The sequence below is a fragment of the Ixodes scapularis genome, unplaced genomic scaffold (assembly GCF_016920785.2).
Source record: "Ixodes scapularis isolate PalLabHiFi unplaced genomic scaffold, ASM1692078v2 PGA_scaffold6__148_contigs__length_123643588, whole genome shotgun sequence".
In the NCBI taxonomy this organism is placed as follows: Eukaryota; Metazoa; Arthropoda; class Arachnida; order Ixodida; family Ixodidae; genus Ixodes; species Ixodes scapularis.
The window spans coordinates 12,752,435-12,824,523 of NW_024609881.1; the positions used below are offsets into that span (position 1 = coordinate 12,752,435).

The window sequence follows — 72,089 nt, forward strand, 5'->3', positions numbered from 1 at the left end:
TTGGTCTCGTTGTTAGCTAGTGTCGGATTTTCGTCACTGTTTTGTGTGTCTTCTTCCTGTTTTATGAGCGTCGTCTTTTCAGTATTATTTTCTGGCTTGCAGGGCTCCATAGAGTTTGAGCTGGAATGTGGTTTGTGTTGAGTGCTCTATTGCCCCCTGCAGCTTAGTTTTTCACTTTATTAAATCTAATCTTTTATTTGCTTATCCTCCCTGTGTCATCGTCTTTCTCATTATACACCAGGTGTGGACCTAGCGATAGTCACTGGTCGAACTTAGCTCTTTTGTTCTTTTCCCGTAATTTCTCGCTTATCCTCAGAGTGGATTATTGATTTATTTTTATTAATTTGACCCCCACTCTGTCACACCGAAACAGATGGGAAAGCACCACAAGGTATTAAACTCGTCCAACATTAAATTTTCTAGATTTACTCCTCACCATGCTTGCTACGTAATGAAGCCCAAAGCTTAGTTCAATGCAAATCAATATTAAATGTCTTTAGATGGGCACCAGCTGTCCGATCATGGCCTTTGTTGCAAACCACTGTTCACACATTTGCGAGTCCTACAGTGCCTTGCGGAACGGTGGGCTATACTTGCTGTTCAGCAAGGCACTGCAAGACAGATCAGGCTGAACTTGTGAATGTTGACGTGCTTACGGAATGCTGCAGCAAACCAATCATACGCCGAGGGAAAAAGAAAGGAAGTTGCATGCCTCCATGTGCTTATTGCCAGTGTTTTCTGCTCTCCTATGCACCATGCTTGCGTGCTGTGATTTGCAAGCCAGCGCAGGATATGTGTTTCCATGATTTGTTTGTCTGTTCAGCTGTGCGAGGTCGTGATCGAAAGAACCAAGCAGTATAGACCGCCGTTGATACTGCTTGGTTCTTGGTTCTATATCGCTGCCAGGCTCTGGCTACGATCACCTTAATATTCATTCAGCATTGTTTGCAATGTCTAATTACTTTGTGATCGCTTCATTTGCCAAACACGTTAGGGGCCCGTCACCTTACCAATGAGACTAATGTGCTGGTGTTTCCGGCGAAGAATTCCCTCAGGGCTACATGCAATGCACAACACAGTTTGTAGCCGTTTTGACTGAAAGCTTTCACACTGGGGAAACGTTGTTCTTGTCACAAACGCAGTGAAGGAAGGCGATAGGATTCAGGGACAACAGGGGGATTGTCCAAGTTGACTGACTGACTACATGAGCATATGTTTCTATCGCCACCGTGTTTCCTCCACGCAGGCGACGGAGAAAACGATATAGAGACTCCTCGCGCTTGCCTAGTTTCTCTACAACGTCAAAATACTGGATACCCAGCAGCTAAGTCTTGATAGTGCCGGTGAAAGCAGCGGGACAACGACCAGCGCTGGATTGCGGCTTCGTCAGTTTTATGCGACGTTGTCTTTAGTTTCCGTTCTCTGCATCTTCCACCGGGACGATAGCCGTGCCTAATTGTGCTAGCTTTGCGCACCACAGTTCGTAGGGTTCACACCGCCTGAGCTCGCGCAAACACCGACAAGTAACCGACAAGGTGGCTAAACGCCGTTGTGTGAATCGGGTCTAAGGCTATTTCGTGATACACGATAGAGACCTGAGCCGGCTTGCTCAAAGCAAATCTAACGTTCTTAAATGACACGTAATAAAATTTTGAAATGCGCTACATTGTATACAAATATCATAAAAAAATCAAACACTCACTTTCGACTCCTACGACCGCCGTACCGCTTCGAGGCAAAAGCAACATGGCGCTCGACGTTTTGGGGTGTTGGGCTGGAGTGTTTTCAGTGTTGCTTACACGCCTAGTCGTGTAATACGAAACCGAAACGCTAATTTTTACTACCCCAAGTACTTTTTGACGATTTATCACTCGCAGAGCGTGTGAGAGTTATGCTAATGAGGGAAAATAGGGTGTCAACAGGGTGTAATATTACATTTTCGCTAACAGTGCATAAATTCCTTTATAAACCCAGTGGGTTTAGCCGGATGTCCCGAGTTTGACACCACCAGAAAGGAAGGTAGGGCGTCTCTGAGCCTTTTCTGAAACATCACACGAAAAAAGGGTGTCGTTGGTCACGTAGAAACAAAAAAATCGAAGCGTAGTTTAACGGATAAAAAGGTGCGACAGTCTAGCTCCGCGCTTGGCCATATGTCGTAAAAAGTTGTCACGACGCATCGGCTCACTTCCCGACGACCAGATAAACAATGCAAACACGCGGTGCATCTTCTCAATACAAATTCGTGGGCAGCAGATCACTTGAAGAACATACCAAATTTTCGCGGTCAAAAAGATATTACGGACGGTTGCCCGTGTAAAAATGATCAACTCACGATTATGCCATGAGGCAGTACGTTTCTTAATGTCTTCGGTGACAGCTTCCCAGTAGGACTTTGTTTTTGCCAGATATTGAAATGGGGCTCCGAGGTACTTGCATGTTGTGCATTCCCATCGTAAGCCCTCGTACACTAAAGGCGCGATGGCCCAAGTACCGTGCCAGACGCTAGCACACTCATCAAGGTAGACAACTGCGCCAGTGGCTTTGCAAATTGCCTCGGGGAGTTGCAAAACCTCCTGTACGGTTTTTTTATCACTACAAAATGCAGTTATGTCGTCTGCATAAGACAGAAGACTCGTACGTAATCCGTTGCAAGTAACAAAATTACTTGTAATCGCTTAGGTTTATCACTAATTTAGTAACGGAATAATTACATATTTCCTAGAGTAATTTTAATGTAATTCCGTTGTATTTTTACGTAACGGATTTCTGGTAACTCGTTACATTTTTTTTCAGGACCAACCCCCCTCCCCTTTTTTTTCCAGAGAAAGGGTTGTTTTTATTTTAGTAAAATCAAGCGCAGTGACACTGTCACGCGAATTGACCACCGCAAAGAAAGGCTTGGCACTCTTCAGATCCGCAAAGCTTTTTTTTTATTTTTATTGGGTGATTTCAGATAAGATCGACCAAAGGGTGGGTCGTCGACATTTTTAAATCAACTGATGTTTTTATATGACATTGTCTAGTGTCTGGTATGAACGAATCCACACTTAGTTTTGACCAGAAAAAAAAATTTGGAGACAAGAAAAATCGTAAGGCAGGGAGAGGTGGACAGTTGCAATAACGCGCACTGATGGAGGGGGCAAGTTTGAAAGTGAATAATTAAAACAATAAAATTAGGAGAATTTTAAAACTTTTTACAAACAAACTATGGGTACAGCTTGCTTGTAATATAAAGTAATAATATTTATTAAAAATTTATTTAGTTTTCTAAAAATTGCCAAACATGCCTGCTCGAACGACAAATGGCAAACTTTGGAAATCTGTATCTCATAAAATAATTTAATCATTATTACATAACTTGCAGACATTATTTTACTAATATATGGCTATTATTGAAAAAATAAATAAGGTATCTGAGTGACACAATAGTTACAATATATTTAGGCAAACATGGGAAAAAAATCAAAAAAAAATTCCAATGCGAATAAAAAAAAAAAAAAACCACCTTCGATTTTTTTTAAATTTGGGTACCCTGTTATACTCTATTTCGGCATTCATTTCTATTAAAAACATGTTGCATCATTGCGCTGTGAAAGAAGAAACAACACCCCAAAGTAGGGTCCTTTTTCAAAGCCTACACTTAGCAGTGTCCTATACAAGAATTGACTCTGAGTTCCAGTTTCATGAAACTTGCACAAATCTTTTATATACATTTATTCAGATGAGGTCATTGATAAAAAGAGCGATCGGTTACACAGTAAAAGGGAGGGGAAACTATACACAGCATTTTACATAAGAGTACAAAGTGGTATCATATTAGAGACTCATGATTTGAGAAAAGATGATGCAGTGTGAAGTTGTACCTTCCGGTATATTTTACATCTAGAGTAAAATAAATAACTTTACTTCCACACACAAAAACAAAGATATAATAGTAAGATATTTAGGTTGGTTGTGTATTTACGATTACAAACAATTTCAGGTGACGGATGCCATAGTGCCTAACTGGAGCAGCTTCGATGCTCTCGGTGTATGAATGAATCGTGGCAAGCCGATATATTTTATCCTGCTCGAGAATAACATTTTGGGATTTTTTTTATAGTGATCAGATAAAAATTATTAGTAACCACCAACAAAAACAGTAGGTTAAATACCCCGTGAAGAAAAATGTGATAAATAAGATGTCCCTGCATTCAAAATGAGCAGTCCTTGGGAAATCAAATTCGGCACTTTGCGCTAAGGTTTTCCTCGCTGTACCCATTTAATAAAGTTGCTTCCAAGCAGATCCGACTGTCCGTGCTACATATACGTCACAGGTCCCTTCTGTTGATGACTTGCTGAGCCGCCACGCGTGCCAAGACTGAATGCCGGGGAAGGCGCGCACCGTCAGCCACTCTTCTTTTTTTTTTTTTGTTCACGATACCGAACAACCTCAGTTTCGTCCAGATATACAAGATGCACGCCTTTCAGTTTCTTTGATAGAACGCTCACCATTGTCCTGGCCGTCTGAATTGCGCTTACTGAACGTTCTCTCAGGTTGTTCAGCGTGGCCTGGTGCTTCACGAGTCCGCCAACTCCGTCACATGCATTTTTCCCTTGTCCAGATGCAGAAAATAACCACTGGGCTTGTGGGCAATCGTCCTTTGCAAATTGGTGAAGCTGGTAGCGATTCTTGAAATGACTGGCGGCGCCGTCACTTACGTACGTCACGTACGAGTATACCGCAACGTTGTCGTCAACCCACTGCTTCACTTTTTCTAGAGCCAAGCAAGCGTGAGCGGCGTCGTTACACAGGTCCTCACTGATGATGGCAAAGCTCTTTGTAGATTTTCTTGTCGTTACTACACATGTAAATATCGAAACTTGTTTTTTTTTTCCAGTGATATGCTTGCACTTCGTCAGGAAGCACGATGGTCCAGTTTTCAGCAAAGTCAAAATGAAAGACAATGCTCCCGCGTTGCATGCACTGTTTTTCATCGTAAATCGCTTTACCTTGCGTTTGCCGGATATGGTTGTGAAGTACCCAACTTCCAACCGTCACTTGGATGACTTTTAGGAAAGTCTCAGGTTCCAAAGTTTTTTTCACAAGGTCGCCGGACTCCCATGTTGCAAGCACAATCTCTTCATCCTCCGAGATATCAAGTTCCTGGAGTGTAAGAAACTGGCCTTTTGGGCAGTGATCACAGTCTCCTTGAAGGCACAGTTCTGTTGCTGGGTCGCACAGAAATGCCGAGTTCATTTCACCAGTGTTGAATGTTGAGCCTGTAACGTTCTCTAGAGCGGCAATACAAAGATAATAATTGGCGCAGCGCACACAAACGCACACTTCCTGGCGTGGAATACATTGGACCCATCTAGGGCGCAACGAATAAAATTTCGTTAGCCCAACGCCGGAATCGGGATGCTTGTCTTTGTATATACGAAAGGCCTCTCGTATTGAGCGTGTCATGAAGCGCTTTGGCACGAACGTTTTCTCTCCGTTGAGCATGACAGAGATGACGTCCTTCTGGTTGGGACTTTGGCGCGAACATTGTAGCTCGTCTTTCGTGAAGTACTCTAGGGCAGCAGACAGGTTCTCAGGGCTCACCTTGCACCTCGTGTAAGGATCCGGCTCATACCACACGCCATGCTTTTCCTTGAGTTTTCGGGATTTACTGATGAGGTACATTGAGGCCTGTGGAATCATCTTTTGAACCTCATTCTTCGTCAGTGTTGACGGCAGGAGTGTAAGCAGTTGACAACGTTCCCGGAGAGGGGTGGCGGTTTCAAAGGCCTGCCGAAATTTGTCCACCCACTCAGTGCATGTGGAGCATGTTGGTTCGGACGACCCCGATGGTGCGTCCCTGTCGTACGCAATACGTAGCCTTGAGCGTATATTCTTGACAGCAACCTGCTCCAGTTCTGTCTGCTTTCTCTTGACATAGGCAGGCCTGTCCCGACTTCTTACGACGCTTGCTTGTCTCAGCGGCGACACATCTGTAGGTAGTATGCTGCGATTTAGATCTTCAATTGCTTCTTCAGCTGGCACAAATATGTCAGGGCACTGCTCTGAGCTTCGCATCGAGATCTCCTTCGTGATGTGCATGAAGCAATGGTAGCACAGGTAGTCCGTCGCACTCACTTTGGTGGAACAGTGAGGCGGAAGAATTTGCTTCAACGAGTTTAGGTCCAACTCGCCAACACTTCGAAAATTCCGCTGCTTTTGTATAGTCTTTTTATGTTTGCAAAAGTAATCTGCACAAAACACTCGTTCGGAGCTCCAGGACGTCTTCATAATGTATACATAAATAATAGAAATTAAACCCAAACTATGGCATATAATTGCCAAGTGAAAGAACTACTGGGTGCACAAGTGACAAGTCCGAGGCTGAGGAGCTCACTCATTGCAAACGTACATTTGAAAAGAGAGGTCACAACTGAGGCTGTCGGCAAAGCTTGATCCACGTCAAAAGAAGAAAGAGGGAAAGTTTCCAGACAAAAAATTGTGGTCAGCGGCCTTCGAAAAAGACTTTCCGGAATCGCACTGTCGTCCCTCCACGCGCTGATATGAAAGCACCCGAGCTTCTACCACGTGGTTCATGACACAGCCTGAGCCATGTCGGCGACCGGTTCGCGAGGGGTTGGCGGTGGGGTTACGTTGATGGTCACTCGGATTAGCCCTTGCTGTACTGAGCTACCGCCTGCAGTGCCTTATCGCCGGCTGGTGTCAACAACGAGAACACACACACCCTGTCTACACCAAAACTGCAAGCGTTCACCGCACACGCGTCGCCGCCGCTTTTAGGCTTTTGTGAAATTGCTTTCTTTTGCCGCGGAGAACCGCCTTATCTTAACTACGCGCCTGAAATCCTTCCAGGCGGGCGTACACAATATCAAGCGTTTCGAGAAATGCCCGTGGAGTAGAACTATGGGAAAATTCGGAGCCCGCGATGTCGATATCGTCGCCGTTGTGTTAGTACGCCGTCGCGTACTGCAGTCCCCCGTTGGGGGAGGGGGGGGGCGGTCTTACTACGATAACATGGCGACAGCGTTTACACTCTATGTATTTACGCGAGGCTCGAGTATTTGGGGATAATGCTGCCGGTTGGTGTGCCCCTTTGTGCCTGATATTATCGCCCCTGACCCCAGCGAGTGAGATGGCGACAGGCATGACTGCTCAGTAAACAGGCGTCGGCGGCCATGTTTTGCTGGTTGAAGCGAACCCCCTTGTCCTTGACAGCGAGCGGGGAAATGCGAAAAAAAGATTGTATTGGCCGTTTTGCCAGAACTAGCGACGAGTGTCGTCTGCGGTTTCCGGCAACTATTTTGCCATAATCGTGAGCTTAGCGAGGAAATAATTTTTGCTAGCCACAGAACACTACCACGCAGAAAGGGAATGCTTAAACATGTTTTTGTTCTGGATATATATCAGGGATATATATGAGAGAGAGAGAGAGAGAGATGAAGGTAGAGCGGAAGAGGGAATAGCATATAGTGTCGCAGGAGATTAAAGTAAACAAAGTTCCTAGTGGCCGATGGCTGCATGATCTTTTCTCGGATCACTAGTCCGTAATATGATACCTCTTTGTACACAGTAGTTTCTCCTCCCTTTTACTGTGTGACCGATCGCTCTTTTTATCAATGACCTCATCTAAATAAATGTACATAAAAGATTTGTGCAAGTCTCATGAAACTGGAACTCGGAGTCAAGTGTAGTGTAGTCAAGTGCTAAGTGTAGGCTTCGAAAAAGGACCCTACTTTGGGGAGTTGTTTCTTCTTTCACAGTGGAATGATGCAACATGTTTTTAATAGAAATGAATGCCGAAATAGAGTATAACAGGGTACCCAAATTTAAAAAAAAGCGAAGGTGGTGTTTTTTTTTTATTCGCATTGGATTTTTTTTGTTTGATTTTTTCCCATGTTTGCCTAAATATATTGTAACTATTGTGTCACTCAGATACCTTATTTATTTTTTAAATATTAGCTATATATTAGTCGAATAATATCTGCAAATTATATCTATATCATAATGATTAAATTATTTCATGAGATACAGACCTCCAAAGTTTGCCATTTGTCGTTCGAGCAGGCATGTTTGTCAATTTTTAGAAAAATAAATAAATTTTAAATAAATATGATTACTTTATATTACAAGCAAGCTATACCCATAGTTTGCGCCTAAAATGTATTAGAGTTCTCCTAATGTTATCGCTTTAGTTATTCACTCTCAAACGGGCCCCTCCATCAGTGCGCGTTAATGCAACTGTCCACCACCTCATGCCTTACGATTTTTCCTGTCCCCAAGTATTTTTTCTAGTCAAAACTAAGTTTGGATTCGTTCATACCAGACACTAGACAATAACATATAAAAACATCAGTTGATTTGAAAATGTCGACTAGCCATCCTTTGGTCGATCTTATCTGAAATCACCCTATTATTTTGCAACACAAAGCCCCTGAATCTATTTTTTTAGACCCTAACAACTATGTCAAGAAATCCAAATAAACATTTCTACACAAAAAAGAGGGAGGGGGGCAAGTTATATATGCTTTTTTTTAGTCCCTTTCTTTTTTCTTTGCGATCGAAGACGGGGAGAGGAGGACACCAAGTGATTGGGTGCCTCTTCGAGAAGCTCGAGGTGGTAAAGTGCACAGAAAATAATTAGCAATGTCCTACTCGGTTATAGTGACTAAGACCATTCTCATAATGTAATAACACGAGACAACTCTCCGACTGCCCTAAAATCCATTAAAAGAGATATGATAATATGTAAAGGTGTTATTGCCACAAGCATCCGTTCGTTGCTGCACACTTCTCTTGGAAAACAGGATGTATTTTTTTTCTGCATCTTTCACATTGTTTGGTCCTGTTTTAAAAGCTACTTACTTTTTCGCAGTTCAACTTCTAGGGTTGGCCTTTTTTATTTGTGAATTCCAGCCAGGCTATCTGCAACCCAGTCACCCTTTTTATGAGTCAGCTTTTTGCGAGCACTTGAAAAATGGTAATAGTCTTCCTTTCTTCGTTTTCCTGTTTTGTCCCAGGAGGACGCATCTCATCTCAAGCAGATATTTTTACAAATAAAATATAATGATGACTGGACGTAGACTTGATATTCTGTGCTTGAGGGGAGAGTGAAACTCGCGAGTGGGGCCATAGCGCGGCTTCCTTAGTACTCTGCCCTTCGCTGCCCGTGGCATCAGCGGACGTCTACCTGGAGAACACCGGAGTAAACTGCAGTCGTTCCGTGCTCTATGCGTTTTTGAATGGCACCACGAAAGGTACACACGGCAAACGTGCGTTTACATTTCCTTGTTTTAACCGACGTTCTAATTGTTATGAGTGTCCTTTTTTTAGTACTTATATTTATGTACTGGAAACTTTGTTTTTATTCACCAAAGCCTCAACCGAGGCTCGACCTGTTGAAAACCAAAGGAAGGAGAATATCGAGCCAAACGTTATTTATTATTTAATTATCAGCTTACTGTTACAACTATGTTTTGGTACTGTCTTACAATATATGGAGGTATAGTAAGATGGACATAAATCAGTTCCTATTCTAGTTTTGGCTAGATGTATGATGACTTCCACAGCTTCGCGATTTAGACAATGGAGAACTTTAGTAGATCGGTCCTATGACTCCGATAACGATACCCGATACCCCGTCGCCGGCTTTGCGCATGCATCATATTGTTATCGGGGGCATCGGAGGTATAGGAATGATCTACCAAAACTCCCGTATATCAAGCAACGGCTGCAACGACGAAGCTTTGTTCTATCTTCGAGGTAAATTGTACTTCCATTGCTTCGCTGAAGAAGCTCAATGCAGAGCATAAAGCATTCGTGAGAAACAATATGGCAGTCCCACCCAGTGCCTCAGTTCAGAGTGTGTTCAGCGTAGCAGTCGACATAATGAGTAGGAAATAACCCAAAATGTCTGGCGAGACTTTCGAGAGCCAGCTGTTGCTCAAAATACTCAGGGCCATTAAATGGAACAGCTTGCAACAATAGGAACTTGAATAACCCCCTTCCCTTTGTTTCTTACTTGAGGACCCTAATGTTGAAAGTAACGCCACGAAAGTATAGCATTACTTTTCGGGGTAACGGTCAGTTACTTTTATGGGAGGGTAATTGTAATCGCGATAAACTACAATTTAGCCTTGAGTAATTGTAAATGTAATTCCATGCTATTTTTCAGTAACGTGTACAAGTGTGGAAGACAGTACCTTTGTCTCGACGGAATCCGTTTTAAAACCTTGTACGCTTTCACTTTGAATGACACTTAGACAATAGGGTTCCAGGTACATCGCGAACACGAGTGGTGACATCGGAGACCCTTGTCTAACGGAAGAGGACACAGGTATTTTAGGCATCAAAGAGTTAATTATATGTGTGGCACACTCTGTGTACGCCGTGCGGATTCCTACCAAAATAGCTTTTCCCACATTAGGACGTTCTAATATTTCCCGAAACACCGCATAGGCCACGCAGACACGCTTGCATGGCTTAGGAAAGAGCACAAGTTTATGTGTATAAATACAAGCAAGGGTCATGAGCACATAGCTTTTATATCAAGCAGTAAAGCTTATGTACCGACCGGCTCTTGGTTGTATATGCTAGCTTTGCGTTTGAGATAAACTTGTACAGTATATCTTACTTGTCAGCAAAAATACTACATTATGAGTGTGTATTGAGACAAAAAGCAGTCGTCCACGTAACGCAGGAACGTTCTGGATTTGGGCTCGAAGGCATTGAGAGCCTTGCGTTCGATGTCTTCCATTGTGAGGTTTGCCATTGTCACAGATATGGTTGCCCCCAAGGATGTGCCTTGGTTGGCTTGTAGCACTTCCCGCTAAATTAGAAGTATGTGCTGTTCATGCAGGGCTCTAGCAGTCGGAAGACCTCGCCTACTGATAGGCACGTTCTTTCCGGGAGTTTTTCGTCTGCCGAGACAGCACTTCTGGCAACGAATACAGCCAAGAGCACTGGACTGCTGGTGGACAAAGACTGGAGGAGAATTCGAGAAAGTGGCTCTTCCTTGAGTCTTGGTTCATCCAATGCACAAGGGGAATGTGAATCGTCCGTCGGGCTCCCTGCCCAACAGCCAAGTCTCAGCACTGCGTGACGTGAGCAAAACCCGCTAACGCTACACTCTGCAAAGTATGGTTTCCGAAATCCGGAAGCGCGCGCATTGGCAGTTGCGTGTTTGTTTATCTGCTTGTGTCCGTTGCAGTTTAAACTTCATTCGTCCTTCCTGTTTCGATCTGCCGCCTTACCCTGCGCTCTTATTAAGGCGAAAGCCTTATATGTCTCATCGTTCAGTCGACCTTCAAACTCCCTGAGCGAAAACATATCGGCGACACGAAAACGACGAAAACACGCCAAAATTTTGTCAAAGGTGCGCCGTCAGAGAGCGCGCTGTCGTCGGAGGTTCGCTATCACCGGGACCACAGCCAACGCCACGATCCGATTGAGCCAATGAAACGGCGCCAAAAGTGTGTCGTGAGAGAGCGCGCTGTATTCGAAGGATCGGTGAATTAGAGGCAATAAAATTAGGAAGGATGACAACAAAGCGAATTAAGAGGAATCAATGCCTTTGCGCTTGGGCTTTCGCCTTTAAGTCGTCTTGGGGATGATATAAGAGACCCTCCCTACTGAAAAAAGTTATACGAATTTATGTTTGATATGTTTATCGGACCCTTCCATATCAGAACTTATTATTTCATATCTGTTTCAGCTAGGCTAGGGGGCGCTAGGTACCGCCGAATTCATGTGCTACAAAAATATTTTTATTTTCGCGCGTCACCATGTAGAAAAATCGCACATACTACTAATACCGTCAGCTGAACATATACATTGAGCAATACACACACATTGAGCAACGCCGAACCCGATATCTACTTTTAAAAAAAAAAATTATTTTGCTCTTTATGTTTATACAGCCTTGATGGAGATGCGCCTCAACGGGTAATCGGTCTCTTAGCTGTAGATGAGAAATTTAGCCAGTGCAGTACAACCGCTAACCTGTGGTTTTTAACGTGCATCACACAGTAGTGATCACACGAACGCATGCCGGTACGAAACTCATCCAGATCGAAACGGGCAGGGGCGGCGGGGACTCGAACCCATGAGGTTCCCAGCGCAAGCTTTCGCTCCACGCTCTGAGCTGAGACGCGTTAGCCCACTCGGCCACTTCTTCCCCTTTCTACTTCAAAAGTCTGCGTTTCTGATTTTTATACTGGTCGTTTTGAAGGTACGAATTTTCTCGGTGTCCACCTAAGCACTATATAATATTCTCAACATGTTGATTTATTTTTAGTAATATCATACCCCTGAGTGTATTTTGAACGGCTCAGGGAATCAATCTCTTAGTAAAAAGTAAACATTTATGCCGTAATTATTTGAAAGCCAATAAATCAAGCCACCTCATTGCGGTTGCAAGCCACGTGTTTGTTTGCCCAGTCGGTACGTCATATGCTGAAAAAAAGAATATGAATATATTTCTGATATGCTTATTGAACACATTACGAATACTGATATGAAAGTCACATAAGTTGCCATTTGAATTACATATATACTTGTATGCTGCATATCAGTTGACATGTGCTGCATATCAGTTCTCATATGTCGCATATTAGTTTTTAAGTATTTTGTATCAGTTTCATATGTCACATATCGGTTTTCGGATAATTCATATCAGCTTTATGTGTCGCATATCAGTTTTTTGGATAATTCATATGAGTTCTTATATAGATTCATATAATTGTTTTTAGTTGGGCTGTGACCGTCAGAACGTCTCTCGACAACGTATTCGATGTTTGCCATAGCTATCAGTGTTCGAAAAGTAATACGCTTATTTCACGGCGCCGTTGCTTCGCGTTTTTTGTGTTTGTGTGTTGTCCTGCAGTGCCCGTATCGACATATATCTCGCATTACATATTTCAAGTTTGGTATTATAATGGTAAGTGCAGTGCAACCTACTTGTTTGCAACGATTGAGCATTCTTCTACGCGCACTCTTCCAGATTATCTATAGAATTAGGCATCGTCAATTCTCCCGGAAGCCGGGAGAATAATTTCCACTAAATTCTACTGGACGTCAGCTACCATTAGATATCAGGTGACAACTGCCGTTAGAATACTGACTTTCTTGTTCTCCCGGCATTTCGTGGAAACACGTTTCATAGACAACTTTTCGTGGATACGTTTCATTAGACGTTTCGTCTAGACTAGCATATCATTGATACTCGTTATGCAAATTGCAGGCTGTTGGGACATTTCGTCGCGTTTGTATAACTGACCGGCGGACACGTTCACGCAGTTTCGCGGCGACAGTCTGCGACAGCTCCTTACAAAAATGTTATCATAACTGGCCCACCGGCACACGCTATTTGCGTCGACAGTCTGGGGTGAATTGTTAGAAAGAATGCTAACCATAGCTGTCAATGAAATAATTTGTCGATAGAACAGCATGTCAATGGAGCGATCTACCGATGTAACGTCCCTCGATGAACTGATTGCCACCGCCAATGAGAGGCGCCCGCCGGTAGAAGTTCGGAGAATTGATTTTTCTAGCTGCCGAGAGAAAAATATGTAGCATAGAATTACCTCGGTTTTTGTTTGCTTGCAATCTTCTTAGTTGAATAAAAACTTAAGAGCGCCTCTTCATATGTCAAAGACCGCTTGCACGTGAGTACTTGTCTACGGAATAGGTTGTACGTACTAAACTTCTAAGATAATTAAGAACAATCTCTCTGTTTTTGCGCCTATTTGCAAGCTCCTGTGCGAACACATTTTTCTACGGGTTCCCTGGATGTTATTTGTAGGTTTATCAATTTCGGGATGTCTTAAATAAGTTTACGCTAACCAACCCTCCAGACGATACCCATTAAAGGCTAGCGAATAATTTGGCTGACTGTACGAAGATCGCGCTCAAATGTGTGGTCACGTGGCAGGTCTAACGGGCACCTGTACCAAGCGGGTACGCACCAAACGGATACAACTTCAAAGGGACACCGTTCCATACGGGTATCTTTTCAAAAGGGTACCGTTTTCAAAGGGGTACCAATATCCCATAATCACGTTTGATCTGTACGGATCGACAAGTATGCCGTCCGTCTGGTTCAAACGGGTCGACGAATTTGCCACCCGTTTGAATTTTTTTTTTTTTTTTTTCAGTAGGGAAAGAATGGGAGCGGGAAGACCGCGAATTGCGATGCAAGTGCCCGGCAATGGAAAGGACACCCCTCAAGTAGTATAGAAAACGCAGAAAGATTTGTCGTTTAGAAGAAGGATCGCGCTTTTGAAAGCCCAGGAGGTGTCTTCAGAGTGGGAAGGGAGCGTAGCTCAGAGCGAACCTACGAAAAACGCGGAGGACCCATCCCCGGCTGAGATGGGTCCTCCGTCGCTATGCTCAGTCCTATGCCCACTGTTTTATGACAGGGTGCTTGAGCGTAGAGTTCCGTCATACACACGCGCGCTTTTCCTTGAGTGGTGACATCTCAGCCATTTTTTCCTCCAATTGTTTTTCCATGCATTTTGAAGTGCGCGAAATCCGTTGTCACTCAGCTCCAGCGCGTAGCTTTGGCTAATGCAGAGACGCCATTTTGCCGCCCCAGTCACGCCCCGATTGCGCGAGAGCATCACGCGCTGGCCCATTCAGGGTAACAATGGATGCCTTTACCCTGAGAGAGACAGAAATGTAGGCACCCTATTTGAGCGGAGGGAGTGCTGACACGCAGCGGGGCGAGGGTGTGCCGGTGGCGGCTCGAAGTGTGGAGACATCGGCTTTCGGGGAGAAGGCACTGCCGTGTCTTTATTGGTGGCCCAGGAATACACACACAAGCCTTTAGCACAGGTTTGGGACTGAGTAGGGCCGAAGGCAAAGCCAAGGGGATGTCAGGAGAGATAGGGTCCATCTCCCTGCTGCCTCCGGCGTGGCCCGAAGTTCCGAAGAACTCGAACGACTCTTCTCGTCGATCTCGCACACCCCCGCGCACGATAGAACGTGCGTGGCAGGTGCACGGCACGTGCATCTTCCAAGCCGCATAATACCGCCCACATCATAGGCTGCATTTACATGGGCTCCATTTACATGAGCTCCATTTACATGGCTCCATTTACATTTACTTAGCGCGTCGAATCGAAATTTGACTATTTTGATGGATAGCAGACGGGTAAAAGAGAAAGAAGTAGGAAGGCAGGCCGCGTGTGACTGTTCTCCGATCTATTCCATTCGCTACGACCGCATTCATGGAAAAGTAGCCACAGTCCAATTAATAAAAGTGAAGTTCCTAGAGATTGAACTCTTCAGAAAACAATCGTTTCCGGGAAGTTCGAACGCCTTTCCCCTCCAGACATGCCAGCAATGCAATACAGAGCGTATTTCGTATCACCTCATTCCAGACACCGTTATGTGGTAAAACATAAATAAATTAGCCACCCGAGTTCCCAAGCAGCCATTCTTCGAGACACTTTTCTTTTGTCTTTTCTTCTATTTTAAATATTTTTCTTGTTTGTGATTCGGCGAGGACATGTTCCAGATTTCTTGCGTAGACACTGCGACACGTTTATTGTTTTCGTTGACTTACGAACGCTGATTTTTGAAACCATATCTAGCGCAATGCGTACGACAAGGAAGATCTTGAAATCAAATTGATAATTTTTAATACATTTCACTACTGAGTTACAAATACCGTTTGCAAATTTTATCTTGCTGCATATTGGAGTAGATGCCCTAAAAACAAATATATCGAAGGATACAGCAGGAAAGACCTGTACCGCAATGCAGCCCAGCTTGTAATAACTAAACATCACAACATGAAAAACTAAAGAGGAGATATACATTTTAATAAATGATAGATACGATTGAAGGGAACATGACACTGCTTTATTTGTCGCAGTCGCCGAAACAGAAGTTGCTTCCCTTGTTAGGCCTTATTGCACCATTTTTGCACAAGGCTATTTTTCTTCCTCTTCAATTTCTCACCCCAATTTCGGAGGGTTTCTTTCACTGTTTCAGTGCAGGGATACTGAGAGAGAAAATGCAATCCGGGTTTCAGAACAATCAGAACACAAACATCAGCGTTCGAACAACTTCGTTTTGCTGCTAGTCGCTTTTTTAATTCCACGGCAATTTTTGTCTAACGAAATGCGTGATAAAAAACCCACCCAAAAAGACGCGCTAGCATGTACTTTAAAAGCTCAGCTCTTAGGAGCCCGTTCCCAGGCTGAGCGGCGCCGGTGTTGGCGTCGGCGTAATCGCGCGCATTGCATTATGGGACGTTTTTCAGCTAAAGTTAGCAGGGAAATTTTACGCTAACTTTAGCGGGAGAAGTTTTCCGCTCTAATTAGCAGGTAAATATTTTCCGCTAAATTTAGCGCGGAAATTCACGTCACGTGACCTCAACGCCAATTCAATTTGCCCGCTAAATTTAGCGGAGGAAATCACGTTACGACTTCCAGTAACGTCACCCATGAACGAATTTAGCGGCAGGTGGAGAGGAAAAGGAAAGCAAGAGGAGGAGGAGAGGAGGCCGAGGAGGAGGAGCGGAAGGTACAGAGGAGGAGGAGGACGTACCCTCCCCTCCTCCTCCTCAAGGGCTGCGCTTTTGTTTCGCAATATCGATATTTGTAAACGTATTTTTTTTTTTTTTAAATCAAATTGGGTATTTGGAAAGAGACTTCGCTTTAGTACGTGCACCAAAAGAGATACTTTTATCCTCTTGACTATTTTAATAATGGTGCCGTGCCACTACTTCAGGGCTTTCACTAAATAAGGAGCAGCATTAGTCATTGACGTTCACAACCTTCGAAACATGGGCTAGATTATATCTCGTAATGGCAGTCACCACAAACTTAGGTAAACAAATGGCTTCACTTCCTCAAGCTGCAGACAGAATGAGCGGCCACATGATCTCGTGCCGATTGTATGCCGCTCAAAGTTCATCCCAGCCGTGCACTCAGGTTGGCAACCACATCGCACGTGCTAAGCTGCAGACAGTGTTAGGGGTCGGCTGTTCCCGTCGCTGCAGCGATTTGACTCTTGTCCCCAGCCGAGTACTTCTCGAAGCATTGACTGTTATGACACAAAGCCGTGTGCTCCCGCAGTACCCGTGTGCAATCTAGGAGCTGCATTTGAATATAGTTATTAAAGATAATCCTGCGACTACGACAGCGATACGATACCCGTTATTTCGTCACTATGTTTAGCGAGAGAGAAGTTAGAAGGAAAGATCCACACGTATCGTCGAAATGACACAGCGACAAAGACGCTTCTTGGTCAGTGGCGTTGCGTGCAAGTACATTAGGAGAGGCAAAGTGCCAGTATATATGTGTGTAAAAAGAAAAACGTCCCAAGCATATGTCGTTCCTTTGGAGGTGAGCGCGTTGGTTTAGTCTAAAGACTTGAGAAAGAATGAAAACCCAAACAGAACACGAACAGCACGTTCATAAAAAATATACTTTATGTATTCTGTCCCTACATAGTTTTTTCACTATCGTTCCAAGGTATTTCAAATAATAATGTTACTACGTGCTTGCTATACTCTCGCTAATGTTGCTACCACTGCTAATACTCTTGTTTTTATTCCTGCTTATATTTTTTTATAAATATGCAAAGACCTTTATAACTTATATTAATATGTAAGAAAATTAAACGAAGACACGTAAAGCTGCTGACCTGTAGGAATGCGAAAGCATTCTATGCGGTCAGCGCGCCACGTCCTCCCTTTTCAAACGGCGCGACGGCAGTGACATCAGGCTCCCCCACTGCGCAGGCGCGGCACCTCCGCCGGCTCCACGGCTTCCATGACGACGCATCTACCTTGCTGAGCGTTTCTGTGTTTCACTTTTTTCTGAGGCGCGTCCGCTTTGCAGCCAATGGGACTTTATATGCCGTTTCGCTCAGCCAAAATGGAAATTTAGGTGCCGTTTCACTCAACCGATGGGTATTTAGGTGTCGTTTTTCGCTGCGACAGATATGAGATAACGCCGGCTTCGTTCCATGAGGCAGTTAATGCTTTCGATAAATATATTTTGATATCCTAATAATTATTCCAGCAAAGCAGCTGGGATGACCGGTCTGAAATATTAAGCGGAAATTCGACTCATCACCAGGCTGAAGGACGGACGGTATTGCACGTGTTCATTGCCTCCCCATCTATGTCCACCAGTCATTGTCAATATGGCTGTTTGCCTAAACGCAACACTAAGAGGCTTGGACTGGACTGCCAGTTTTTTGTTCCTTCCAGCCTTTTTAGTAGTCGAAGTGATCATGTGGAGTTGGGTATAATATAGAGGCGTTTTCATTTTCATGAAACAAATGTCAGCAATGTTTGCAGTTGTTGCACGTTAAAATTATTTTCTTCTATGTACCGTCACTACACTGGATATAGGAAAATATCTGAACATCTCCATATACGTAACAAAGATGACTTCTTGCCCAGGAAATTACGCATGGTCTTGCAAATGTAAAAAAAGGTTCGTGTACTCACTCTCCATAAAATAAAAAGAGAGATAATTAGTACCACTAGGGTTTTGTCTACAAAAAAAGACGAATGGTAAACTTTTTATACAGAATTGTGGCGTGTCCTTAGTGAAGCAAATGTGCACAATAAACAAATTATTCAAAAATATATAAAACAGGGCAGCTGCCATATACCTGATACCCTAAAAAAAGAGCGCGAAGGAAGCGAGAACATTTTGTCGTGACTTACCAAGCTACCGTTGGGGCAAACTGTCCTTGGCAAAGGCACCATCTTGCTACCATTATCGCATCCCAGCTTGCACGAGCCAGGATACCAAGCAGCAAAACGCTGGAATGCATTGACATATAATGTGTTAAATAAAAATTAAACTAAAGCTATGTACAACTTTAAAAATTTTACAATGTGAATTTAAAGGCCTGCCCTCAAGCAGACAAAAGGAACATGACCCTCACGTTCCTTTTCGCTAAACCTCCCATAACATAAAAGGAGAAAATCACCTCGCATTTTCTCCTCGACAGTTTTCGACTGTTCTTTTGTTTCTTCACCACCTGCTCAATACCTTTGTGAAAGTGTGGGGTGGGTACAATGAAAGTTTGAAAGTAAATCTAGACAAAATGAAAATTTACTATTCCTTTTTTTTTCAGTGCCTTTTTTCTTTAAAACGCATACGATATTTTCTCCGTCAGAGCGAAGCTCCCAAATATCGACTGGATTAATCATGGTTAAGCCCAGTCCGAAGGCGTATTCAATTTACGAGAAGCCCGTCAGGTTTTCTAGGCGTCCGCGACACAGGAGCACGACGTCCTGCGAAGAGAGGGAGCTGCTCAAGGAGAGAAGGTTGCGGGCACACGGAGATTCCCCAAAGGGAAATAAGTCCCGCTGCTTCACGTTCGGTAATCTGCCTGCGCCCTTAAATTGGGGTTTAAAACAAAAACAGAAAAAAACCAAAGCGCTTTATTATTTGAGTAAAACATCTTCATTTGGCCGTCAGATACAGGAATATTGACTTCATTTTTACAGCAAAGCTGTATACCTCTACCAGACGACGAAATTTTCGTGTCGTTGGCGTTGTAAGCAAAAATTTGCCGGCAAACAATTGAAGGCAAAACAGCATATCTCCTTTGAAATCAGGCTTACGGCATACAGCTCAGTATCCGTTTTCGATAAAGAAAACCGCAAAAGAAGCATCACAACCACATGATGGATGATAAGGTGCGTGTGAGCAATAGGAACACCCTCCAACGCGTTCTGGTAAAGACTAAGTTTGGAGGAGCTTCGAAAGGGGTTGCCGTCATTCGAAGCCCTCGTGTGAAGTGCAAACCAAATAATGAATGATAACGGCGCCTGCGAACATCGCGAAACACGTTCCTTCTCCCCGCGTCTGTTTTCGTGTCGGCGTTCTCACGAAAAAAAAACAACAGACTTTAGAACATTGAAGCGAAAAGTACGAACACCAGCATACAACATACAGCACAACATTCGTTTGAATGAAGAATAAGCACAAAACAAGCATCCTGACCCTATATTGAATGTTAAGGAGCTCCTGAAAACAATGCGAAGCACGTAGCGCCCACCACATATGTTCCCGGTGAAGATTACTGTTTGCCAATCATCCTAATCATGCGACGGCAGCTTGCGACGTGGGGAGTGACGTCAGTAGCTTTTCATATATAAAGAAGACCCGGCCTGTACCCCGTTTCACCTTCTGTCCGGACGCAGCGAATGCTACGGGCTATCTGATACCGATCCCGTTCTGTGGACGTGGCCCGTGATACGCTTTCCGCGCGTCGCTGTGCCCCGTCTCTAAGGTCACATGACACTCACACGCCCTCCGATTGGCTGCGATGGCTCGTAACATCTGCTGCAGTTAAACGTAAGACGAAACGGAGTACAGCTACTGATTTCATCGTTGGTGCAGCACCGCGATGAACAGGCCACGCACAGTTAGGACTCCCGAGGAGCAGCGTGAATCCTAGGAGCGGCAAGGGGAAAAGAAATGGCAATACGACCAGCGGCGGCGTGGTGCGACCGGCGGCGGCATTTCGTATAGTGCAGCAATCGTTGCAGTGATGCCACCGCTTCGCTGACCAACCACCTTTACAGCGTGAATTAGAGCCCCAATTTTTTTCTCTTTTTTTTATTTGATGCGCGGACGCTGCACGAAATCATTCTCAAAGTACCGCTGAAGCCCCTCCCCGGAGCGTTACGTCATATAAGAAGTTTTCGGAGTATCCACTCTCGCTATCTTCAGTGCCTATCAAGGCTATGCACGCGCAATCTTGCTATTTTCAAAAACGTCAGAAAAAAACGTCACGACTGCTGTCAGTCTTGACGTTTTGCACGCGCTGCCTACACGAGCGATTCGGGCTTGGCGGCCGATAGGTGCTTCTATGACGTAACGGCTAGTCGGAGGTTTTTGTGTTTTCTCGCGTTTAGTAACATCTTCGGGAAAGCGAACTATTCAAATTCACGGGATAAAAACACTGCAAAATTCACCTCTAACTCTTTTTTTAGAACCCTTCAGCTTCCCTTTAATGCGTCAGCATTACTGCCCTGGTACATAAGCTGACCTTGGACATATGCTGACCTTCGACATTACTGCCCCGGTACATATGCTGACCTTGACTCCTCTGTCGTCGACGACCTCCACTCGGGGGCGCTCAAGGCAACACTTAAAACACAGTTATCATAATCCGGCGTTGAGGTTGGTCTACGGACGTTGTCAGTCCTCTCAAAGCAGCCGGCTTTCACAATGGGCCAGCCGCCCGTCCTGCCATGGTGTCGACGGGCCAACGGAAAAAGCCTGAGAGTGTCGTTCTATCATTCAACAGCCGTTGTGACAAATGGCGAACTGCAGTAGCAATCGCAGGGCTTCGTCTTTCCTGATGCAGTGTCGGTAGTGAAAAAAAAATTATGTGTATTTTGGTTCAACCCCTCTCAAGCCTCTACTTAGTGCCGCAAGTATGATTGTCAAGAAGCCGGAAACTCGCTGATATCGGAGAATAAAAACAAACTATATCCCTCTGCTATGCCTTTGCTAGTGTAAAACTAATCTTTGAGTTTATTTGGAATCTATTCAGCTCCGCATGCTCATCCACAGCTGAAAATGCATTTTGCAGCGTTTATCATGGAAAAAAAAACATAAAAGAAAATATTTGCTGTTGCTATTTTGGCGCTTCTATGCCTGGAAGTTAACGTGACTGATTAATCAATTAGATGATATATTAATGGGTGCCGATTCATCGCATTCACATTTTAATCGATGCCAGCCCTAAGGAAAACCGTTCTCCGCCCTCCCAGAAATAATCCGCGTTGAGTCCTTCTCAGTCATGGCCAAAAATAGCTTTTCGGGTTGGGAGGGAGTACAAACCAGTCGCGTCCGTAACTTTGCCTTGTTTTTTTTCTTTAAACTAAAAATTATTAAAATATAAAGAGCCCTCCCTAAAACAAGCCCCAAAACGAAGTAATCTTGGATTCCGTCCGATCTTCGAGACGTGACAGTCGTCGACACTTTTTGGCTTTGTTATTTTAGATATTTACCAAATAAATTAATTTCGCAAAACGCTGCACCGTGTGGTACGCACAATATATGAGGAAGAGCAAGTCGTCTGCTTCTTGCGCAGGAGTTGGGGCAGAGGCGGTCCCCAACATTGGATCTAGGACTTTAGGGAAGGAGAGGGGGGGGGGGGGGGGATAATTTAGGCACCGGGAGTGACCATGAAACATGAAATCCGCGGAGGACGGAGCCGAGGATATTACGTGGCGGCCGTCGCTACTGTGTCACGTGGTGCCGTCTAAACCGAAAAGAACTCAAACGGACGGCTAACACTCTCCTCTTAAGAGAGATGACAGAACTTGAAATAATCTGTGAGGTGTGGCTGGTGTACATCGTTGAAGTCAACTTGCCACTTCCACTGAACAAGACTGCTTTCGCATTCTTCAAACAAATAGAAAAAAGGAGCGAACAAGCTTTAGAGGGGACGACCCCCCTGATAAATACAAGCTTTACTGTCAGCTTTAGAGTGTGGACGGTGCGTCCATCGCGGTTCTCGGTCCAGGAACAAGTGCCCGAGCTCTCACTAGCACGCGATTGTCACGAGGCTCGCGGCATCGGCTGCTTAGTCCACCTGCCGGTGGCGCCGGTACATAACACCCCCCCCCCCCCCCCCCCCTTAGTATCGTCTTCGAGTTCCGGTGACGTCAAAACGAGGCTATGACGACTGCAGCGCCACCACAGCTGCGTGACGTCATCTCCTGTTGGCGTACAGGAAAGGGCTATTAGTGCGTGAGTTGATCAATGACGGTGGTGGTCGTCAAGCGCACCGTAGAGCTCTGTGAGATTGCGCTAGGTGTTAAATGACCTGTTAATGTGTGATATTATGCTAGTGAAGGAACAAGCGTCACCAATTAGCGCGAAAAAACGAATGACCACCAGAAACCTCAGGTACAGGTACTCGTTTGTGCTCAGAATTTTAAAATATTTTATGCCAAGGAAAGGTTTTTAAAATAAAGACCCTCAAACATTTTCAGTTCAGGAATCTTCCCCTCTTGAATACCTCCTGCTTTCAAGCTTGTTAAATTATTTGTTCCACCTGACGCCAATAGAAATGACGACATGGAAATATCGTCGTGTATTTGCGCCTTATGTACCCCCGTGTTTACGCGATGTGTCACTAACTTGGTAACATTCTGAGTGTTTCCTAAAATATTACTGGTTTTCAAACTAAACCAAGGATTTTAGTAAAAACGGTACTAAATAATTAATCTTCGCGTTATAAAAAAATAGAAAGACCCATCGGATTATCTAGAAATATATTTGTTTTTGATTTTTCGGAAGACTTACACTATATCCAAAGAATTGGCAATATATTTCTCCACCACCATGTAGAAGTTCATTCAAGCACCCAGAAATAGCAGACACAAAACTCTCTGAAAAAAGAAAATGTTATGAAGTAACAAGCAGGCAAGGTGCTTATTGTGAGTTTTAGTATCACCTATACGAGCAAACGGAAGCACTAATAAAAATCCCTGGAGAAGGGGTACAAAGGACAAACATAAATCACAAAACAGAGCAAATCTCAAAACAAATTTTTGAGATTGGCGTTTGTCCTTTGTTCCCTTGTTTGCCTTCTTCAGCGGTTGTTACCGATATTCTTTTTCCAACTCGCTTGCACTTTTGCAATAAGTTCATTATAATAGCATGCTCTGTGCGTTTGCGTGAGCATCGTGTAAAATGCTGGTACCTTCCTAGTACTGTATCCACAAATTTTCCTAATTAAACTTTGATATTTACTTCTACTTTCGTGAGTCATTTCTATTCGTAACAAAATTCAGTTCAAGTTATTCAATAAAACATGTTAATGTCAGATTTGCAAATTAGGCGATTTGCACAAAGCATCCGTAGATATATCGATACACATTATCATCCGCTATTTTTCGCACTACATATTAGCTGAACGTTTAATAACTGATTGCTTAACCCTCTTACAGCTTACAAAATCACAAAATCCCGGCGAGTCGTGACCGCTTTCATTTCCTACGTCCAAGATAATCCAATTCCTCGAACGCGTTTGCAGACGAAAGATTAGCAGTGTAACAGTGCAGCCTGTATGAGGCTCTTAAAAGTGCCCTCAGGAGGTTTCCAAGATAGCCTGAGTGTGGCGCTAACTGATTCTGCTGGCTCTAAGCATTCTAGAAATTCCTAATGCATCAGGATACGCGGCCTATTTCCCTATTAAGAATCCAATCAAACATCGCAACACACCGAAGTTCTTTTCGGCGATGAAAGGAGGATCGTTCCGAAACCAATACCGAAACTGTCAGCAAATGGCAAGCGAGGGATCCTAGCGCCTACCGACCGGTGGAACCGCCAAGTGATATCTCCAATGTACGCGGCTCATTGCCCTTACAGCCCGAACTACGATTCAACGCAGCGCGCGCGCTCGGGAGCTGACGACCGGACACATCACTCCCGCGGAAGACAACAAAATAATATATATATATATATATATACATATAGTGCGTTGTTTTTCACGCGATTATTGCAATATGTTCCTTCTCGGCGGAAAGCTACCATTTTTCGACTACTCTCTTATTCGCTTTTATCATCTACAAAAGCATACACATTTTGTAATAACAGCGTTTGCAATCTCAATGAAATGTGGCGTTTTCATTGGTCCCATGTCGTCCTGGCTGCCGCAACAATGCTCCTTTCATCTTCGGAGAGGACTTGGGTGTGTTCAATCCAGGGTGTCGAACCGGAACCGAACCGAACCGAAAACCGGAACCGAACCGGTATTTTTTCCGGAACTGAACCCGAACCCGAACCGTTATATTGTTATCGCGATGAACCCGAACCGGAACTGAACCGGAAAAAAATAACGGTTACCGGCTCATGTCAAAACGGTTCGGCCACGCGCTGTTGACAATGAATGTGCTATCAATGCCATTTGTTTTTTAAGTGCCGTCAACTGACACACACCTCGCTTACATATTTTTCTTCTCCACTCAGTCTTAGGAATATAAACGCTGCATCCATGAATCTTGACAAACGCTGCATCCATGAATCTTGACTTAGGAACCAGTATTGCGCTGGTCGCGGCTTGCACGGAAAAAAAAAATTAAAAAGCTGTGCAAAAAAAAAAATCGCGTCACGGGATTTTATTTTCCTACAATCTCGTAAATCCTAAATGCTGCTGTGTGCTCATTTCATAACACGTTTCTAGAACGCGCGAGTTCTTGAAGCTTGCTTCCATCGGAATGAGAAAAGAAAAGGCTGTGAGTTTGATAATAATGCATCCGGTTTCGTATAGGCACTTAGAAGCTAACATATTTGTGAGACAGCGAACTCTTCTATTTTAATATTTATCCTATTACGTCCTTCTGGCGTTGCGTTCGGTGAAGTGTTTTTCATATTCCGTATCTTGTTTAATGGAAACTTCTTTAAGGGTCTAATTTGAGTTACCGAAGGCTAGTTCAAATAAAGAAAGCTGTATTTTCTCCACACTGTTCCTTCAATTGCTTACACGCCGAGGTGGCGGGATAGTTAGCGAGTTCTACTTGTAAGTGGGTTTGTAAGGAGGTCGCGGATTTGCAGCTACTGCGTCGGACCCAATTAGATGAAGTCCGAATGCGTAAACGTCGGTGAGGTAACCTTTGAGTGCACATAAGGAAACCATTCCTGGTAGAAATCCCTGAGCCTTACACTACGATGTATCCCGTTTCGTATGTGCTGATTTCAGATGTTTTATTTGTAATTTATTTTGATGTTGCAATTTGTCATTTATAAGTGCCGAACCGGTTCGCGACCGGTTCAGCGCCCCGAACCGGTTCGCGGATCGAATTAATCGAACCGGAACTGAACCGGAACAAAATAAATTTACCTGAACCTGAACCGTAACCGAACCCGTATTCTTTTCGGTTCGACACACTGGTTCAATCTTCGCTTTTTGAAGAGGGAAATCGGCCATCGCTATGATTTACGAATTTCTAGGATGCTTAGAGTCTGCAGAGTGAGTTATCGCCGTATTTAGGCGATCTCAGAAACCTCCTCAAGATACCTTTAAATGATATGCGATGCACTAGTCTTCCTTTTGGTGAGGTGTGTATTAACGCTACTTGTTAGCAGAGTTAGTGGTTTTCTCGCTAAACTTAGCGGTTGTTGGTTCTGTTTAGCGGAATAAATAATTGTTTTGCAGGCAGCGGGATTTTTAGCCGGTTGTATGTAATCTTGGCGGCTTTTTAGAGGTGTAGAAGTTTTATACCGATATAATGTCAACTATGCACCTCTCATATCCCTCTTCAGCCACAGTCGTCATTGCTTACTATCAGTAATGTTCTGGTCAATGAGAGTAACGCCTGTGACGTTATCAAAACATTAAGGCGTCAAATATCGGAACATGCCTCCCTGTTTTGTGCGCGCACGTTTGAACAGCATGAATGTTCCAATGTTCATTTGACGTTTTTGTCTCTGCTTCCTAAAATGGGCCGGGAGAAGTCCGCTCAAAAGTTTAGAGAAGACTGGCTACAAGACCCCAAACTTAAAGACTGGCTACTGGAGGTTCCTGGTGAAGGGGACGAGCCAGGTGCTGCTATCGCAGAACTGAACTATCTGCGAAGCACGTGGATTTCGTCGCGCACGCTGCAACAAAGAAGCATGTTTCGGTTGCTGCATCTTTCTCCTCTGGCAGGCACATGACTCTACGAGCTGAACGGAAGTCTGACCAGTCACGCACTGCTGAAGGGTCCCTTGCCATGTTCGTATGCGCTCACTAGATAATTTTGGCTTCGGGTCACCTGGGTGAACCCTGACGTGTCGTGACAGATTTCTAGTCATAACAAAAGGAAAGATTCCTTTCAGAAGGCAGTGATATTATCTATACTCTTATTATACCTTTGGGCAGGAATTAAAGCAAAACAAAAATTGTAAAAAGAGTCATTTTTGCGCTGTGTTTTGGATTTGGCGGTTTTTAGCGGTTTTGGGGATTCCGAGTGCGGGTTTTCAATTTTTGAGTTGGCAACACTGCTTCTTACAACCTCGTCAGACACCTCGTGTTCTAAAGCATTGGTTGCTATATCCAACGACGATCAGAGAGCAGTGGCGGCATTTAATGAATGGTGTTTCTCAAAGTAAACCTGGCACAAAAATATTTCGGAAGAAAGCAGAAAAAATTGGCATATTTGTTAAATACCTCTATCTTCATACGACTTACCGCCTTGAAATGCTGGTAGAATAAGAACCGCGGCGAAAAGTACGAACAGCATGTTGCTTATATAGCGGTCACAGTCTAACGGAAACGTCCTCCTAAAAGAGAAAGAATAACATGACTACAGCCTCGAAACTCGACAGCGCAATCTTTTTCTCGGAATGTTGAGTGGACGTGTTTAAAGGAGAGCTCCTGCAAAATATTAATGGTCATCGATTCTCATAAAGCATTCAGCGTGAACTCTATAATTACCCCTAAATAAGTCTATGAAATATATCATCAAAATACATATTTTCTTTTGAGAAAACAAAATTTGAAGTTTACACGCCCGAATCACTAACTTTCGCTCTACTGGCAACACTGAGCAGTGGCGGCATTCATTTTGACGTCAAATGTTTTATCAAAGAATAGTCCCTTCCTCTTCAGGTTGGTTGAGACATGTACAACGAGCGCGATGCGTCCGTTGCAACCGGAGCGACCGGAACGACCGCTCTGCGCCGCGCGTACACACACCTGCAACCTCTGCAACAAACGCAGCGGATCGGCAGCACGGCGACCGCTTCTACGCCTGCGTCAGCTGTTTCAGCGGTGCCTCTAAAAAGGGGACGCACTGTTACTCAATGCCGTAACAGAATATAGACAGACAGATTTCTATAGCCTAGAGCTTTATTAATTTTTTTTCATGATAGGCTTGCAGGGTACTGTGGATGAAAAAAAAAAAAAAAGATGGAGTACGCCGTCTTGGACGATCACGGCTCTAATACACGACTTTGCCGATAGTACAAATCTCACCACACGCCTTTTCTACGATTAAAAAAGACGTAATCTTATCAGTAATATAGCATCGTAGAAATATGATTTGGTGATCAGATAGTCGTTGCGAGCATTCAGGACTGCTAACGCTAATCACTTTTCTCCGGTGATGAAAACGCGTGAAAATTCGCATCCTTTATATGGTACGCGGCAGTAATACCTTGAACTTGGGCACACACATGAAATGCGCCAAATAAGAAATCCGGGCAATGTTCGAGGACACAAATGCTTAGAAAGCACCGCCGTAGTCGAAGTAAACAAACACGACGGCACGGGCGTTTCTGCTGTCTTGAGAGTGCCGCCACGACATCGCCGCAAGAATAGGTGGATCTTCCCTTCTAGTACGTGCTGGGTTATCTAGCGACTCACTACGAAAATTCACAGTCAAGGACAGCGCTTTTACGCGGAATGAAGAGCTTTCACCACGCCGTCCACGTCGACGATCACCACCGACGCCATGTTTGCAAATAGAAGGAGCCGGCCCGCGACCGGCATGCAACGCGCGCTACCCATTCACTTCGACGTGTGATTGGTGTTTTGTTGCGGTTGTTTCGGTTGTTTCCAACGCAGCGGGGAAGGTTGGGCTCGCTCCAACTCCTTGCGTCGTGAACGACACGTGCGCGCGCTATGGCAACTGACGGTTGCAGACTTTTGCAACGGTCGTTTCGGTTGTTCCAGTCGTTTTGGTCGCTACGGACGCATGTATGTGAACGGGCCTTTCGTTGTAGCAATTGGAAGTGTGCGACACGGCAGTGGCGCCACGGTGAAGCTCCTCGGAGAAGCATTTCGTGTTGAACGCGACCAGACTGGCATAGCTAGGGTGCCTTCATGTGCGCTTCGCATAGAGTGATGCCAACTGCCTGTTTCTCTTTCCCACACCCTCTTTTACCGCCATTTTGTTCCTCTCATTGTTTCCCCGTGCGCCGGAAAGTGGACTTTGTGTCCTCCGGTCCTCCTATCCGAGGAGGAAAATGCTAATCCTCCCTCCGTGGGTTCCACAACGCTGCTCCGAACTTGTGAGATAAGGTGCTTGTTTCCGGGAGGGTTATAAGCCCCACAGATTATCGCTGAGACCAAAATGGCTGCTGGTTTGTCGGCGAGTGGTATTACAAAGGGTGGCACCACCCTAGCAAAGCGCACGTGAAGGCTCCCGAGCCTAACCCCTCGGGGGTAGGTTTTACGGAGCTGCAAGGCTGCGCCCTCGCAGTCACTGAATTTGAGCTGTCGAAGTTCTTTGGTTTAGCCCGCGGCAAAGTAAACGCATACTTGGGAGCTGCGATGCATCCCCGCACCCAATGAGGGAACGTTTCATAGATATGCTCAATTGAGCAAGAAGCTCAACACACATGCGCGAGATGTGGTGATTTGAATATGTAAGGATGACTTACATCTTCACGAAACATTCCATCTTCAAAAAAAAAAAAGGCTTATCACGCTCAAACCTACCTCGAATTGGGATCGATGGAAAAGAAAACGATGTACGAGGCGCGGCATCTTGTAGAAGGTCTGTTTTCCAGCAGCGAGCACAAATTATTGTGTGCGTAACTCACACTGTATGATGGCCTACTGCTCACTATCGCGACAAACCGCAAAATAACTTCACCCGAAAAAAAAAAAGTTTTGAGAAGCACTTTTCCTCGAAATTCCGACCATCAACCCGACGGCCTTGAAGATGTTAGTAGTCCGAGGCGCAATAACACATTGCGCAATTTCAAGAGGTAGTATTAGCGACACACTCATAGATGGCGCCAGCTGACAGCTCGATTTCTGGCATTTTGGTGGGCCACAAACTTAGTTCAATTTTACCACAATGAGAATCTCAGGCAAAAAAATCTTGTAAGAGATATATTCATAAAGTCTTGGTGTTCAATATTGTGGCGCCTGAATTTGTATTTAGGCCCTGCTTTACTTTTAAATGTTCATGAAGAATGGAACGAAAAGAGGAGCCTTTACAAGCAAGTTTAAGTGCCCTTAGAATAATTTTAACGTTTAGATCGGGAAATGTAGCGCCACAATCTTATTCAGTTTTTTTATAATCTTTCTAATCAAGCCATTTCCAATTCAATCGGTTCGGTGGTTGCTGAGAAAACATATCAAAAAGTTGTCATTAGATGCTGCGGGCAGAGGTGCAATTGGGTACAGCCATGGCCTCCAAGATCCCGAACGCGCGCTTCAGGATCTCGGAGGCCATGGTATCAGCCTCACAAAACGCCGACGCTGTCGTTGATGGCGCTGCCAACCACTGGCTTCCCGTATGGCTTCCCGGGCCCCGTCTAGGTGCCGCACGCTCTCAATAATGAGCTCCAGTTAGCTTTGCCTGCTGTGTCGGGCTTGTGATGTAGAGAGGGGGTTGACACTCTGCTAGGGGGTACTACACCATTGGGAAGGACTGCAGCAGAGTGACACCTAAGCAGTCCATCGCAGACAAGTGTCTGAGATGGAAGTGAGCATTGCTAGTGCGAAGTGTACGCCGGCTCTCACCGTTCACTCGTGGTAGCAAATAGTTCGCGCCCGATTAGCGAATAAAACCTTCGATGCCCTTTTGCTCTTGAAGCGGCAGCTTGGTCTACATGTTGTCGAATTGTGAATGCGGCATTCAAAAACACATGCAAAGGGGAAAAATATTTTTGAAACAAGCTTGAAGGGAAAACAAAAGGAGAAACAATTTTTGGGCTATTCGAACGAATTCGTAGTTGGCGCCTGCGGTAGCTGGCATAGTCTCGTGGCTTTGTCCCCGCCGCCGCAGGAAGTTATTTGGAGCCACTCAGGGGGGGGGGGGCCGCCGCTGAAGTCCAAAGAACCAGAACCCCCAGGCCGGCGCTGCACGCATGACGTGGGGCCGGCACAACGCGGTTCTCCGCGCCGCCGCCCGAAGGGAACATTCCGACGCGCCGGCACCGTCAATTTATGACAGGCGCACAGGTCTATCACGTGGTGCTTGCCCTCTATCCGGTGCTTCCTATGTGCTTTCAAAATTACTTATTATTATTCTTTTTCTTTTTTGCACTTAAAACGCGGAATAATAAGTAGCTTTTACAGTCCATAGCAACCCCTCGAAAGAGCGCAACCCCAACGCCAACTACAAATTCGTTTGACGCCGTAAACGCAGCACTAAAATATGTTTTTCGTTGTAAGTTTGTTTCATGACATTCTTTTTTTTTTTGATTCAGGATGTTTGATATTTTTCTCCTTTCCATACGTCTTTTAGCGGGTGGGGTGCAACATGTGGAGGTTATACAACGGCGGATAAAATGCGAATGGCGAATGGTTTAAAATCCCCCCGTGTTGAACTTGCAACATTTGTTGGCCATTTCTTTTCTCAGAAAAGCTTGACGAAGCTTAATCCATTGTTTTCCACGGACGACCGCGACGGCTTTTGACGCTTGGCGAGGCAGGCTCAAGCTTCCCTTTTGTGCTCATTTTTATAGAACATCTGATGCCAAGGCAAGATGATGGCGGACTGGTAAAGCTGATATTGATATTGTGATATTCTGATACGCAGCCTTGTTTAAAATGAGAAACAAGGCGGAAAAAGACCGACAGATTTTTGTAATATTTTACGAAGGAGATTTTTGTGGACGTCAACCCCAATATTGAATCGATCATTCTTTTTAAGCCAGAAAGACACCAAAGAAATATTAAGATGGCGCTAGCAAAATAAACTGCGAACAAAATATCACTTGCAAAATTTATTTTCCAATGTTTTGACATACCACCCTAGTAAATATTTTGTTTGTTTTATTAAGCAGCACCTTGTAACGTAGGTTCAACATGACAACATCAGACATTACACGTTAGCCCAAAAAAGTATATAAATACGTTCCTCATTACCCATTATCAAAAGGAAGGCGTTACTTAATTTCAAAAGTAGCGAGTTGCTTTTTTAATTACTTTGACGACGAAATACACAACTGCTTTTATGGTTCATTGTTTTATAATTCGTAGCCGTTAAACTTAAGCAGCTGCGTCCCGGAGTTTTTATCAGTCGTTACCCGCTCCCTTAACAAAAGATGTCAGGCAACGCTGAAGCGTGGTTCTACTGACGCGCTCGAAGGAACGGCAGTGTTGTGCTTCAGAAAGAGCTGGTGAATCTGGGATTCCCTGGTCTCTTTTGTTCCCTCTGCTTCTAAAGTTTCGAAGTTGACTTTGGGTTTTGTGCCTTTTTGCGTTGACAACTTCCGGGTTTGCATTCGGTCTGCACACGATTCGAGAAAGTTTAACAAACGAACCTTATTGTCTTCACTGGGTGATGAACATTCCCAGCTATAGAGTGAGACTGACGTGTCCAGCTATAATCGTTGCTATACCCTCATACTGTTTCGTTGTTTTTCGGGTTGTCCACCCGTATTTGTCGCGATAGAAGCCTACTCAGGTTAGAATTGAAATGAGGCTGCTTAAACGTTGTTCTACACGTTGCTCCTCAAAAGTAACAAAATACTCTTCCTTCTTACTTGGTCTTGAAAGTAACTAAGTACAGAACTCATTCCACTTCTACAAAAGTAACTAAATATCTTACTCGATACCGAAAAAAGTAACTATGTAGACGTAACTCGTTCCTAGTAACCCGTCACAAACATGTCTGAACAAAACACTCGAGAAAGCAGGTAAAAAACAATACCAAGATTGAAATGTCTGAAGTTTGTGTCGGCACTTTTACTGGCAGTATCGGGGTTTTGATCATGACTAAATATATACCGGCTCGTTTGCACACTTACATTCAGTTCATTAGCATAAATTGCCTCTTTATTTCCTCAGCTTTCTCTGAGAACAACTTGAAAAGATACGGCGCGTGAGCACGTAATCGTTGTTGCTAATTTAGAAACATTATTTTTTGTTTGTCTATCGTTGGAAAAGAATATGACCCAAAACGGCAGAAACAGAATGAAAACTTAATTAAGTACAAAACGAGCGTGTTTTAAACTGTAATTAAACATGAGGAAGATACATAGAAAGGGGGGACGGACAACGAAGACAACGAAGAAAGTGGAACGATGGAAGTCTTCGTTGTCCGTCCCTTCTTTCTACGTATTTTCCTCATGTTTAATTAAAGCATCAAAACGGATCTCAAAATCGCCACCTACAACAGTCCGTTATTTAAACGAACGGTATTGTGAATTCCATTTGACGAGCACACATTGAACTCTTGCAGACTCTAACAGCGCGGCATTGCGACAAAAACTAATACGAGAGTGTAGCAATTTTGAGGAGAACTTACGTAAGGCTTTCTTGCTTCAAGAGTCTTCAAGAGGCGATTGCTAGTCTGAGGTCTGGAAAGTTTGGTGGCTTATTTATATCCCAGGTTGGAGGCGTGTTCCTCGGAACGGGCGGTTCCATGAGAATTTTCTTGCCAATGGAAACTTTTGAAGCAGGCGAGAGCAGACAAAGATCGCCACCTGTAGACCTTGCCCTTACACTCGATTCGGGGAGCGTTTTCCCGCCTTTAAAATAAATACAACAAACAATCTTTGTCTAAAAATATCTGTTTTTCTTATTCCGTTTTTTTACCGACATTTGCATTTGCGTAATTTTATTTCTTCAACCATGTTTAGTTCTTGTAGTATTTTTCGAAACAACAGCACGATTTATCTCTAAAACATTCTATTCTACGCTGTGTGCACTTTCTAAAGGATCAGACTATGCAGGAATAGAGAAGCGTTTGTTATCGCCAGAGATACCCAGGGTGGCCTTCGAGATAAAGCCGTATCGCGCAGGGCAGTGTAGTTCCTTCGAGTCCCACCACAGACTACGCTACAACCTTATGGAGCAAATGAAGCAACCCCGAAAGTGCATCGTCACGGCGATAGTCGTTCTTAAGCGTTTCTTTGTAAACAAAAAAAAACAATCACGCACATAGAATGCGCCGGAATTGATCTCCTGCGCTGAAGCTTTGAGGGCATCGTTGAGTCCTTCGGTGGCGGGCGATAGAGTGTCCGAGCAGTGTTGCCAGTTTAGCGGTTTTCCCGCTAAAATTGGCGGTTTTCTCATTCGTCTACTTGAAAAAAAAAAAATGAAATGGCCGTTTTGCAGGCTCTTTTGATTTTTAGTGGTTTAAGTCATATGTAGACTTTTTTCTGCTGATCAAAATTTCGTCGCGCTTACATGTATGCATATTAAATACCTCAATTTTTGTGGAAAGATAGAGTCAATTCTGGGCCGTCATATTTGCTTACTTTCACTTGTTCGTCATAGAAATAAAAAGTCTGCCGAAGGCGTCGTGGGCGCACCTTCACGACTTTGAGCCGCCTTGTCCGTATATTTTAGAACGACTTAATATATGCCAGTCCTTAAAGAGTCCCCGAAAAGAACAATAAAACGTTTTTAACAGACTAGTGGGAACACGCGAGTCAAAAAATTAATTTTGCACCGAAAAAAAAATTTAGAGCAATTGAAGCCGCGAGACGCGATTTAGCAGAAGTCACGTCCTTTCAACTTGTTCCCTCTCGGCATTCCGGACGCGTGGAGGAAAAATGGATCCGCTTCGCCTTCACGACCGAGATTGTTTGAGAGTGTAAGAGTGACGGGTCTAGGACAAAATGGTACCGGTCAGAATGGTCCCGGACAAAAGGGTCCCGGACGAAATGCTCAATGACAAAATGGTCCCAAGCTCCAACCCGGACAAAATGGTCCCAGTGAATTTATTAATACTTCGAGAGCTCTTAATAGGACAAAATGTTTTGGTACTTTGAAATTTATTTCGACACACGTTCAAGGATATCAGCGTTTTCATTATAACCATTTGAAACAAAATTTGTAATCCCTTCTATCTATACCATGTAGCTCCATTTCTCAAAGGTTCTTGATTTCTACCGATGCATTCTCAGTCTGCAATAAATATCTTTCTATCGCCAGAACCTGTTTTTAAATTAGCGCTATCGAGCTTCAAAACGATATTCGGTATGATAATTATTATTATGCACGTACTACAGGTTCTTGACGTGGTTTTCTGAAATGAACCTGTCATACCACTGTGTTCCTTTTTTGACAAACAACATCGCTCGGCTTGAACAATGTATATTAAAGAAATCAAAAATTAATTTAGCAAGTATGAGCATATTTATTACATAAACCACTTAAGAGACAAGAAGTCGACGCTTCTGAAGCGGAGGCCTAATACAAAAATTGTATTGATTTGACCCACACCCCTCTAAAAGTCGTTCAGGGACGGAGCCCTTGCACAGAGTTACAAGCCGCTTCTGCAACTCTTTGTAGATTATTTTTGCCCTCTTCTTTGGTGGATGTCTGACATTTTTCTCCGTCATAATCGAAGTGACAGACGATTGTTGAGACTGCAGCGTCGATCGCCCTCCAAGTGGTAAGATGGCAGTGCCCAACCATGCTTGAAAAGTTCCCGTTCCAGGCTTCCGCGAGTTTGTTAGTCCTGTGGTCGCCAGTCATCGTTGCAACGTGCATCTTCCAAATCCTTGAAGAAAATTTAGGTGCACATCTTCGGAGTCTCACCGTTCCATTCCTTGTGAGAACTCTGCGAAACGTACCGGTGACATGGGTACTGTCGAAGTTCGTATCAAGCAAATCTCCCGCTTCTGGAGGAGCTATCTTCCGCAAAAACTCAATGACACGTGCGATGTTGTCCAAAGGAAGGAAGTACATTCATCATGCCAATTCACAGGCGAAAGACGCCGCTCTCCTTATAAAGGGACACTAGAGACAGCTCTTAAATTTTTCGCCATGTGCTCTGGCGAAAATGAAAATAGCGTTCTCTTCCGGTGGCGTCATCTCCGGTACACAGCACGTGCTTGTTGCACGTTTTTTTCGTGCCGCTTTTCATTGAATACAAGTATTGATTCATTGCACATTGGCCGAACCACTTGACTGCAATTTAGTTAAAATAAAAAAGAGTTAGCGTTGTGCTTCAAGAGTATTTCCCGAACTATTTTCTAAGTCTTTAATATCCATCAAGAGTAGAAAATATAGAAAACCTGCAACAGCGAATAAATAATGCCACGCAGGGACCATTTTTTCCAGGTTGGAAGTTGGGACCGTTCTGTCCAGGACCATTTTGTCCGGGACCATTTTGACCGGGACCATTTTGACCGGATCCGCTGACCTAAAAAGCATAACAACATTATAGGTGCGGGAACCTACACTCCGTATCGACCGCCCTCCCACCGTCCCCTCTCTCTCGAAATGATGCAAGGGGTTAGACCAACACCTCCTAGAAGACAAGGCCGTAGTGCTCTTCTCATGACGTCGCAAAGGAAGGCCATCGGGGGCGCGCGTCGAAGCGAATGCAACGCGCGTAGATCGACCGTCGTAACGCGTTTTTAGTCACATACGCGTGTCATATTAGCTAAAATGAAAGCTGCAGATAGCAACGGGTCTAGAAAACATTTAATTACACGAGCAAAATGTTACACCGCTAAATAATCGGTACGAAATGGCACGAGGTATGCGTACAAGACGTCTATCGAAAAATGTGATTGTTTTAAGTCGAAAACATTGAGTCATGCAATTATTGTTGTAGGAATGCATATTTTATACAAAAATACTTTGACAAAATGGCGAGACACGCAGTGATTTTGAAACAGCAAAACAGAACAGTTAAAAATCAGGTAGACATAGTCAACGCGGACAAGGCAAGACAAGCGTTTCTCACGATCATGTAAGCGACGTTATCGCGTGCAGTCACTGAATTCTTGCATCATACCCCGGCCACATGGCAAAATTAATGTAATTTCGATCGAATGACATTATAGGGCCGACAAATCCGCTTGCGGCGCTCGTATAATCACTCGAGACCGCGAGCTGATTAAATCCTATATAACTGAATGAAAATATATTAACGTTTCCCTGTGGCAGGGGTACTAAACTTACTACTTAGTCTACTAATTTACTTCTCCCTATGGGCTCGAGCTGCCTTAGAACAAAACATAACTTATTTTGTATATAATAATACTATCACCTTAATGCAGTTAAGATTCTAGTATAAACGCGGAAAAGGCAATAAAATAACTTTAGTATAAATAAACACAGAACCACAAACAACTCATTTTCAATAATCACACAAACTTGATTTTCATCTTCAAGTGAAAACTAGATTAGCGCGCATATTTACAAATGTCGACGCAACTGCATACGAATAATGACAAGGAACCAAATTGCAATTTATCATGCGATTAAAAAAAAACGATTGCAGCATCTTACTTGCGTCCTACATGAACAAGAAAGCCCATAAATAAGTTGTTTCTCACCTGTCGATCGTATCCATACGTCCCACAATATCCGTGACGAACACATTTGAACACGAACTCCAAGAAGCCTCTCTTTGTCGAGAGAGAGGTCTATCGATTAGTCGACCAGAGTTTTCGTTGGCTGGTTGTCACACGTCACTCAAACCGTAGCAGGACTTGTTTCACGAATGCACGTAAATGCCGTAGTATCAAGCGAACACAAAAAAAAAACTACCCGAGACTACGGTGATGACAGAAATACGACGGGAAACAAGTCTCAAAAGTACCACACACGAGAGCAGCGGCGACGAAAGGCTTAACGTTGTCGACCCATCTCTTGCTGGTGTGCGCTCCCTGCGACAACGACTAGATTTCTTTTCGGTTTGCTTCCCTTCTGAGATGTCTCAGCGTTCCTTTTCAGACAGTCAGCAGCTCACGCACAACGTAAATTTACCAGAATCGGAGCCATGTGGCATCAGCAGCATCGCAGCCGGTCCTTTCGAAAAGTGCGGGGGACTGCGGAACTGCACGTAGTCCCGCGGTTACGGGAATACTCATAAATATAATTTTGGTACTCTCAACCTTGGTAGCGCGTTATATAATACGTTTATATTATATATATAATAAATTGTACAAGACTGCGCCTTTAAAACGTATATTAATGTCGGATAAACGCGCATGAACGAACACCACCGCGCCGCTTGTCAAGGGACATTTTTTTCACGTCGATAGCGTATTCTCACGTAGTTGCGCCATGGACTTCCTTCCTCCGCCATTGTGACGTAACCTCCCGGAGCGCTCTGGCCTTCTTCTCTGGGAGGTGTTGGTTAGACGTCCATAAAACCCAAATATTCTTTCTTTTTTTTTTCTAAATTCGTTGCGGTTTTCACTAGATTTAATTGAATGATTTCCTGGGCCTTATCAACCAAAGCAATTTACTCAAATTTGAAGGGGACAAAGACAATTCCCAAGTTCGGTTTAGCGATTGAAATTGATGTATTCCAGGTAATGTTGACGAAGCTTTACCAGGACATGCTGCTTGCGCGCCACACACATTAATTTTGCATATACACCAATGATCCCGCCTCGACCGGTGACAGCGACACCCGTGAGTGGGAAAAAAGCCAGTTTTACGTGATAGGAGTGTGACACGAACTGAGGGTCGTCAGACGACGTCCGACGCGCGTGCGCAGAACGCTTCTCGGAAAAGGTCCATTGCGTTCTTGCCTTCAAAGATGTTCGGCAGAGCGTCGGGGTCAGGCGAGCCTTCTTCAGGCTCAAACCCATACGTACATACATTGTTCCCAGCACACAACAAGGTATTCGCTCAAACTCGTATGTTTTCATAGCGGGAACCCACCCCTTTGAAATTTCGCTGCGGGGGGAAAGGGCGGTAAGCGAAAGGAACAGCTGCGACGAGCGCTGTTCGTGAAAGCCGACGGCTACACATGAGTGCGGCATGGTGCAACAGCGCGAGTCAGTTGCTTCGGCGCTTCGAGTATTCCGCAAACCGTGAACAAACAAGAGAACAATCAACACGTCAGGCGATTGAGCGAAGAGCAGGACCTGACAACGGATAAAAGCAAGCGCTATGTAGTGGCAGAACGACGAAGGCTCGAAAAGTCAGTATAGCCTACGAGGGAAGCGTGGCCAGCCACGGCGGGTTCCCCAGCCGGACCTTTTTTGACGTCAGCTGACCGGGCTTCCCTCTCTCCCCTTTCCGTCTGCTTCGGAGGGGCGTGGCTTCTGACGTGTTATCTGAAGGTGATGGTGCTTAACTTTGATGGGGACTGTTACATACAGCGGAAAGGCGTGTGCATTGGTTCGGCGGTGGCTCCAGTGTTGACGGAGTTTTTTCTCAAAACTCTTGCCAGAAAAATAACAGATTTTGTTAGCTTTTCGGGTGTTGGTGGGGTTTTGGTTCGGAGGTTTGCTGATGACATCTTGATTTGGGCTCCGAATCAACATTGCGCTACTGAGATCCAGAGCTTTATTTTGACTACTACACCGGAATTAAAAGTCACCTCTGAGTCAGCGAAAGATGGAGAGTTGCAGTTTTTCCACTTCCAATTGTTGAATAAAAAGGGGCGTTCTGGCCTCATGGAAAGGAAACTGCGAGGACGGTTGTTTCTATATATATAAAAAAAAGAAACTCGTAAACTGGGGAGTGGTAAGAAAACTACTGGAAAATGCACTGAAGAAATCTTGTTTTCATTGTGTGGGGAACGCTCTCGGTGTTCAAATGAAACGTCTACAGTCGGCGGCCGGAGTACAGTTTAGAGTTATCGTCTCAAGTGTACGTAGACAGCTTGCACGCGCATCGGGGACCGCTGAGGAAGTTTAAGGCGGAACCTTTGCGGTGATTTCTTATTTTCATGGAATTCCTCACAGCCTAAAGGCTTTTGGGGCAAAATTTAACGTAAATGCGGTTTTTAAAACGGACTTTCGTTTGGACAAGCTCACCCCGTTCGCCTGCGGACGTGAGGAACGTTGCGGGAAAAAAACATGGAGATCCCCCTGTCTAATCTGCAGACCTGTGCCTATCTCAAATACTCTACTCAAGATACTGTATCTTAAATACTTTTTGGAGCATCTTGGTAATATGCAAATACATTTGATGGAGAGTATTTAATACTCCACCTTAATAACAATTCTGAGTATCTTGTACTCATTATCTTAAATACATTTTTGACACTTCGCAATTTTCCGAGTTTTCGGTATGAAGTAGGGTGGGCGTGGAGCGGGCAAACGTGAATATTCTTTCGAGCAACCGAATCCTGTTGCTAGCTTCGATTAACTACGGTGACTTTAAATGAGCTCGTAAAAATATCGCTTTTTTGCCAACTGTTACTCATATTTCAGCTTTAAGTTCGTACAGTGAAGGTTCTCCCCTCGCCTTCCCAAAGGTGCCTTTTTGTTTCTATAAAGTTTCCCCCCAAATGATCCTCAAACCGAAGGTGTGGTTTTACGTAAGTAAAGATGCCACCCTGAAGCGCAAGCAGACCGGGATGCGACCTTCGAGAACAATGCAGACTTAAGTGTCAAGAAATAACAAATAGAAGAGAATGAGAAGTGGACACACACAAAGAAGTAGACATTTTTGTTTTGCTTTTTGTATATTTGACCCCGCTAAAGCAAAACGTCAAGGTTTTTTTTTTTGTTTTTTTTTTTTTTTGTCACTTCGTCAGTTATTGCTTTCGGGAACACAGTCAGTAAGCGAAGAGTGATAAGCGGAGAACAGAACAGGTAACAAACTAGGAGCTGGGTGACCTCCCAAAATGCCAACAAAGTGTCCCCCAAGTTTAGTGCTTTTCTGAAAGCAACCTACTTGAAAAAGGTGCGACCGCGGCCGTGGCTATTATGTGGGTTCTCTTTGTTATCCATTCACTCATATCCGTGTCCCAAGTTCGTTTATAGTGAACTCCCCCTGCAGGGAATATGGATTGTAGTTAAACGATGCGTCTAAGGTGCCCCGCAAGATGTGATACTCAGCGATGTAACTATTGGCGAAGCGCTCTAACCCGTTTGTCACCCCCCCCCCCCCCCTTTCCCACCTCGGTGTTTACCCAACACAAGGCCTTTGCATATGCCCACAGGACTTGTGGGCACGTTCGTGTCATCTTTTTGAATAGACCGTGGGGCATAGGGTAAGGAAAAAATACCAACAATTAGTGAAGTAACGTTAAGCGCCGGATCTCCCCCGAAAGCAGTCGTCAGAGTATGCGAAGTGGACTCACTTGGGCTGTTGTGCTGAGCTGGGCAAGGTGCATGCTTCATTGTTCATGCAGGCCGGAGTGGTAACGAAAGAGCCCCCCCTCCCCTTCACCGGAGAACACGAACTCCAGCCGAACGCTGACGCCGCGTTCGGTTAAGTCAGCCGAGCTCTCAGCCATTGTATTTGTTGTCTCCATCCATCTAGTTCTAAAGTTAACCGCTTGGGGCGCCACGGTCTGATCTCCTCCCAATAGCTAAAGCGACCTCTTTCTTGTTGTCCCAGAAATGTTTTGTAACATCTATCAGTGATATTGCCACGTGCGTTGCGAAGCGAGCGCGTGGCCGAATGGTTACCGCGCTCGGCTCTCGCGCGGAGTCCTTGGGCTCGATACCAGAAAGCTGACTTCTTCTTTATTTATTTCTTCAACTTGACATTCTGGTAAGTTCGAGAATTTTGTCGTCTGATCGAGTTCTACGCGCCGACCTTTCTGCGCCGAATGTCCCAGAAACCCACGCGGGTACAAAAGGCGCTCCGAGAGGCGGTCCGGAGTCAGTCTCGCCCCAGCGGTCGACCCTCCTGTTTCGCCGACATCGACGCCTGCAGAGCCTTTCTCTCTTTTGTTTTGGGGAACAAGTTCGCCCCATTAAACCTTTAGTTTCTTCAGTTATTCTCCGCCTCATCATTTATCATTCGTGACAATATTTTGCTCTTTAGAGTCGGACTGCATAAAAGAGCCCTACGAGGCTTTTTCTTTCCGTTTTGTGTTGTTGCGCGCTAATAAACCATTCTGGTAATCCAGATTTGCGCAGCTGCATAACTGTTGTTGTCAATGACGTCGATACATATTAAGCAATGCGGAAGTATCTTCAAAAGTAACTGAAATATAGTTCTAAGAATTTGTACTCTACTCAAGATACTTTACAGTGAAAGTAATTTGAGTAGTATTTTAAATACTTTATGACGCAGGTATTTAGTAACTTAACTTAAATACTTCCTTGATTATTTTGTCCAACACTGCTCCTGTGTCGCCGAGGTGTTATGTTGGACAGACAGGGCTTTGCTTAAAGGGACACTGACAGGGTATTTATGCTCGCCGATCAAGAACTGGCCGGTCCGAGTCTCGCTCACACTCTTGCTTGGTCACGGGCCGTTTTCTAAGATTTCGACGCGACCACCCAATTTAATCAAAGTCGTTGGACCCTGAAGGCACACACTCAATATTAAAAATAGAAAAAATATGAAACCCATTTTTTGTGCCTTCTAAAAAGCTGCAAATACGTTGATTGAAAAAAAAAAAGTTCCACAGAGAACCGGAAGCATTCTGTGCGTGCGTCGTTTCGCGTATCGTGGGACTCGCGGGGACGTAATGGCAGGGGACGACGGGCGTGGGGCCTCTGCTTTAGAACTGTCACTCGAAGTACCGGCAAATTCTTTCTGCCTTTAAAAAATAAATTTAGAACTGATCAAAAGAATTGGTATTCATCCCGTACGACACGCCCGGCCACCAAGCCGATTTGCGCGAAGACGTCGCCGAGCCGTTGCCCCTTCCCGTGGCAGAAGACATCGTTCGCGCGAACGTCAAGCACGAAGTGCGTACTTTGAGTTGAATATGCACACGTTCGATTTCTTTACTAGGTGCGAATGTCGCTAATGTGCGGTGCCCGTAACTGTTCTACAAAAAAATCGCAGCCAGCCATTGGTCCCAATCCCGTTTATGTTTCGGAAACTCTGTCGCACTATGCCACTTTTTGTCGGACGCAGGACATGTGAGCCAGCCCTTCACGCAACATCTTGGGAGTATTCTTTTCGAAGCCGATCACAAAAATTCACCACGGGCACTCACTCCTCATCTCCAACTCCTCAATGTACAAAACAGCTCATCTTGAAGTGCAGAAAAGCGAGCGGAACAAACATAACTGCAAAAGAATCGCAAGGCACACAGTTCCCGCTACGGCGCCAGGCATATCGTCTGCGACGCAGAGGAGAAAAAAAAAAAAAGTCCACGGTTGGGTGTAGCCACGTGCCTTCCGCCACTCCACTCTCTCCTCTCCAGTTCTTCGGCCTTAGTGCGCGGGTTTCGGTTTCGGTTTGGAGCAGTTGCCTCATTTGCCCTTTATTAAAAATTGTAAGCTACTCTGTTGCAAAATATTAATTGGGTGGTCCTCCGACACCAAAATAAAACACCTGGCAAAAAAAAAAAAAATTTTGGGGGGGTGTCAGTGTTCCTTTAAATGAGCTTCTGAAAGGAGTGTAAAGAATAAGGCACAGAGTTCTGAATTGTGAAATCACGTTGGTTCGTGTAATTTGTGTTCCCCTTTTTGGGATGAAACTTCCGTTCTGTGGAACGAAAAAGATTTGCGTAGAAGGCTAATTAAAGAAACTGTGCGTCCGCGACCGGCCGTCTTCGGTTATCACTGATCGGATGAAAGAGTTTTTGCTTGTTTGAGTGGGGCTTGGGAAACTTGGGGGGAGGGGGGAGGGACGGGAAGCGGTTGCTTGGAAGTAGGAAATCGTGCTTAGGCTTTGGCGGTTCGGAAGTCGCCTTGTGTGGTAGACCTTGGCGTTATTGTTGTTCGGGTGGCGGTTACCTTTTCGAAAGTGTGGAGCCGGGAGTGTCTTATGCTGTCCGGGTAGAACTCATTGATCGTCCTGTTCATGCGTTCGACTTCCTTCTTTTCTTTTCTCTTGCTCCATGTGTTTGGAAGTCGACTTAGTGCTGTACTGAAATCAATAAATTTCCGCTGCGGTTGAGATTTTGTTGTCTTCGTTCGTTTTTTTTTTTTTTTTATTGTTCCCCATGTCAGGGTTTACAAGATCTTGATTCCCTTCCAGCTCGGCTGCACTCTAGCACTGCTTACGATTCTACTTTGAAGGCGCCTTTCCGGTTAATCCGCGTATAAAATTACCAAACCAATTTGATATTCGTAATGGCTGAGGTCTAATCGACCATGCTCGGGTGCTTTTCTCATATTTAAAACCGCTTCAGCTTCCCTTTAACGAACTTGGAGTTAGCGCAAGCGAAATGCAGAACTGGCTTCTTCTGTCTTTTGCCTAAACTCCCAGCAGATCCCCCGGAATGGATCGCCAAACGAAGGTCTAAGAATGGAGAATTCCGTGGGAGGGGTACTTCCTTTGAAAGACGAGGCCCGCGGGGCCCGACGAGAAGGCTTCCAGGATAGTCTCAGGGTTTGTCAGCTCTTCATGTATGATTCGGTAGTCATCTACATAACGGTACACCCGGCAGCCCGGCCAGTCGCTCCCTGATGGCCCGATCTACATACATGAGAAACACCTCATTCAGAACCAGTGCAAGGCACGACCCGATGCGCACCCTCGCTCTCTGAATATACACATGACCCTGACACCCCCAAAATTACACCGACACCCCCCCAAAACAAAATATTTCTTTTTTTTTTTTAGAGCGCAGCTCTTAGGGGCCAGTTTCCGGCCTTAACGGCGTCGGCGTCGACGTCGCCGTCGGCGTCGGCGTAACCGCGCGGTGCATCATGGGAAATGTCCCATAATGCACCGCGCGAGCCCCCCACCGGGGTCACGTGACCTCGTAGGGGGGCACGTGACCCCCCGAGGTCATGTCACCCCGGTGCATCAAGGGGAAATGTCCCATAATGCACTGCGCGAGCCCCCCACCGGGGTCACGTGACCTCGTGGGGGGCACGTGACCCCCCCCCCCCTGAGGCCACGTGACCCCCGCCGATGTCGCGGGACCCCCCAATAACGTCATCGTCACTGATGACGTCACCGGCATCCACATCGTCATCGTCATCATCACTGATGACGTCACCGGCATCCACATCGTCATCGTCATCATCACTGATGACGTCACCGGCATCCGCATCGTCATCGTCGTCACCACTGATGATGTTACCGACATCCGCATCGTCATCGTCATCATCACTGATGACGTCATCAGTGACGTCACTGATGTCGTCACCGGCATCCATATCGTCATCGTCATCGTCACTGATGACGTCACCGGCATCCGCATCGTCATCATCCCTGATGACGTCACCGGCATCCGCATCGTCATCGTCATCATCACTGATGACGTTACCGACATCCGCATCGTCATCGTAATCATCACTGATGACGTCATCAGCGACATCACTGATGACGTCACCGACATTCGCATCGTCATCGTCATCATCACTGGTGAAGTCATCAGTGACGTCACTAATGACGTCATCGGTACCCGCATCGTCATCGTCACTGATGACGTCATCAGTGACGTCAGTGATGACATCATCGGCATTGGGGTCAATGACATCACTGACGTCATCAGTGACGTCAGTGATGACATCATCGGCCAAGGTCACGTGACCCCCCAAGGTCACGTGACCCCCCCTGGTTAGTTTAACCCCCCCCAGTGCTCTTCCCTCCTCCTCCTCAAGAGCTGCGCTCTAATTCGGCGTTACAGGGAGTTGTAACAGCTTTCACTTTGTTGCCAGGCGATTTATTATGGTGTCGCAAGACTACCCAAATAATGTTTCGCAACAGAGTCACATATACTTTTAGTCAAAAAACGCTACTGCTCGAAACCGAAGCCAAAACCTGCGCGCAGAGGTCGGAAAAGTGGAGAGGAGGGAGTGAGTGGTGGAAATCACGTAACACCCGACCATGCGCTTTTTTTTTTCCCTTCGTTTTTCTTTCTTTTTCTGCACAGCAGGCCACATGTGTCGCGGGGAACCGTTTGCCGTGCAATTCCTTTGCAGGTATGTTTGTTCCGCTCGCTGTTCTGCACTTCAAGATGAGTTGTTTTGTGCATTCAAGAGGTGGAGATGAGTAGTGAGTGCCCGTGGTGAATTGCCGTGATCGGCTCCGAAAAGTATAGACGCTTTGCAGCAGCTGTGCATGGACGCCGCCATAACTGACCTTCAGTTTTCGTTTCCTCTTATTTCGTTTATTTCACTTCATCATTACTATAGCAGGCCAGGTTATTGCCATATTAGATTCAACTGTGTCCTTTTCTAAAGCATCGGCCTTTGTAGAGGATCGTCAACTACCGTTTCAGTTGCTCGGCATATCGGTAAGACAAGAGAAGGTCAGCAATGGCGGCTGTGATTGGGCGCGTGTGTAAAGCGTCTATACCCTTAAGATTTTGCGTGAAAAGCAGCCTCACATGTCCTGCGTCCTAAAACGGTGGCATTGTGCTGCAGAGTCTACCCAACTTTCCGAACGATGAACGGTAGCGGGACCAATGGCTGGCTGCAATTCCTCTAGAACATTTATGGGCACTTCAAGCGGACTCTATACGATTTATCTGCTCCTCGCATTTTGGGGAAAGGGATTACATTGAGTTCGCAAGTGTCAAAAAGGAAATCCCATACCATTTAGTTCAGCGACGTTTCGTACACAACTTTTGTTTTTTTCAGTGATACTTGTAAAAAAAAAAAAGAAATGTAAATATCGCAAAATGTTAAAAAAAAACAAGAAAAAAACGTACGCCCACACGATCGAACCCGGTTCCGCCGAGTGTGAAGCGGACACCTTTCCACTGAGCTACTGGGGAAACACTTTCGTTTTTAATAATGCAGCCGGTCACTGTAGGTTGCAAAGTTTGCTGCCGATTTCCCACCAGCAAATGCACTCCCGGGTTGAAGTCGGGCAGCACCACGCATATGCCGCATTCGCGCCTAATAAAGAAATCGTACGCGTGCATATTCAACTCGAAGTACGCACCTCCTGCTTCACGTTTGCGCGAGCGGTGTCTCCAGCCACGAGAAGGGGGCGACGGCTCGGCGACGTCTTCGTGCAAATCGGCTTCATGGTCGGGCCTGTCGTACGGGATGAATACCAACTCTTTAGATCGGTCCAAAATTTCTCTTTCAAAGGAAGACAGAATTCTCTGGTACCGCGAATGACGGTTCTGTAGTAGAGGCTTGACGCCCGTCGCCTGCTGCCGTCGCCGTCCCTGCGAGTCCCACGTTACGCGAAACGACGCCATGTTGAGAATTACGCATTGAACGCAAAGAAAGATTTCGGTTCTCTGTGCAACGATTTTTTTTTAAACAACGTACAGTGTAGTTTTTTAGAAGCCGCAAAAAATGGGTCTCATGTTTCTTTTTCTATTTTTATTATCGCGTGTGTGCGCCTTCAGTGACCAACGACTTTGATTAAATTTGGTGGTTGTGTCTAAACCTTAGAAAACGGCCCATGATTACGGAAAAGAGAGTGAGCGCGACTCAAACCGGCCAGTTCTTGATCGGTGATTTCCGGGAGGAAAGAAACCGAATTTCGAGCCGCAAATGGTGTTCTGGGTAGTTGGGATCTCACATGCCACGTACGACTAATAACCTCGGCGAGCATAAATACCCTGTCAGTGTCCCTTTAAGGTTGAGCGGCGGTAAACATCCAGGAGCTCCAGGAATCCACTGTAAAACCCATAACGCAGAGCTCCAGAAAGCCACTGACTGCAAAAACCTATAAAGCAGAGGTCCACTCTGTAACTTTGTTTCGGAGAACGGGTGCTGGCAGAAGTATTCGGCGTCCATTTTGCCCAGGAACGTGTGTTCACTGACCCTCCCTCAAGCCTTCCGGGTGACTAGTGCCTCAGAACTGATCTCCCATCTCGATCCCCTCCATGTCTCCTCCGCGCCCCTCGGGTTGTTCTGTCTGGACATTGAGGACATGTTATAGCCTAGATGTACAGTTGCGTGTACATTCTGTGAACCACGCCATCCACGAACAAGGCACATGTCAGTTCCAAGACTCCTCCGGTATTCCAGCCAGTGGTTCGTGGAGCTCCTGGATGTTTACCTCCGCTCAACCTTAGTGGAGTACGAGGATAAGGTGAATAATACATAAAAAGCAGACGGACCTTGAGATTATCCTGGAAGCCTTCTCGTCGGGCCCCGCGGGCCTCGTCTTTCAAAGGGAGTTCCCCTCCCACGGAACCCTCCGATTCTTAGACTTTCGTTTGGCGATCCTTCCCGGGGGAATCTGCTGGAAGTTTAGGCGAAGGACGGAAGAAGCCAGTTCTGCATTTCGCTAGCGCTCACTTCAAGACCGTCAAACTCGTGAGGTCCCTTCTGACGTCAGCGCGTTCTAGATCCTGCCCTCATTACACGGAGCATGGTGTCCGGCTAAAGACGCAGAGGTTGAGGAAGTCCGGCTTTCCCAATGACCTGCTGGAAAACTCGCTCAAAAGCCTAATTTCCGCCCCTGCTGCTTCAAAACCGGTACCCAGACAACAAAAAAAGGGGCTGGCCGTTATACTTTTACGCACAACACAGTGCATCGGCTAGTAGCGCTCGCGTCCAGATTCGTTGTAGGGGTGGCGTTCAGCTGAAAATTTAAACTGAGACAATTGTGTAAGGTGGTTAATTGCATTCCCCTAAACACGACCTGCTCTAATATGCATAGACATCAGTTCGTTCCATGTAAAAAAAAAAAAAAAAGTCTGCTCTATTCCGCTCACCTGCGGCGGAGAATACATAGGCCAGACAGGCAGGTGTATGAACGACCGCCTGCGGGGGCATTCCAGAGAGGTGGCGGGGCCCGGGGAGGACTTGGGCCTTGGCGCACCCGATCGTGGTGCATCGGCGTGCGGGCGGTGTGCGCTCGCCTAGGTTCGAGCACGTGCACGCCTTGGGGTTTCACAGCCAAAGGTTTGGAAGAAAGGTTATAGAATCCTACACCATAAAGGGCTCAGATGCAAATGTTTTCTCTCTCGCGCTGACACCCTGCCATCGAGAGATCGCGTTCTTGCGTTCCGAGCTTTCTAGTTTGGGCTAGACGACCTTGGTGTATAACTCATTTCCTGCCCTGTCGGCTCTCTTCGTATCTTTACACTTTGGGTCACCCCCCACCCCCCCACCCTCCCCCTCTTTCTTATTCTTCCTTCGAATTTCCCTCACTCCTTCCGTCTCTCGCCATCTCCGGCATGGGAGCCGGCAAGTGGGCGAACGTACAACCATGAATAAATGTTCGTTGTGAGTTGAAAGATACGTACCCGTCTGTGTTCTTGTCCTCTTTGTGGTAATTCTTTCTGCTGTTTTTTCAAGTCTACCAACAAGCTCCTTGCGTTTCAATTCTACAAATTGCTTACTTTTTCGGTTATCAGGTGCACTGATGGCACAGCCATTTCGATTCAAATATAGACGCTTGATATCAAAAGGCTCGTTTGATTTACCTGCCCCTCCATGCACCGGTGCAGAAAAGTGTAAGGCGGTGTATACCTGGCCTTATCGCAATACACATACCGGAAGTGCACCGCCCTACACTGTTCTGGTCCGATGCAGGAGGTAAATCGAAAGGGCCTGTTGACGCTCTAGTATTCTTCCTTCGTGCCTGACTGTGATGTTCTGACAGAGAAGTTAATCGGTGCGCATTCGCAATTAGCCTAATTTACTTTTACACGCTTTTGGCTCATGATACATGTTTCAACGAATTGTGTATGTACGATTGATTATGCATGTTGTTGCAATTTCTCAAACCTATCTATGGAATACCTGGCGACTTATTGAAGGTCAGATAAAGCACTTTAATAATCCCGGCTGCAAAGCAAAGACAAATTTTATTACTTGCGACAAAGATTTCCCAAAAGGTGCCCAAACGCTGCAAAGCAATCACAAATTACATAAAAATTTAGAATAGGGATTAGGTTGTAAATTATTGTAGTAAAAACGTTTATTGGCAGGAGCACCTGACTTCTATAAGTTCGATTAGACTACTATAGAACCGCGACTTCCTGGCAATTCAATCATATGTGCGCAGTATTGGAGAATTTCGGCCTAGCATTACCACTGGCTCCCACGGGCACGGCAGCGCTCCGGGGGCACTACATTCTAAAAAAAAGCCCGTGTGTCTGCTTACCGCGGAACACTCGGAGAGCCAAACAATGCAGCTTGCGGAGGCATGCAGCTCGGCGCATGACAATGGCGAAACATATGTTTAGACCGAAAAACGAAGAATTCGATCTAGCATTAGGCAATGCAAGCGTGACGTTTTGAATTGTTTAATACTACATCGCAGACTTCGTTTTCTGGTCCGAACATATGTTTAGGCATTGTCATTCGCTGAGCTGCCTCCGCAAACTGCAGTGACTGGCTCTCCGAGCGTTCTGCGGAAAAGTAAACGCACGGTTTTTTTTTCGAGTGTACCCTGCTCGTGTGCTTGCAAATGTAGTGCGAGCTCAAAGTAGCGCGGTGGCTGATCGCGGAAGAGGTATGCTGATATCCTCTATCGCAGAGTTTTAGCCTACCGCGTCCGTGATCCGCCGCCGCGCTACCGCGAGCTTTCACTAGACCTCAAAGAACGCTCTTCAGCGCGAGCCGCGGATCCCATGAATCGCGGTATGCCAGATTTTTGTATTATTTGGAACATGAAAGATCCCACACGATTGTATTACCGCAAGTTGATTTTTTTAATTCTTCTATTTCATTGGATAAGAATTTTTTCAGACCTATACTTTGTATTACCCTACGATGAACTACAAGCCAAAGCTACTGACCAGCACTCCCAATGACTATATACTTTGAAACTACGTAAACCAAGTGGTATACCGTTAAACGTGAGGATCGAATCGGAGCAATACACCACGTCTTTTTATTTGCTCGCGATGTGACCTCACGGCCCGTAACTTTGCCTCCTACTCAATCACGGGTTCAGCTGAACTGTAGGAATGTGCGTGTCGTTAACTTGACTCTTTTAAGAAACATTTTGGTGTTCTGCAGTCTTAGAATCGCAAAACAGGAAAACAGTATTCCATGACCTAGTAAGCTTCGCATTCTGAAAAGTGTCTCAAACAAACGTTTCCCTAGCTTCCATCAAGAAAGTTTACTGAAAACTTGAACTACTCTACGAAGAGGTGGGACGCCTTCGCCAAGAAATCATCCGCCTTAGAGAGGTGCGTGCTGCAGCCCCTGCCGCTTTCCGCCCCCTCCTGTGCTACCCAAACTGCCGATGGAGACATCGGAGTATTTTGCAGCCCCGGAGACGTTTCTGGCAGACGAAAACAATTTTGAATACATGGTTGCTTTACATGATACCTTCCAAAAGTAAAAAAAAAATCAGTCAAAGTTGAGTCATTTTCAAACCAATAGTTTCGATTGTTTTAAACCTAAGCAAATTAAGGAACCTCTATATCCGCAAAATTGAATGAAAACAAAACGTCGTCTTATAAATATGCCGGGTGTTTTTTTGTTTCTTTTTGGCAGTTCAGAATTTTAGAAAAAGGGAGTGCGTTTTACAAAGAGACTGCTTTCACTCCGTGTTTATCGGGCTCGGCGGACATTAGGTGGTGAATTAATTGCCACGATCAAGCGACTAATTAACAAAACGCGCTAATTGAGTTTTTAATTCGAAGTTTTTATGGCCCAGGTTCCAATTACAATTTGAAGTCAATTACCACGGAAGGCTAAAGGACTCAGATAAAAAAAAAAAAGCAACGTGCTTTGATATATTTGTAACTAAATTTGCTCGTTCTCATCTAAAATTTCTCAACTGGACGGAAATTTCGCATTCAGTTACAACTGTTGTAGCATTCCAGCTGTGTACCCTTCAGTCATCATTTCTTTCCCCGCCCCCCCTCCCCGTACGTCAAATTGAGATAACCAGAGGAATAGACCTATTGCTAAATTACCGATGTACCGAGGAGAATGCAGGGCATGGTGTTCCACGCGACGAACGTGCTGGCGTCTGCGGCCGTAACTGTTCTAAAGCAAAAGTCGAAAGCAAAAGGCATGTTGCACGCGCGTTCATCATCGCTTTATTTTGGTTATTTACTTCAATCTTTTATACGGGGAAGGCGTGCGCGTGCGTCGCGTCGAACACCACTCCCTGCATGCTTTTTAATGCTTGGGTAATTCAGCAATGTAGGTCTATTCGATTTAAAAATTCTATCAAAGTTAGCACGTAGCTGGTTAATATGTCAGATATTGGCACAGATGGTGTCATTTTTGCGTCGTCTAGAGTCTAGGAACAGGTTTGGTACAATGACAAACCTAATTGTCACGGCTGCGCCGAAAAGGACGCTTTTTATTTTTGCCACATTTTCATTGTTTTACTTCTTTCAATCTTGAGACAACCCACTATTCTACGATACCACTTGAAACTTCGACCTTCAATTTTATCAAAGAAGTTTACCTCGAACCACCTAAAGGGGCCCTGCAATCATATTTAAGCGTCTACCTTTTTTTGCGGTTTCTACGTCTGTTGGGGTTCGGGCAAGCCAGCGGGCACGGAGAGAGTAACTAACTGTCAGTGCGTCATATTTTAACCGGATGACGCGGAAACTTCCCCCACCGACGGGGGGACCCACGTTGCCCAAATCGCGTGATATGTGACGTCTTAGGTCCTGGGCTTACTACTGGTCAAAGCCGCCATCACTCTCAAGAAAAAAGGGTGTAAAAGGTTGTATCGTTAACCCTTTGTCCCATATAATACACCCCAAAACTTCAATTCGACGTACAGCGCCGTACAGTCGAACAGACGGCCCAAAAGTTTACGAGAGGCTTGATAGGCGTCTGGTACAACGTTTCAAATAGCTAAAGTACGCATCAAAGACAACATAAAGAAAACACCGAGTTTTTACAATATGGCCAAGAAAACCACGATTATTTTCTTTGTAGTCAGTAAGACGTACCTTAGATATTTTAATGAAATGTACCGCATGGCTATCAAGCCCCAAGTAAAATTTCGGGCCGTCTGTTCAACGGTAGGGCGCTGTACGTCGAATTGAAGTTTTGGGGTGTATTATATGGGACAAAGGTTAAAACAATACACCATTTTACACTGTTTTTTTTATAGCTTAAAAGCTTCTTTTTAGTCGAAATACAAAATATAAGTGGCGCGAACCGTTTCAATTATTTATAAAGGTAGTTTTTCTACCGCATTCTAGATCAGAAAAGAAACGAATGCAGTTTATAAAGTGCGGAAACAAGAAATGACCCGTCGACATACCCGCCACCAAGCGGTGGAAAAGGCGGCGCATACTGGCGGGTGATTCAAGGAGCGGCCAGGCTCTTTAAATCGACCGCAAAATTCGGATTCTTAACCTATCGCGTTCCGATTTTGTACAGCGTTGCCCACAGGTGGTGCATTTTTTCTATAAAATTTGCAAAGAGCGAGCGTACCCGAGAAAAAAGTAGAAAAAGAAAAAGGCTTAGCTCCCATGGAAACGCAGCGAAGTCGCCGGTCTTCAAACCACAGGGCGCCCAAAGGTCTGAAGACCGGTGGCTTCGCTGCGTTTCCATAAGAGTTAAGCCTTTTTCTTTCTCTACTTTTTTTTCGGGTAAGCTCGCTCTTTGCGAATTTTATAGAAAAAATGCATCACCTGTGGGCAACGCTGTACAAAATCGGAACGCGATAGGTTAAGAAACCGAATTTTGCAGTTGATCTAAAGATCCTGCCCGCTCCTTGACATCACCCAGTAGAAAGGAGTAGTGGAATCAGGCGCCGACACGGAAAGGTCCCGGATGTACGCGGCGACGCTGCGGTCGTATGGACCGGAGGATCCGACCGGCTCCGAGCGTTCCGAAGGCCTTCGGCGAGCAGCTTTGTCTTGCGGTTTGGCCATTTCGCGGTATGGCAGCGCGAAGTGGCTCCCATTCTGAACTGATCTTTACCCCGTGACTGCTGTCGTTTGTGGCCAATGAAGTGTCATGCTGAATTAGTGTTTAATCGCGCAGCACATGCAATGAGAGCCGCTCTGGCTGTACGCTGCATATAGCCTGTCCAGAACAGGCTTTAGTGGCGCCCTCTCGCGCCGCTGACACGGAGTGCGGGAGCGGTGAGTGCTCGCTGAGCTCACGTTCTAGTTCACAAGATCAACCAAGGGCGTCTTGAAGGAGGTTATTTTTTGCTTGTTTTTGTATTTTTAATTTGCCTATAACTTTTTAAAAGAAAGCGAAATTCGAGAAAATTAAAGCTTCATACGTTCAGTGCGCTCAGGTTTGGTGCAAATTAAAAACCAGTAAAAAGTCCTTGCAGGGTCCCTTTAACACGGCGATCAAAAAAAAAAGGATTGCATGCGCACTTTAAAAAATACTCGTGTGTCCACTTTCCCATCACACACTTAATAGCCAATCGCAACAAAATGTGGCTCGAGCTCGCTGGATCATGGTGTCGAACGTGTGTTTAGGCCTAAAAATAAAGTCGGCACTGGCACATTAAGCAACGCGAAACGTCACGCTCATTGTCCCAACGAAGACTTCATTATTGGGTCTGAACACGTATTCGTCCCCGCTACTCACCGAGCACGTTCCGCTGATTGCTGTGACTGGCTATTAAGTATTTCATGGGAAAGGAACGCACCTGAATGTTTAGAGTGTAACTATGCGACAGATCTAGCAGAACGTATATGCGGTTTATCTCCATTTCTGGTTGGAAATCATTTTCCCCCAGTCAAGCTCAGGTGTTCCTTTTTTTGCTTATGACCTCATATTCTATTGCCATAATCTCTGACACGTAGGCATCCAATCCCAGTTTGGGTAAAGTCTACATTTTACATAATGCGTACTTTCTTTTCAGTTTTTCAATGTGAACATCCCGATTCTCATTTGTGTTCTGTGACCTGTATTTTGCATACTTTAAAAACTCATTTCATGGCAATTCTACTTGCAGCTTTCCCACCTTAAGAGATTTGACGGCTCAATACTTGCATAGAAGGCTAACGGCATGATGAGTAGTTCGTTCTCATTGGAGTTCTCCGTCACCTACACCTACCAGAGGTCGACGGGCAAGCTTGTGTTCGAAGGGACGGCAGCCGAGAAGGCCGTCCGTCGTAAGTACTCCCACATTAAATACTATTGAAAGCAGTGAAGGGTAATCTGGAGTTTGAAAGGCTATCATGACTTAGAATGAAGTGAATTCGGATTGGATCGGCGGCGACAACGACGAGCACGGGAAAGCGGAGGAGAACAAGATAAGAACGACGTATTCAATAATGTAGAATATATCGACGTTTTAGATTAACCAAGGAGTTCGTAATACCAATGTATAGATCATTACATATAATGCTCCTGTGTATCAAGCCATGAATAAAAAGCAAGAAAATTGTCACATATATCTAAGGTAATAAAATTCAATTTTAACATTTCATAAAGAGTTAAACTGTTTATGAAAGTTATGTTGCTCTAAGTGCCAAAGCAAAAGAGAGAAATACATCAGAAAAAACGACATAGCGAATAAAGTATTTAATTCAGAACCTTTTTTTCTGAAATGATAGATGTTATGCCTTTCCTGCTTAGTTGAACATGCTTATTTGGTTTTAATATTGTTGTGTAGTCAATGACATGTTAGCTTTACTTTTTTTGTTCCAAAGTAAAACGTACTTACCCCCTATTGCTAGCAACTTCATGACAAAATGTTTATAGAAAACGTCAAAAAAATATAACATTTTGTAGAATCGACAACTCCGAGAATATGATCTTGCATAGCTTTAAAAGTAGACTTTAATCATTATGTCACAAAATCTGCTCACATCTTTTGTTCTCCGGCTGGAATGACAGTCCTCGCTCTACCAGGTTTTACAGGTATAGAAAAGATAGAGCGCAAACCTAGCATGGTGTTGTTTTTATGTTTCAAAAGTAAGATACTTCTATCAATATCAGGCGGAATTGAAAGTTTGAGAGAACACGGATGTTAAAGTAGTCTTTTTTACACCCTTTTTTAGGTGCTGCAATCGATAACTTCCGAGGACTCGAGTTCATGGAATGCGCGTTCCACCTCGGAAACCGGTTCCTTAACGTGCGCGGAAACCTGAAAAAGCTGGAGGACGCGTAAGTAAAGAAAGCAATTTTTGTTCAAATTTTTCTTTCATATTTTGCCTTAAAATTTATTAACAAAATGTCTAGTTGCCTACACCGTTGGCACCATAAGAGAAAAAGACAACGAGCTTTGCGTGTAATTCAACGCTGAAAAAAAAAACAATTACATTCCATCCACAATGTGTGGATTGGAATTTTTCTTATACATTTACTATAAGAACAATGAACAAAGCAAGAGGCCTGATTTACACAGCCGGCGATTCGCCACCCCGTCGTTTGGAAACGACGGCTTTCCCGTAATTTGAGAGAACTTTGCAATATTTTCTCGCCGGAACATGACGGAGTCGTCACATCCCGGCGAGAAACCGCCCGGAATTTTTTTCCAACGACGGGGTGGCCAAACACCGGCTGTGTGAATGATGCATCATGCCTTAAAAACATGGACATCTGGATTTGTTGCATAAAGGGGTTATTATTTTTCGCTTGGAGCCGACATTTTTTAACATTTCTCGAGGTGTAAACGGGCCGTAGTCCATACCTTGTGGATTGAATGTAATAAGGTGCATATAACAAAAGTCGCAATTTAAAGAAGAAAAAAATGCAGCAGCAGGAGAAGCTGTATCTTCATTGCAATTAATAAAATGCAAGCCTACATACATGAGACGACGTAGCTTCATGCACACGATGATGTGCCTCCAAATTTTATAATTGTTGGTTTTAGGAGATGTTTATACCACCTGGGAAGTTACAACGGTATTTACGACACTTAACCTAAATTGGCAATAACCACTAGACTTGGTTCTTTATGTTGACATGAAAGCAGTGTTGGAGGTAACGCGTTACTAGTAACGGCGTTACTGGTAACGCGTTACATTTTTCGCTAACGCAGTAACGTACTCGTCAGTATTCTGAATGACTAACGAGTAAAGTATTTCCGTTACTTTTTTACGGTATCGGCTGTCAAATTTTGTTACTGGTTACTTTTGACCAAAACTGGTGAAATCCTGCACGAGCTTATCTCAAAATCCTGCACCAGCTTATCGCTGCACGGAACCAGCATCCGTCACGGTAAAGATGGAAAAAAAAAAAAAAAACTCACTTCTCGCAGGCGAAACAAACCTTCGGCTACCAGCTAATTCCGTTCATCCTCTTTCTTCTTTTTTCATCGTGTCACCACCCACAAGGCTTGAACGAATGACTGCGTTACAGCCTCCTCCCCTCCCTCCTCTCCCCCCCCCCCCCCCCCGCTTTGTGCAGCAGAAGAGGACAGCGGGGGAGGGGGGGGGGGGGCAGCCGTGGAGACACATCCGTTTACAACAGTGGACAACTGGTGGCGAAGCGATTTGCTCATTTCTCTAGTTTAAAAAAAAAGAAACAACCTTTGTGGAATATTTTTATTCTCGCTCTCCCCTCGCGGCCTGAAAGTTTCTGACCCACTTTTGTACATAGAAGAATCATTCGCTTGATTAGTCTTTCATTCCCTAAGGTCATGATAAAAAAAAAAAAGTTTTAAACCTGGAAAGAAAACTTACAAACACGAAACCTTTTTTTTTCTTCACAGAAGAACTAAGAGCTACTGCTGGTAAGAGGCAGCAAGTGATTATAGCCAGTGTGCTGGTATCCGGTGTCCTGTTTCAGATGGTGAAGTAAATCAGTCTCTGGTAATAGTATGAACCGGACTGTTGCTAAAACCGGCGTACAGATGAGGGGTGTCGGCTGGCTGGATTACGTGTTAACACATCCACAGAGCCATTATATCCATCGATGAATGTAATGGCACGGTGGATATATTAGCTCGTTGGATGTGTTGACATGTGTATGGATGTAGCTGCTCGAGGGATGTAGTTGCTCTTTGAATGTAGTTGCTCGATGGACGTAGTTACTCGATGGATGTAATTGCTCATCCTATGTTACGACGCCTAGCGTGCCATTACATCCATCGCGCTAGCGCATCCACAGAAGCCAAAATGGCCGCCATTGGGCTTTTTGCATTATTCGCATTCTTAGGAGGAGAGCAAGCTCGTTTGCTTCTTGCACAGGGGTCGCGGTGACATCATAAAGACGCTGAGCTCTGAATGGAGCTCTGATTGAACGATAGTGGTTAGAGCTCAAGGCAGCTTGCTTTGAGGTCTATCCACTATCCTTCATTCAGAGCCAATCAAAGCTCGGCGTCTTTATGACGTCACCGCGACTCCTACGCAAGAAGCAAACGAGCTTGCTCTCCGCATTGGTTCGAAAGCCACAGGGACATAACAAACGGTAAGCCCCAGAACGTTCGTATACCACAATTAAATTCTATAATACATTCAGATTTTTTTGTTTCAAAGCAAAAGAAAAGGTGTGATTGTGTGTACCGTCCTAATTACATAATAAAGTTTATATTTATTTATATTTCAGGGTGAAAAAAGCAGCAACTAAAGTGTGATCACTGTGGAAACAACGAACAGCGAGCCGACGAACATGTTCGACTTTGGAGACGCCGAGGCCGGCAGAAAGTGCATCACGCACAGAAGGTCCTTTCACTCGTTTTAGTTCGTTCATTTTAGCGTATAAGTCTTCAAAATATTGTGAACTATTATACGGCATAGTTAAACAAAGAAATAAACCTTCGTAATTGATGGATGTAAGGGGGTCGTTTTTGGAAGAAGCTGCACGTTAGATGTGATGACAAGATGAATGTGATGACACGATGGATGTAACGGCACGGTGGGTGTAATGACACGCTTTTGGATGAAGTGGCTCGATGGATGTGATGGCGCCGTGGATGTAATGACACGATGGATGTAACGGCGTGATGGATGTAATGGTATGTTGAATGACCTGGCCAAAAATGGATGTAATAGCACGATGGATGTGCTGGCACAATGGATGTACGGGCACGATGGATGTAATGGCTTGAAATTGGACGTATTGGCTCGATGGATGTAATGGCACGATGGATGTGTTGGCTCCAAGCCGGTTGGCTGGTTGTGTTCCAGCAGTCCTCGTTCCCATTCTGTAGTTTATAAAAACCAATTGACTAACATCTCCGACTCATTCTGCGCGTGAGATGGGCATGAATAACGAAAGTCCGTCGCCATGGCCAGCAGGTCTGAATGAAATGTATCAACTAAAGGAGACAGAATCAGGTAATTTACAGTTTCATTGCCTAATCTGCATGCCGAAAGTTAAGCTGCTTCGCGCATCAAAACACTATGAAACCACTGCGTAAATTTTTATCTTTATCCAAGCTTGTTAAGGAGGCTTATCGTACATCTCTGCCAAACATATGTACTCGAACAGAAAAGTATCGTAAAAGTAACGTTCGTTATTTTTGAAAAGTAAGGGTAACGGTATATCGTTACGTTTGTAAAAGAGTAACGTAGCTCGATAACGCGTTACTTTTTACCAAACTAACGAGTAACGCTATTTCGTTACTTTTTTCGGTAACGGGCACAACACTGCATGAAGTACAGAAACAGGATCTCTTAAAAGTCCATTAGAGACCTTTTCGTTCTCCAGTGGAGCACAAAGATGTGCAAAATCGTAATTCCGTTTACAGGCAAGCAGAATACCCGAGTTTACTTGATTTGTTAACAATGGTAGCCGATATTGCATCAAGATTTTATGATTTTAACCAGTATTTTGTTTGCTGTTTTAGGAGGATACTAAAGGAAGTGCGAGCGAGTAGAGGATTGGGGTCAGACGTGATCCAGGATCAAGCATGTGGGAGCAGTGTTGTCACGTTTTTAACATTTGTTTTATGTTTTTGTTTTAATTGAATATGTTTGCATGCCTCCCCCCCGCCTCCCCTCCCCTCCCCTCCCCCCGCTTTAAGAGTATGATAAAGAATATTAAATGCAATTGTGATTTTGAGTCGTTCCGCGGGAGACGTCGTGAGTCTGTGTGTGGTGGGAGTTGTGGCGATTGTGAGGTTCTGTTAGGCCTAATTTCTCGCTGGATAAAATGTCATATATTGTAGAAAAGGCAGCCCCATGTTATTGTTTTCTATGAACGTTTTACTGTGTATTTTGTAATCATGTTCGTTACGTGCCAAAGCACCTGCGTATATTTTCTTTTTGTTTTGAACGTGTGGTTTTTCGCTTTGGCATGTGGCGTTCGAACCATGTTTTTATGCAGAGCAGAGATAAACCTCGGAGTCGTTCAGCCACCACCGGACGCCTGTCTTACTCGCAACGGGCTCTGCCAATTCGTAACATATATATATATATATATATTTCAATCTAAACGACCTAGGTTCCGCGGAAAGCAGAAGGAAGGAAAGGTGTTGCCAATGTAATGGTAGTTGTGTCATCTTGCAGGCGGCGCAATTTTTTAGCTTTTTTTATGTCGTGTTAACATAAATTCATGCAAAACCCAGGCTGACAAGCATCACGCTGCGAAAATATTAGCGAGTTTTAGTAGACCGTGTTCCTCCGTCCGCTAAGCCCCTCCGCTACCCGGAACTCTACAACCAAAGCCATCAGCACGCAGGCGCAGTAGCGGTTTCTTCATTGCGGAGGGTATAGCGGATGGGGAAACACGGTGTACTAAAACTCCCTATTGCCAAACCAAGTTAGCGTTATTTTGAGAGGTTAATATTTCTTTCCGCCACATCAAAAAAAAAAAAAAAAAAAGCTTCAGTCATTTAGTACAGCGTTGAATTCTCTATTGGTGTTCGGGTTTTTCAAGATTCGTGCTGCGGGTTTTTTTATTTTTGAGCGGTCAACATTGATGCGGATCATCACGTTGTGCTTAAAAAGTGGAGTATATGACTGAAATAAAACAATGAGTATTGATGAACTTGTTTTGTGTGTGATCAATTCAGTGTTAAACAGATGCCTGTAATTACATATAAAAATACCCCTTGCAAACGTTCACGACGCTCTCAGCCGGCGCTGAGAGGCATTATGGGACACGCTGTCGGAAACGACGGACGGATGTAGATTTCTTGCTCTCTTGTGTCCCGATATAGCCGAAGAAAAAAGGCAGGCGAGGCGAGGGAGCGCGTGGCCTTCTGGGCTTGGGAAACTCACCCTCTGGGCCGCTGGCGTCCACCGAGAGCGAAATAATACCATAACAGCTCCAACCTTCAGCGACGAGTTGAAACATGAAAGTTGCTTCAAATGGCTCCTGCTAGTCACTGAATGTTCCCAGAATCCGCAACACCCAGGCTTAAAAGGCTAAAATGGCGGCTCAATCTTTCTTTTTTTTTACTCTGATTATAGTTGCCCAGAGAAGGGTAGTTTGTCCACTGGACCGCGAAAGCAGTCTTGGTGAGGGGACCATCAAACATGGAAAAAAGCAGAGGATAGCGGTATAGCGTTGATGATGATGATTTGGGGTTTTATGGCGCAAGAGCAACTTAGGCCATATTGCGCCAAACAAAGGTTTCCCCAAAGGGCTTAGAGGTGTGATCTAAAAGAAATGCAAGTTACAGCTGGTGTAAAAGGCCAGTGTTATGAAGGAAATTTAAAACTCGATCGAATGGTACCAATGGTTGATCGCCATGCAGGAAATATGAATGAAAGGGGAGGTGATCTCGAAAACGTTCTGGAAAACCTTTTCGGCGGTCTTGGTTTAAAGCTTTGCAATGCCACATGATGTGCAAAACAGTCATATCTTTGCCACACTTGTCGCAAAGTTTAACATCCTCATCACACAGCACGTGCAAATGAGTCAAACGGGTATGACAAATTCTTAAACGGCAAAGGAGAACCTAAACCCGACGGACTTTATGGAAGGAACTCTCCCATACCCCCAGTTAGGGCTTGATATTGTGAAGCTTGTTCTCTTTTTCCAAATCCCAATCCAACTGCCATGACTTCATAATTGATTTCTGTATGATCGGTTTCAGGTCTTGGTGTGGCAGGCCAAAAGGCAGTTTTGGGTATTTTTTTTTTCGCAGAGGCAGCAAGCAAGTCTCCTTTTTCATTGCCGGAAATACCCACGTGGGTTGGGATCCAGCAGAATTTAATTTGGTGTCCTAGTTGAAGTGCTCAGTTAACCCCTACCCGAAGACATTGCGTGAGAAGGTTCTTGCTGTCTGCTAAGGACGAAACGGCTAGAAGAACGCTTTGGGAGTCGACAAACAGAATAGCTTTTATGATATTGTTCTCTAATAAGTACTCCACAGCCATTAAAATACCGTAGAATTCGGCAGTAAGAATATTTGCAACAGTGTGGAGTTGTCGAACTTTGCTGAAGGTGATGGAATAAACTGCGCACCCCACAAAAGTTGATGTTTTCAATCCATCAGTGTAAAAATTCGAGTAATCATTGTATTTCTGTTCTAAATCGGCAAACTCCAGCTGAAGAACGAGTGGAGAAATAGCTCTCTTTCTGTACTTAGACAGTGACCAGTCACAAGAAATTGGCAGAAGGTCCCAAAGCGCAGCTCTCTCATTGCCCCTCAGTACAGCAACCTCACTAAAGGGGAGATGGAGCGATGTTGCCATGCTCTGCACTCTGAAACTCAGGGGCCGAACAATGCTCGGCTTGTTTTCAAAGAGTCGGAAGGACGTAGAAGGTTGAAGTGCATCAAAAGTGGGATGTTGAGGATAGCTTTATATATTTTAAGCATAACAAAGACTCAAATAGTGCCTTCGTCTTTCCAAGAACATTTGATGTGAATCAGCATACAAGCTATGCACAGCTAAGCACAGGTGATGTTCGAAATGCTCCCGTGGCGAGCCTGAGCCCCAGATGATGGACGGGGTCCAACATTTTAAGGGCAGACGAACGTGCCGACCCATAAATAATCGCGCCATAGTCCAGGCGGAACCGCACTAAGGAGTTATAAAGTCGTAAGAGGCACCGTCTGTCAGACCCCCAGGATGTGTGGGAAAGCACTTTGAGAATGTTAGACGACCGCAAGCATTTCTGCTTCAGCTCCTTGACGTGAGCCAGCGATGGAAGTTTCTTGACGAAAATAACCTCTTAACATTTGTGCTCGTGGTTTACAGGTATTGCAGCGCTAGTGAGCTGCAAACAAGGATCAAGCAACAGACCACGACACTGTTTTTTCAGATGAAAACTTAAAACCATTTTCATCGGCCCAATTCCTCATATTGTTTCTTGAGAGTTGAACCTGGCGCTCGCAACTTGAGAGATTGCAGGACGAAAAGGAAATCTGCACATCATCTACATATAATGAATATGAAACTGATGGAGGTATCACTGCAGCAAGGCTGTTTATCTTCACCAAAAACAAAGTGACGCTCAATACAGCCCCTCGAGGGACGCAATTTTCCTGAGGAAAAACATCCGAAAGTGTGGAACCAAACCTAACCTGAAAGGTTCGGTTAGTCAAAAACTCCCTTATGCAGCGCAACATGCGGCCAGGGACACCATGTGTATAAGTCTTTCAAAAATCTCGTAACGCCAAGTAGTATCATATGCTTTCTCTAGGTCAAAAAATACTGAAACGCAGTGCTGTCGATAAAAAAACGCTTCACGTATGAAAGTTTCTAGGCGAACAAGATGATCCAATGTTGATCGCCCCATTCTGAACCCACACTGATTGGGATCTAAAATTCCCCCAGTCTCTAAAAAGTGTACTAATCGTCTATTTATTAGTTTTTCATAAGTTTTTCCAAAGGCAACAGGCCATTGCAATGGGACGATAACTTGCTGGTAGAGTAGAGTTTTTACCGGGTTTTAGGAGAGGAATTATATGTGCCCGCTTCCAGCACTGAGGAAAGGCAGAAGCCATCCACAAATGACTAAAAAAAGATTCAGGACATAAGTGCCGCAACATTTCATTGTGGATTTTGTCAGGACCAGGTGCCGACTGCTTTTTTTACCCAAGGACCACCTCTAGTTCGCGCATTGTGAAAGGCTGGTTGTATACAAGAGTGTGCGATCCTGACACAGCAATTGGCTGCTTTTCTGCTACAGCTTTGAACTTCTCAGATTTTGCCGAATAATTAGATGAGCTAGACACTTCTCAAAAATGTTCCGCAAGAACATTTGCGTAGCCTTTTAAGGCTGGCGAAGCCGAGGGAAAAAAAGGCGTCCTAAACGAGAGGTAGTTACCCCGAATTTTCCTCATTCGGTCCCACACCTCCTTAGTAGTAATAAAACTGTTCACCTTGGAAACATATTTCGTCCATGAGCTTTTCTTAGCTCGTTTACTTGTCCAATGAGCCTTTGCTTTACATTTTTGAAACTCTATCTTGTTCCAGATCGTTGGGTAGCGGCAGAAAGTGCCCCAGGCCCTGTTCTGACGTTTAAGCGTAACAGAACAGTCTTTGGTCCACCAAGGCTTGCAGCGCTTAGGAAGATTTTCTGATGTTTGTGGAATGGAGGCAGAAGCAGCATTTATGATACGGTCAGTAACGTACAAGGTGGCATTTTCCGGAGTCATAGCTAAAAGTTCAGTTGCGTCAAGCACTGCTTCCAATGCAAAAAGAGCCCAGTCAGCTTTATCTAATTTCCACCTGGGGATACGTGTTAAAAGTGAGGGGGGTGCTACCGTACTTTCTAAAAAAACAGGAAAATGGTCGCTCTCAAAAGGGTAATCTAAAACCATCCAAGAAAAAAAAAGGAAGTAAAGTTGGGGACGCAAGAGACAAAGCAATGGAAGTAAAAGTATTGTGAGCTGCACTAAAAAATGTAGGATAATGTCCATTTAAAGGCACAGGCCGGATGACAATAAAAATCTTTCAATGACACCACCACGGCAGTCTTGGCGAGCACTACCCCTAATGGGGTGGCGGGCGTAAAAATCCCCCAAAATTAAAAAAAGGTTGCGGAAGTTGCGCTACAAGTCCATGCAGGTCATGTAAATGCAGTGGAATATTTGGTGGCAAGTAAAGTGAGACAAGCGTAATAAGGCGGTCAAGAAGATACGAACTGCCATTGCTTCTAAAGAGGTTGTGAGAGGAACAGAAGCACAGGCAATGCCACATATTCAACACCACAGCTACTCCACCAGAGGAGTTGCTATGGGATGCACGGTCCTTTCTAAAAACCTTATGACGACGTAGAACATTAGTTTGTGTGTCCTTGAGATGAGTCTCCTGTATTTATATAGCGACAGGCCGAAGCTGATCAAGAAAAATATTTATGTCATCAATATTAGGGAAAAGACCACGGATATTCCACAGCATAATACTATAGTTCTTTGCCATTTAGAGACAAAAAATATATACAAAAGTGACCTAAAAGGGAGATCCGTTAAGGTTTAAAATCTATTTGAACACGTGGGGTACTCTGCTTTTCAGGCGGATCTTTCTGTTTCCAAGTGGGGTCACTAGCGACAGAAAGAGACGACTCCGATCCTGAGAGGGGAGCATCCTCCTCGGACCTGTGCCCACTTACGTCCATAGGCTCGTCTGTTCCCGCCGGCAGTTGACCCTTGGAGGTCGACTGCTTCGGTGGCCCCCGGGCTTCATCTGGGGAGCAGAGGTGCGAGGGGTTAGGCCTCGGCCCTTAGGGGCCAAAGGGCCAGGTGGAGCAGGGGGGGTCGGGCCCTGCCCTGAGGTGGATGCCGATGAGGCAGCATCCACCTTGCGATTCGAAAGCGGTGTCACTGGCACCGCTCCCGAGGACGCAGGAGACCTCGACGGGAGGCGCAGATCGTCCGTAGACGTCTGTGTTCCAGTCGAAACCATTGGCCGTACCGGTCCGCTGTGTACGGCCTGGCCATAAGAGCCTTTGGAGAGAAACGCAAAACGCTTTTTTGCATCAATGTTGGAAATGTTTTCTTTAACCTTCAAGGTGAGAATTTCTTCTTCTTGCTTCCCTAACGGGCAAGATCGGGAGTATGCTGGATGTTTTCCATTACAGTTAGTGCACTGAGCTTAGTTGTCACACACATCAGCGACGTGCTCCTTACTGGAGCATTTGGCGCAGGTCTCGCTACCCCGACAACTCCGCGACCCATGGCCGAACCTCTGGCACTTAAAGCAGCGCTGAGGGTTCGGGACATAAGGGCGGACACGGCACTGAAGGTAGCCTGCCTTTACATTAGTGGGTAGAATCGTGGAGTCGAAAGTGAGAATAACAGGCCTTGTTTTTCGTTCTACGCCGTCTTGACCGATGGTAATGCGTCATGCTGCTACAACTCCCTGTCCAAAGAGACCTTCAACTAGCTCTGTATCTGCAAGTCGAGCAAGTCATCTTCAGAGATGACCCCTTGGATGGTGTTTAACTTTCGATGAGGGGTCACACTGACCTTGTAGTCTGAGACTGAGTTCAGGGCTAAAAGTGAGTCACTTTGTTGGTATTTTTTTTTGTATTTACAAGTAGGTCGCCTGATGCCATATTTTTGGCGCTAAAGTTCGCACCGATGACACCTTAGAGCACTTTGGAAACTAAAAAAGGAGAAAGTTTAGCCAGTGGCTTTTCGACCTCAGAACAAGAAACTTAGGAAATTTGAAAAGATCAGGGGTCTTAGTGGAAATGTCAATGGCTTCGGTGCGGGTCCTTTTCAGGGCCCGATCAGTTGGTTTAGTCTTCGAACCCATAAAGATGGGAAGGAATTTCAGTGCCCGGGTGCACCGCCCACCACGGAGCCCAACGAGAGAGTAGGTAATGTGCCATAACAAGAAAGGCTCGGCTGAAACAATTACTCTACCAGTGCTGCCCGGGCACTATAACCAAGTGTGGATGCAGGGACAGGACCTGTTTACACTCAAGGTTAGCTTTTGCCGCCTGAGAAGGTGAAAAAGGAAGGAAGAGAGTGCAGAAAAAATAGAAAGAGGTGGAGGGAAAAGTGAAAGAAGGAAGAAGAGGCTAGAAGAGGCGACTGACTGAATCATCCTGGTCAGGCCAAGCCAGGACACCCGTCTACGAGAACCAGGGGTCGAAGCGGTGTATTGCCTGGCCCGGGGGCCCCCGAAGGGTCCAAACATACCCCGGCTCAGCTCAACCACCAAGGTCCGCTTTTCTCCGGACACGCCTACGCCAGGCACAGCCAGAAGTGGGCGGGCGAACCCACGTGGCTCGGGGTTCGTAGTGATGCCACTCACCAAGCACCTACAAAAGTAGGTTCCCCCTGCGTGCGGGTATGGTGGCCCCCGTGGCTGAGCTCCGTGGTGACGCTACTCACCCAGTACCTAGCACCTAAGGTGCAGGCGCCCCCCGCGGGGCTCGGGGTCCGTGGAGACGCCACTCTCCAAAACACCTGTTTTCACAGGTGCCCCCTGCGTGGTAGCGGTATAGCGCTGTAGTCGACTTTCCCTGAACAGTCTCACCGGCAGTGAACTGCCAGCGTGTTGCGGTCGCTCCGAGTTCGCGGCCTTTCATTTAATTCAATATACATCCGCTTTTTGACGGTGCAAACATTTTGCGAATACACAACTATGAAAACGGAGACGAGAAATTAAAACAAAAATGGTCAAGGCAAACGCAGCGGGGGTTTATTGGCCAGAAAGCGCGAGTGGCTACAAATTCCAGCAAAAGGTAGAAAGGAAAAACGCGTCCCAATGCCCTCCAAGGTTCACCATACCACTTGACGGAAAATGAGCACGCAAATGCCCAAAAAGGAAACATCCCCCACAGTAACAGAGCTATTCCTACTTTTGACTGAACCCCCGTAATTTTCTTCATGCTACAGTCCACTTTACACCAAACCGGAAGTCAGGGCAATGAAGAGAAATAGATAAACTTAAAATAAACTATACCAACGAGTATGTCCCCCGTAAAGCGGGACGTACACATAAATTACACGGTTCAATATGTTTGGAAGGCACTTTCGCCACGCAAACGTGTCGGTTTTGCTCTCTTCCCCAGAAGATCGGAGCACTTTTCTTCATGATTCTTTAGACAGATTGAGTGATCTGAGGAATTCGTCTTTCCAGATTGAGAATTGAAATATCTCCTCGGCGTCATATCCTTGGAAGGGTAACGGATGGACAAGTCCATGACCGTGTTCCAGACCGAGTAAATTGGTTATTGTTAGCGGTCCCGTTGAATGCAAACACTATATTTAATGAAAAAGCCTTGTGCTAAAAATATTCTAGTAGCGAAACGGGAATTGCGAACGAGTTTGGGCAACGATGAAATATCTTCCCCTTGAAAAGGGATACAGTTGATGGGCAGCGATAAAGCATTGTGCTCGTCTTATGGAAAGCATGCAAGCAATATTTTATTTGTGCGTAGCGCCTACTCAGAGCTCGTCAAAGTACGTGTCCGTCATTCGTAGGCCCCTATACACTAAAGCATACCCGTACTCATTGTGCCTGAGGTGTACATAGTAACAAACGAGCGATTAGAATTAGGGATGCCGCGAACTTTTTTTGAATCGAAGTTTCAATGATTGAAGGAGGCGGTTCGGAAGGTTCGAAAGACTTCGAACTTTCGGTTTTCTATATCGAAAAATTCGACGGAAGTCGAATCTTGGAACTTGCTAAGCTCAGAAGTTCGACGCTTTTCAAACCGTCGAACGTATTACGCTAAAGCATTCCATCCTTTTCCAACTTTCGAACTTATCACACTGCAAAATTCGATAATTGTGGAATTTCCGAACTTGACTGACCAAGAAATCGATGATTTTCGAACGTTCGAAATTCTTGCACTAAAAAGTTGGAAGCTGTTCGAACTTTCGAATTTACTATGCTGAGAAAAATCGATAATTTTCGAACTTTCGAACTTATTTATCAAGAGAATTCGAAACGTTTCGAACTCAGTTTGAAGGTCGACGAACTTCGAACTTTTAGGGTAAAAGTTGGACGTTCGTCGAACTTCGGAAAACCGGCGGACGGTTTCATTTGAATTCAAGACGTGAGGTACGTTTGTACATATTTTCTCGAACTTTTACATGCGGTGTTGCGTTCTTAATGAAAGACAATGTCGTTTATTTCAATGTTCTGAAATGCCTAGTTATAAAGAAATAAATTCCCGAAGGAGCAAGGAAGGACGACGGGTTTTTGACGATTATCGTTTGTGCCAGATTTGAAGCGCGATTTGGCCGAAGCTATTTATGGTAAAGGCGTTAAACTTTTTAGGAATAATCTATTTATAGCCTGGATAAGTGTTGTCTTAAGATATGATTATTGCTATTCAAGGTGAGTTTTGCAGAAATGTCCAAACATGTATCTACATGCAATTATACCCTCAACTTGGTATTTATTTTCGTCTAAGTTGTTTTAGGTATCGCAATTAAATAACACCACAGTCAGTACATATCATTGCCATCTGCAGAATACAAAATAATGTATTTATTGGTTTTTCACGCCAAGGAATAAATTAACTCATGGCAGAAGATTTCTAATATTGTTCAAGTTCAGTACGTCATTAAAGAAAACTTTTTTTTGCTTCAAGTTCCTGGGACGTGTTTTTTCAGCCTGCACACATTTTGGTAGGAGAAAGTTCTTTCGAAGTTCTGAACCTCTGAATATGCAAGAATACAACACTTCCTGCGAGCTCTTGAGAGTTCTTTTTTTTTTTTTTTCTCCAGCTTTTTATCCTCATTTTTTTTTAACCATTGGCACAGCTATTTAGGTCGTAAAGACATAGCTTTGAACTTCCGAACCATAAAGCATGTGACGAGTACTGCCTACTGACAACGAGTTTCTAACAATGACCATCTACGCGATCTTTTATGCAATGAAAAGGGACAGTAGCTATACATATGCATAAATAATTTCAGATTAAAATAAGCTCGACCACGCCCTCTTTCCCCGTATTGTTTTCTTTAACAGTCCGAAATATCTGGAAGGGGGGCTGAAGCCCCCCCCCCCCCCCTCCCCCTTCCTTCTTCCCCCCCCCCCCCCTTCCCCCGTTTTTCCTCTTCCGACGCCACTTGTATGGTAGAACGCTCCTCGACCTCGAGTTGTGTCGGCTTCTGTACTTTTTGCGAGGCGATTCCTCCGTCCCAGAAAATAAAGCTCCAGGAATATTACAAACTTAACTTACTATACGCCAGCGTAGCTCGGGCGGCGTCCGATCGGATTACTACGAGTGTGCAGGGGGTGGGGAGGTAGTTTGCCAGGTCGCTTCAAGGTTTTTCTGAGCTGCAACCTTCTGCCCGCTCCTGACCATTTCGAACTGGATGAGTATCGTAAAACAGTGTGCTCGTGTAATCACTACTGCGTGATGCACGTTAAACCCCCCACTCCCCCCCCCCCCCCCCCCCGGCTGGCGGTCACATTTACTGATCTATGGTCACACGTTTCTCTGCACTGGCAAATATTCCAGCACATCCGGGACACTTGTCGTCTCATTTAATTGCCTGACCAGCTTCGAAGAGACCAGATATCACACCCTAACTTTTCTAAACTTGATTTCGTGAAAACCAGTGAGTCATGAAAACGTCATTTGAAACTGAAACCTGTGGAGCAACTTTAAAACCGGACTTCGAACATTGCAAACTTGGACTTGAAAGGAATTCAAAATCTTCAAAGTTTTTTTGTTTTTTTTCGAATTCAGCGTTAAAATGGAATCGAAACTTTCGATCTTTTTGAACTTTATGCAGAAAGAAATTCGAAATCTTCGAATCCTTCGAACTTTATGTCTATAAAAATTCGACGCGTTCGAAGTTTTCAAATTTTATTTCCAAAGAATTTCTAAATATTCGACCTTTTCGACCTTCAGACAACAAGAAATTCCGATTTTTTGAATATCTCGAATTTCAAGTTAGTAAAGTTCGAAACCTTCGAATTTATCGAGCCTCAAGTAAAAATATATTTGAAATATTCGAACCCGAAATTTTAGAAACCGTGAAAGCTTCGAACTTTTCGAATTCAAAACACTACTGCGTTCGAAAGTTTCAATTTTTTTCGAATTCGAACCTCGGTCGGTACGAAAATATCAGATTTTTCGAAATCGAACTTAGGTTCGCTTCGCAAATATCAAAACCTTTCGAAATCGAACCTAGGGTGGTTCGCGACATCCCTAATTAGAATGTCAGCTGGCTACAGTTTGAAGTTCAACTACAAAAGCTCCCAAAGTGTTTCAAAATTAAATATCCCTATTGAAAAACGCCAATATGAACTCGGCTTATTGGAAATATTGTATTCCATTGAAGTTGGTGGAAACCAATAAAAACTTATTCTTATCCGATTAACCCAATACGCGCGATATAAATTCATATGGGAGCTCAATATCCCGATATAGTATGCGGTTATTGGTATACAACAGGATATCGTAGCACATTATCCCGAGAGAACTTACGCTTATTGGAATAGAGTATGACATCGCGTGCATATTGTTGACCGACATGGACATACTGTGCAGCTACACTGGCCACAGGATATATAAATATCGGTCGTCGATCACGGGCCCACAGAAGAATACAATATGATATCGCTTGCATAACTCTCAGAACGAATTCCAAGTTACGAACATGAATTACGTAGGCATATACCGCGGACTAAGAGGAAACCTAACACAATATTGATCGTCCGTGAAGCAACATGCGGATATCGGTATGCCCACATATTCGACATCGCGTGAATGATATCGTAAAACAGCAGGAGTTACCATACGGAAATACGAAAGAGAACGATATTGGAGGTGGATACACACAGAACACGAACGTTCCGCGTTGCAAACATATTCACATTGATCGAAAGCGCAAGTACGTACGGCTGTAGGTACGGCACACAGTACACACAGCATCGCGCGCTTGAAATGCTAGACAACCACCAAACCAAATTCAGAATAACTAGCTGGAACACCGGCGACCCACCTTTCAACGAGGAAGCCCAAGAACGACGTGCTTATTGGAGTGGTCGTTTTCACACAAATGTTCATTGCAGTTGCTGTAACGCAACAAAAGTTAGGATCCCGGTGTTGGAACCCAAATCGAACACGATACGTGACAATGTCAATTCGCACGATAAAATAATGAGGGTTAATAGGCTTGAAAGTTCACGTGCATGTAGTTGCTTCTTACCCGCACACTTATCGATACTGACCCACCTTTCTGGGTAATCCTACGTCCTACAAAAAATCCACGACCACATGCGAGCACATTTCACCCACCACTCTTCATCGCCTGCTTCGCGAGATTCACAAACTGTAAAAAACGACGTGAAAAATACGTGCATTTGCGCCATCAAACGATACGTTACTGACTCGTTTTTTGAAAAGATAAGTTTCCATCGTCAACCAGCGCGCGCGAAAGATCTAGCTTTGGAAGCAGTTCGCTTCGGAGCGTTCGGAGGCAGTTCGCTTCGCCGCGAGGAGTCAGCATGCATGATCTCTAAGGCCGCGAGCCCAGTGAGCCCGCGAGCCTGCGCGCATGCGCTGCCTCCGTTGTAGCCCATCGAGCCAGCGAGCCGCCGAGCCCAGCGGCCCAGTCAAGCCTGGCCGAGCCCCCGAGATTGCGCACTACGTTGACGCCAGCTGCGCAGCGACCCACCCGGCGAGACGGCGATACCGACGGATGACAGTTCGTCAAGTTCGTCGCGCACTTTCCTTGTGGGCTCCAAGTTAAACCAATGCACTTTCAATCGCTTCGGAAGGTACGTTACTGTTGAAAACGAGCGTGTTGGTTAATAGATACAAAACTTGAAAGTATAGAACAGAGAGAACGAGGACGGGAACAG

The 72,089-nt window shown here is 44.9% G+C and overlaps 2 pseudogenes; one reads left to right on the forward strand and one right to left on the reverse strand.

The window, feature by feature from the left end:
* Window positions 1-18,710: 18,710 nt before the first annotated feature.
* Window positions 18,711-33,525, reverse strand: LOC120849320 (annotated as a pseudogene).
* Window positions 33,526-50,687: 17,162 nt separating this feature from the next.
* On the forward strand, window positions 50,688-59,372 carry LOC120849321 (annotated as a pseudogene).
* The last annotated feature ends 12,717 nt before the right edge of the window (window positions 59,373-72,089 follow it).